We start from the raw sequence: 72,089 nt of genomic DNA on the forward strand, positions 1-72,089 counted from the left end.
CAGTTTATTTTTAAAAAGATTTATTTATTCTTATTTATATGAGTACACTGTAGGTGTCTTCAGACACACCAGAAGAGGGCATCAGATCCCATTACAGATGGTTGTGAGCCACCATGTGGTTGCTGGGAATTGAACTCAGGACCTCTGTAAGAGCAGTCAGTGCTCTTAACCATTGAGCCATCTCTCTAACCCTATAGTCAGTTTTATTATAACATGGGCAGTGACTAATTACACTTTCAATTGTTTCTCTTGAAGAGCGGTTGTATCTGGAATGCTTGAAATGTTATTAATATTCACATGTGCATAATTTACTTATTTAATAATCAGAAATAAGAGCATTCATTTGCAGCAATTAATTAAGCATAGGTCCTCAAGAATTAATACCATTATGTGGAAATAGGTAGGAACTGAGGACACCAGAGCAATTTTTTTTTACAATTTGACATGTACATTCTCTAAAAATACCAAAATGTTATCTTAAATCATTACTATTTTGAATATATAAAGAACGAGATTATATAGTCAAGTTTTTAAAGTACAATGAGCACGTTCAACTATTCCTTGTCCTATGGGGGTATAAGGAATTCCAGTTTTATGTTTGATGCTAAATTCTTTACAAAATGAAGTAAAATTCTTGCTAGAATAGGATGCCCTGTTATCTGTCTTAATAAGTTTAGGCAATCCCATGGCATTAAAGGCTTGTAGGCAATGATCAATTACATTGTTAGAGGCCTCTACTGTATGCAGAGAAGCAAAAGGAAATCCTAAACAAGTGTCAATACAAACATGTATATACTCTAATTTTCCAGACTCTGCATAATGAGTTACATCCATTTGCCAAATATGATTAGGCATAAGCCTCGTGGATTAACTCCTAAATGTGGCACTGGACATAATGTAATACATTTAGGACATTGTTTTACAATATCTGGCTCTTTGCCAAAATAAGTCAGTGCCTGCTTCTTTCCAAAGATAACCATCTGAGTTACTGCTTCATAATATGGCAAGATATTAGGTTTAGGAGAAATCCTCAAATGTATCTACATTAGAAGAGACTTTTGCCATAACAATTCTGTAGGCATATGAATCATCTTAGAAATTATCAAATGTAAAGGCAGAGAGTAATCTATTTAAGTGACAAATTGTTCTTCAATAGCTTTTTCCACTTGTTGTAAGGCCAGCAATCTTTCTGAGGTTAAAGATCTAGGGGAGGGTGGATCAGAACTCCCTTTAAGACTATCAAACAAAGGTTTCAACGCCCTTGTTTTAAATAGGGGTGAAGCCAATTAATATCAGCTAACAATTTTTGAAAATCATTCAAAGTCCTTAAGTTGTCTTTGGAAATAACTATCTTCTAGGGAAAAACAGCTTGATTAGTAAGTCTAAAACCCAAATAATTATAAGGATCCTGAGTTTGTATCCTTTCAGGAGCTATCTGTAATCCTTATCAGTTCAAGCTTTATGTAAACCTTTATAACACAAAAGCAAATCCTGGGGGTCTTTTCCAGGCAACCCAGGACAATTTCTTAACTGCCCAAAAACAGTCTTCTTAAAGGAACACTATTTTCTCTTATACATTGTATAAGCAATTGCAAGCTTGAGAATTAATAGCATTTGAGGGATGAACAATTTAAGCATTGTAAGCTCTGAGATATAATATTGACTATTAATAGACAACTTAAAGTTTGATTGTTCAACACTTTAAAACACCATCTACAGCACACAATTTAATTATCTGTGCTGAGGCAGGAGAAAACTCAAAAGATTAAGTGTGTGATTCAATTTACATATATTTTCTCTCATAGAAAGGCTGTTTTTTTTTAAAAACAGTAAATGGGATGCATGAATTTATAGAAGATAGAGAAGTATGTATAAAAACAATTTTTAACTTATCTTTGAGATAATGATTATCAATTTTATTTAAAATGATGGTATGCAATAGATCAAACATCAATAACCAAATTAATGGCTGTTTGGAACAAGGAACAGACACTTAGTCAGGTTCTTAAGACACAATTTTTGTTAGAGTTTTTCAAAAATATATGAATTTATCTTACCATTCTTTATTAGCATCACCGTGGCTTTATAGGTTGTTAAAACTTTAGTTTGAGGTGAAGAAGGATGATTTTTCAACAATGTTTTCTCTTGCCAAAGATTTGTTGTGGGCACATAAATAAAATGAGCAGGTAATATTTAATTACCATAGATTATAATTGATAACAATTGATCACAGAAGTTTTCTCTGCTTTCTGTGAAACCTTTTTGTTTCTCACCAGTAATTTTGAATCTCACTAGATAACACCTAACAAAGTTTAAGTTGCTTTAAGGTCTCAAGGTCAGGTCTTAGCCAATTAACATCTCCTAGAAGCTTTTGAAAATAAAATTTTGAAGCAAATCAATTTTTTCTTCTTAGCTTTTCTGTACCACAATTTTCTAATATAGCTAAAAAAAAAAAACCCCTAAGCATTAAAAGATATTGCCTCTGATTCTTATCTGGAGTTACAGCTACTCTCCAGAACTCAAAAGCTCATTGTGTGAGAGTAAGGATTTAAAGTTAATTTCCCCTTAAAAGCATTAGTAACTAAAATACTTTTCACTTAGGAAACAATATACATATACATATAAGCAAACTCTGTACACTATAACTTTATATAAAATAGCCAAGTCAAATCGCTATGTCCTGATAAATTCCACAGCCTGATTGACCTTTTTATAAACTTTGAATTTAAACTTTATTCAGAACAACATCTTGCTAGGTCTGCAACAAGGCTCTTTTAGCTAAAAGGAAGGTAGGGAGAGCTGAAGTCCCAGGAATTTCCCTAGACACAGTTTGCCAAACAAAAGAAGTGTCACACAAGCCTCACTGCGGCTGCTCCCCTTCGAGCTCAGCGTCAACCCAAACGCAAATATTTCTCAATCTGTACACTCTGCCAGAGTCCTGGCCCAAAGATTATCCCTATTTTGAAGTATCCTTAAAGACCTGTTTTCCTGGGTTCATTCATGCTGCATGTTGTTTAGAATGACTCCAACCCTGCGTTCCTAATTTTAAGCTAACTTTCTGTTACAAGCAAAAGTCTGCCTGCTCCTTTAAGAGCTCCATTTGCCCAGCAGGGCTTTTCTAGCTGTATTTGACTCCCTGCCTGCCCCTTTAAGAGCTCCGTTTGCCCAGCAGGGCTTTTCTAGCTGTATTTGACTCCCAGCCACAGTGCAGTGTAACTTATCATTTTCTGCTGTGCAAACTGAGACTGCTTTTTAAACAAGTTAAACTAAATCAAAGGATGGACAGATAAAGTTTTAACCATTTTTTTTCAACATAAAACAAAACAATAATCATTCAAAAAACAACACAAAAGCAAACATAAATAGACAGACATATGGACAAATGGTGCACCAAGGACAGACAATAGACTGAGAGGAAATAGAACTTAATGTCTCAAAGGGACCCAGATATCCTAACCAGAACTAAGAATATCTCGGAGCCAGAGAGGAAGCAGGACGTCTCCCGATTTCCTTCTGTCCTAGGAGAGCTCTGAAATAGCTTATTTTCATCCCCCCCCCTTTTTTTTTGCTAAAAGGTCCCAATCAGGGGATAACTGCTTTTCTGAAATTTATTTTCTCTTTCTCATGTTCAGACTCTAATTCTTCATCTCCTTCTTGTGGGAATTCTGCGAGAGAAGGGAGAGAAGGCACAGTGGTAGCTTCTGATAGTTACTCTCTAATAAGAAAGGATGGTTCCAGGGACCTCATTGGGACCCTCATTAACTAGTTTATCATTTAAATCTCTGCCTACCTTTTGCCATTTTTTACAGTGTATCTCTGCTCCATCTATAATAAACCATGGACATGCCTGGTCGATGAAAATAAAAACTAACTCTAACTCCTCTTTCCCTGAGAGCCATCTTTAAGCCTTTAATGAAGGCTGCCTCTTAAGAAAACTTATTTCCCATTTTCTGAGTGGAGATGAATCACTCACCAAGGACTTCTTTCTCCCGAGAGAGCAGCAGAAGCGGACCTTCACTTTTTTCCCCCCTTGAGGTAGCGACGAACTACTCTGGGGGAGTCAAAACTCCATAATCTTCACCTAAGGCAAAACGATCCGAACTTTGAGCCACACATTAGGTGCCACTTGTCCCGCTCAGCAGGACCTAGTTATTCGTGGGTGCTGAGACCAAGAAGGGGTTCCTATAAAGTTCTCAGTTTATTAGGCTAAAACACCAGGTTTTAAGCACACAGCAAGGGGAAAATAGAGAGGGGTTGAGAGGGAATTAACAAAGAACAAAGAAGTGAGCATAGGGGACACAAAGGCTGAATTCAGGCTGCAGGCGGTGGACACTCTGAGTCTTATCTCTGGAATGTAGAAACCTCCTTAACAGCCTTGGGTATCAGGCTGGGCTCAGCACGTAACTCATGTCCTTAGAAGTCTTGGGAGTCAGGGATAGATAGGGAAGAGGGGACTATAATTCAGCTTTTTACTGCCTCAGGTGCCAGGAAGGGAATAGGGAGGAGGGAGTGATGACCTGCTCCTTAGCACAAGGCCATTTGGCTTATTAGTGTGGGAAGCTGTGAAAGGCCTACTTTTTTGCGGTATGGTCTCTAACATCCCATAATAGTAGTTAGTTTAATATGACTGTACCATTCATCAGTGTCTTCTTCATTTCCTGGGGCTATTGTAAAAAAAAAAAAAACGGGTTAACACTTAGGGTGACTCATCTGTATCATCTATCTTGGCACTCTAGATGCTAAGGGCCGAGATCAATGTGCTAAAGGGTTTGATTCCATGTGAGGCCATGTACTGGCTGGTTTTGTGTTGTCAGCTTGGCTATGGTTATCACTGAGTAAGGAGCTTCAGGTGGGAAATTGCCTCAATGTGATCCAGCTTTGAGGCATTTCTCAGTTGGTGATCAAGTGGCGAGGGCCCATTGTGGGTGGTGCCATCCCTGAGCTGGTGGTCTTGGGTTCTATAAGAAAGGAAGCTGAGCAAGCCATGGAAGCAAGTCAGTAAGTACCACCACTCCATGGCCTCTGCATCAGCTCCTGCTTCCTGACCTGCTTGAGTTCCAGTCCTGAATTCCTTTGGTGATCAACTGTAATGTGGAAGTATAAACTGAATAAATCCTTTCCTCCCCAACTTGCTTCTTGGTCATAATGGTTTGTGCAGGAATAGAAACCCTAACTAAGACAAGCCTGGAGGCTGAACTTTGCCCAAGTCTCTTTTTGGCCTTTGTTTAGCCATCTTCCTGTGTCTTCCTTCTTCTATCCGTATTTGCTTCTGTGTCCAAATTGCCTTTACTATGAAACAAATGGAGCAAAAGTCCTTGCAGGCTGAAGTGATGACACAGTGGACAGAGTGCTTGCTGTGTGAGCTTGAGGTCTGGGATCCTTTTCCCAGGACCAGCATAAGAAGCCAGGAGTGGCTGGCTACATGCCATGTAAGCCCAGCACTGTGGTGGGTGGAGGCAGGAGGATCACTGGGAGCACTGGCCACCTGCCTAGCACCAACTTCAGTGAGATAACCCCCGCCTCATACATTAAAAAAGTAATTTTTAGAAGTCCTTGATTGTAATGGCTTTTAAACCAAACTGAAAATGAAAAAGAAGAAAGGCAAATTTTTCTTCTCAGAAAGACACGGATGCTATTAGGACAGACACACTGTGCTCACTTCAGCCAAGATCTTATTTCTAAATAAGGCCACACACTGAGGCACTGGGGCCAACTTCTTCATAGCACTTCTCTGGGGAATACAGGATGTTAAATGATTTCCAGGTGTAAGCACAGATTACAGTGACAAGCCTAGATTCTAAGTTTCAGCTCTGTACTGTGTGAACAAGCTGCTGACAAGGGGAACCGGGACCTGTACTCACTGGTTGTTGGTCACTGTCTTCTGAGTTGAAGGTTTCCTAGAGTTTGGGCAGGAGGCGCAGGTGGCAGGCATAAGATGGCAAGGGTTTGCCATCCCTGATTTGCGTGATTTCTCAGTTCCTCTTCAGTGGGCCAAGGGTATATAAGAAGTGCTTGGTAACTCCTCTTTCTTTCTTTCTTTCTTTCTTTCTTTCTTTCTTTCTTTCTTTCTTTCTTTCTTTCTTTCTTTATTTCTTTCTCCCTCTCAGTCTGACTGTCTGTTTATCTATCTATCTATCTATCTATCTATCTATCTATCTATCTATCTATCTATCGTGAGACAGGGTCTATGTAACCTAGTATGGCCACTATGCCTTGTAGATGCAGTGCTGAGGGTAGAGGTCAGGGCCTCAGGTATGCTTAGCATTCACTCCATTGAGCTACATCCTGACTCCCTTTCAATAATTGATTTTATTTCTTTCTGAGACAGGTTCTCTCTATAGAACCTTGACTAGCCTGGAACTTACTATGTAGGCCAGGCTGGCCTGGAACTCACAGAGATCTGCCTGTCTCTGATTCTCAAGTGCTGGGATTAAAAGCACGTGCCATGATACGTGGCCCAATAATTGAATTTAAAACATGTGAAAGTTTCTATTATTATCAATAATTATCAAATGACCTGGGCACTGGAGGAGCATGCATTTAATAACAGCACTTGGGAGGCAGAGGCAGGCGGAGTTGTGAGTTTGAAGCCAGCCTGGACTTCACAGTGAGCTCCAGGACAGTCAGGGCTACACAGAGAAGTCTGTCTTGGAAAAAGAAACCTGACGCGGGGGAGGGGGGAAGTATCAAATGAGCATCCTATCCCTTCCTCTGAGTTTTCAAGGCCATTTAAAAATTTGTTTTATTACTATTTGTGTGTTTGTTTGTTTTCTTTGTGCATGCATGTGCACGTGTGTGTATGCATGTACTATGGTACATTGAAATAAGAGGACAACTTTCAGGAGTAGGTTCCCTCCTTCTACCATGTGAGTCCTGAGATGGAATTCAGGGTGTCAGGTCTGTGCAGCAAGTATCTTTATCTCTGGGCAGTCTCACAGGCTCTACAGGGCCATTTATTTTCTTAAGGCAAAACATAGAAACATTAAGCAGGGAGAGGAGACACAGCCTCAGAGTTCTGGTGTGACAGCCATGCGAAGCAGCTGTACATGTTATCCAAGCTCAATCAGTGAATGGTCCCAGCCCAGGACCATTCTCTACCTCACATAACAGGTCCCACATAACACTGCAGTAAGCCCCAGTAGCTTTTCTATCCCAGTGTTTCAAACTCCTTTCACAATCCTTCCCAAAACACAGGGCCAGCTCTTAACAATACCTACTCTGGTACTAATTTCAGTTTCTGTCTTAGTTACTTTAATGTTAGTGTGATAAAACATTGACCAAAAACAATGTGAGGACAGAGTGTTTATTTCAGCTTACAGTTTATGGGCCATCTGGAAGGGAAGTCAGGCCACCAACCCAAGGCAGGAACCTGGGAGTTTGTGGACTGCTTCCTGGCTTGCTCCCCCTGGGTTGCTCAGTTTGCTTTTTTATATCCCACAGCATCACTTCAATTGAAATCAAGAACATGCTCGATGGTCTTGCTTATAGGCAGTCTGATAGAGGCATTTTTTCAGTTGAATTTCCCTCTTCTCAAGATGGCTCTAGCTTGTGTCAAGTAGACAAAAAACAAACACAGCAGACACGGATTCTGTCACACATCTTGCAATAAAAATAAATGTATAAAAATGTATTTTTATAGAGCCATCGAGTAGTAGGGACTTAGTGACTTGTCCTTGAGTGTTGCAACTTCTCAACTCTCTACAGGTGAATGAATGGTGTGGTCAAGAAAGCTTCTCAGACTGGGCGTGGTAGCACACGCCTTTAATTCCAACACTCGGAAGGCAGAGGCAGGCAGATTTCTGAGTTCGAGGCCAGCCTGGTCTACAAAGTGAGTTCCAGGACTATCAGGGCTATACAGAGAAACCCTGTCTCAAAAAACAAAAACAAAAACAAAAAAGAAAAAAAGAAAGTTTCTCAGGGGAAAAGAGGTAAAGCCAGCTCACCTCTGAGGAGCCTTGACAGGTTGGAGTGTGAGTAACGGTGTGGAGTTGTGGTTCTAGATTCTCTCTGGCCTTGCCTTAATGGGGGTATGATTGATCATCCCTGGGGTGTACACTGCATACATCCACAATGTCACCAACAGGGGCAAGGAAACAGAGCTGCTCAAGTTCAGTCCCAAGGGCCTGGAGAACATTGACTAAGGAAGTGTTTTCCTGGCTGATGAGGAAAATCACTCAGCTATGGTCATCTGTTCCTGTTAGAAGGCTATGCAGCATATTATATACTATGTGCATGTTAGGAAATGCGTAATAAAAAAAGTTTCCCAGTCATTCATGTCTGAGTCCCACAGAACCTGTCAAAGTTATTCTTAGTGGAAGACCCCTACACATGCAGGCAGGGTTTGGAGGTGCTTAGAGGTCAGAGGGTAGCTTGGAGAAGGGTTGGGGGAAGGTCTAGACTAGAATCAAGAGCTTCACTTTTTTTTTCATAGACAATAGGAAAACACTGGAGAAATACCTGCCCCATCTAAAAGAGAGGGAGAGAAACCTATGAATGCATCCACAAGCTGAAGGAAGAGGGATTTTTTTTGTTTCATTGTTTTGTTTTCTAGAAATAGGATCTGCTGCTTCAAATTCCTAAGCTTCCCACTCAGCCTCACTGGTGCTGTGATCACAGGCATGCACCACCACACCCAGCAATGAAGAGAGTGCTGTGATCTAAGAAAAAATAAAGTATTGCAAGCACTCTTTAAAAGCTTTAGTAAAAGCTATCTGCATAGGGAGTGCTAATTAAACTCTTTTTTTTTTGGTTTGTTTTGCTTTCCCATGAAAACAAACCCTGCCATTCACTGGCACTTGTTTGTATTATTCTAAGTGCTTGAAAACAACAAATGGCATTACCTTAATTGCTGAAAGACAAATAATATTTTTAACAATAGTTGCCTTTGCTTGCATTTCAGCATATCAGGGCTTTAATCCTATATGTATTTAATTCCAGGAGCATGAAACAGAGTTGGGAGGGTCACTGCTCTTCCTGTTGGCTGGAAAGATAGAATTGTATTCAAAGTGGGCTGGTAAATACTGAAAGGCTAGTCTCTGAAAATAGATGTGTGTGCATATTCATAAATACACTTATTTTATGTTTGCTGACTTACAGACTGGATAGCACACAGCCTGCAAAGGATACAGAGATATCCGCTACTCTATAGTGAAGCCCATGTAGCTAATTGATTCTCATCCATGCTTCCATTGATTTTTGCCAAGTGCTTACATCAATACCCTGTCTGCAGTTTTACCATGCCTGGACAAAATAAGACGTAGAAGAAATGCTTATTATCCAGCTCAGTCAGCAAAGAAGTAGCTGCTGTCATTGACAGATGAGTCTCTTTCTGACATCAATGTCAGTTGGCATTTGTTTATGTTAATGAGCAAGCAAGGCTGGTAAAGATGTCTGGTTTAACTTCATCTGCCCATGACACCTGTGGCCTCCTTGCTATAACATAGAGGATTAGCAGCGTTTTTCCACAAACATCTTTGCTACTCACAATGCGGTGGCTCAGATGTGCCTGCCTGTGAATATAATCTTTAACAAAGTCACAACACTCTGCTGCCTTGTTCGGCTTACACAATCAGTTAAGCAAGAAGTCCAGTCATGATCAGTGGCTGGCCATTTCTCTGGTGTAAATACTCCTATGAAGCAATTTCAAGCTGCCAGACTATGGAACAGGGAAGAGATGCACAGTGACATACCACCATGTAGTATTTCTACCACATCCACAAGTTCTCAAACCCAGCTTTCCTGACTGTGTGGCAGAGCTCACCTGAGTAGCCCCCACAGACTCCAGTTTAAGGCTCCTTTATCTAGGACTGTCTACTTTATTTCAGCACGGAGAGTCTACAGACTTTATTAAAATGACAAAATGAACAGTCTTTGTGTGCTGTTCTCTAAAATAAGCTGAGGATAGATATGCTTGTCATTCATTTTCTAAAGTCAGTCATAAAAGTAACCCAGAAAACACAAATTTTCAAATGTTGAGGCCTGAACTGGGCATGGTGGCACTTACTTTTAACCCCAGAACTCAGGAATGTAGAGGCAGGCAAATCTTTGTGAGTTTGAAGCCAGCCTGGTGTACAAGAAAATTCCAGGCTATCCAGGCTACAAAGTAGAACCTGTCTCAAAAAATATGAACAAACACAAGTGTCTGGGCCCAAGGATGAGCTTCCTAAGGTATTTTTTTCTTTTCAGAAACAAACACAAAACATGGATAATGGGATCGTGAACACTAGAGCAGAGACTTGTGGTGTAGACATGAGCACATCTAGGGCATACCTCAGTGGAAGAACACCTTTTAAAGGGGGGAGGTTGAGAGCAGGTTCAACTTCCAGCACAGAAGTTTACAATCATCTGTCATTCAGTTCCAGGGAATGTGATGCCCTCTCTGGTCTCTGAGAGAACTGCATGCATGTGGTGCACAGATATACATGAAAGCAAAACAGCCACATACAATAATGACAAGAACTTTAAAATGTGTGTGTATATGTGCATGTATATGTGTACACTTGTACATGTGTGTGCATGCCTGTGAGTGTATTTTAAAGATAGGGGTAGGGTGGAAAATGATGACTTGGCAGCTGAAAGTACTTGTTGCTCCTCCTAGCACTCACATGGTGGCTTACAACTATCTGGCCAGGCAGTGGTGGCACATGCCACCACTGGGACACTTGGGAGGCAGGGGCAGGTGCATTTCTGAGATCAAGGCAACCCTGGTCTACAGAGTGAGTTCCAGGACAGCCAGGGTTATACAGAGAAACCCTGTCTCGGAAACAAAACAAAACAAAACAAAACAAAACAAAACAAAACAACTACCTGCAACCCCAGTTCAAGGGGATCTGACAGCCTCTCTGGTCTTTGGGCGCACCAGCAAAAAATTGACCTCCAGATCTAATTTTCCATCTGTGTTATAATTGTGTGCTGCCAAACCCTTCCCTACTTCTGTCCCCAAAGCACAAACCATGAGGTGAGTGACCCGTACATGTGGCTGTCTCTCACTTTGGGTTCTAAATGTCTTGCTTTCACAACATTATCTGGGGGTAAGTACTCTATGAGGTGGAAGAGAAAGTCCCAGTGACAGTTCCCTGTTCACATCACGGGTACTTGTGGGTGTCCCTATTTTATTGCATTGTTTACCACAAAATTCCTGTAATACTCAGATCTGTTCATTCTAAGAGTAATCGTTTACAAGTTAACTGCAAGCAATCTGGAAATGTCTCTTAAACCAGCCAAGCCTCCAGAAAATTCCAGAGCTGAGAACATTACCTTTTCCCTTGGCTGGACAGTGAGAAATCTCAGGTTCTTGGGAATAACTAGAGGCAGAACATTCCTCTGGAAAATGGGCTGTTAGTCAATCTTACTGGGCACCAGGCATGAGCTTTTCTATCCTTCCCTTGGTTTCCTTAGCTGAATTGAGTAAAGGATGAAGTTTATGTTGGATCACAGGATTAGAGGTTTCTGTCTTTTGGTCTTGCTGGTTTGGGGACTGTAGGTGAGGCAAGACATTGTGGTGGAAGAATGCAGGGTAGGGGAGATGTTCACAGCATGACAGAAGGGAATCAGAGAGATGATAGAAGCCAGACTCCAGTATTTTCTTCCCTGAAAGGATCTAGTAACACTTCCCCAACAAAGGCCTGTCTGCTAGCTTCCATTACCTCAAGAAGCAATGTTGAGAGGATGCTGATGACGTCATGACAGGTCTACAAGTCTTTATCCAGACCTTTTTAGCTCTTCAAAGTCTCAAAAAGAATCCACTTGTCTTAGAGAGGGTCTCACTGTGCAGCCCAGGTTAGCCACAGCCTAAGAGAGATCTGCCTGTTTCTTTCTTCAGAGTGCTGGGATTAAAGGTATGCCACCACACTTGGCAAAGGCCTAGTTTATAAAAATAACTCTCAGTGGTAAAACTGATCTGAAGTGCGGGGTGTGGTGGTGCATGCCTTTAATCCCAACACTCAAGAGGGCAGGGGCAGGCGGATTTCTGAGTTCGAGGCCAGCCTGATCTACAAAGTGATTTTCAGGACAGCCAGGGCTACACAGAGAAACTCTGTCTCCAAAAGAACAAAAACAAAAACAAAACAAAACAAAAACTGATCTGAAATGAACTTGTATGAATTTATGCATATTTCTTGCTTATCTCAACTTCTGCAATAACACATCCTTTCTCTCTCTGCTACTGTTCTGATGTGGTTTGTCCCCTAATGGTCCTCTTATTGGAGCCTAGGCCTTTTGTGTCATGGTGGGGCTCAGGTGGGGACTAGGAGGAGTTAGGGCACTGAGGGTACTATCCTTGTAAGCAATTAAGGGAGTTTTCTTGGGAACCTCAATTAGTTCTCATTAAAGCGAGTTCTAAAGTAGGGAGTTGATGTCTGTTTTTCTGGCTTCCAGCCTGTGAACAATCTTACAAGGAAATAATGTCAACATTATGCTACCACCTACGTGAAGCTACATGGAAGGGGCTGCTTGATCTTAGACTGTACACCTCTGTCCTAGTTTGTTTTCTGTGCTGTGATAAAACACTGATTAAAAGGAACTCGAGGAAGGAAAGGGTTTAACTGGGCTACAGGTTATAGACCATCATTCAGGAAAGCCAAGGCAGGAACTGGAGGCAGAAGCAGAGACCATGGAGGAATGGTGCTTACTGGCTTGCCTTCCTTGATCTACTTAGCCTCTTTCTTACACAGGCCAGGCTCACCTGCCTAGGAATTGTGCCACCCACAGTGGACTGGGTCATCTACATCAATTAATAATCATGAAAATATCATACAGATATGTCTGAATCCCAATCTGATGGAAACAATTCCTTGACTGAGATTCTCCTTCCAGTTATATCTAGGTTTGTGTCCAGTTGACAAAACTAACCAGGGCAGCTTCAAAAACCACTAGCTAACTTCCTCCCCTCTCCCCTCCCCTTGCTGTTCTTATTATCTCCAGGTGTAGAGATGAACCCACGTGCTCTATATACTCCAGACAAGCACTAACAATGTACCATTTGGGCAACATCTTAGCCAACCTCCTCTTCTTCAAAAATTTCAACCTCAGGTATATATAGCAACAAAAACATACCAGTACACCCAAGGGAAAAATAATAGGACTATAGTCTTCTATATGAAAAATATAGGCTCAAATATATATGGATTCATAATTTCTCAGACTTTAACACTAACATAGGTTTACATGGTATGTATTTTGAACCAGCCCCTAGTGAGGTCTACAAGAATACTGTATGATCAAAGGCATTTATATTTTACAGCAAAACATAAATGTTTGTATGGTATGGGATAAGTGAAATTGTATATTGCCTCAATTCAGTTTTAGAACAATTTTATCCTTGAGAATTATTATATCTTTTTTGAGTCAGGGTTTCTCTGTATAGAACCCTGGCTATCCTAGAGCTCACTTTGTAGACTTGGCTGTCCTTAAACTCATAGAGATCCACCTGTCTCTGACTGCTGAGTGCTGGGGTTAAAGGGATGTGACAGCATTCCCAACAAGAATTATTTTAAAAAATAGATATTTCAGGTATTTTTTTAAAATAAACTTAGTGGTGTCCATGTCTCTAATGGTAATATCAGCATCTTCTTTTCTCAATGCATTAAAAATATGTAAATGAGGGCTGGGGTAGTAACTCTGTGTTAGAGCACTTGCCTATAGGTTCAAGGCCTTGGATTCAATCCTCAGCACCACATACAAAAGAGTGGGTAGTGTTCTCTTGATTCCTGTTCAACATTTAAACCTTAAATTATGTTCATGTCTGTGTGTGTCTCTGTTTGTGTGTGTATCCCTTTGTGTTTGTCTCTGTGTGTGTCTCTGTGTGTGTGTGTCTGTGTGTGTGTCTCGCTGAGCCTGTGTGTGTATGTGTGTGTCCCTGTGTTTGTATGTGTGTGTATATGTCTATGTGTATGTCTGTGTGTGTGTGTCTGTGTGGGTGTCTCTCTGTGTGTCTCTCTGTGTGTGTGTTTGTGTGGCTGTGTGTCTATGTGTCTTTGTGTGTGTTAGACACATTGATTAGTTTGACTGGTACTATATTATGTCAAGGAAAAACACTACTTTCTTTTAACTTCCCAACTCATCACAGAGACCATGTCTCCAAAAATAAAACCTTGAAAAGTCACAGGGAATATTCTTCAATTTCAGAGAAGAACAAAAGCACTTATAGGTGGGAAGAGAGGCAGAGGGATCAGAAAATTGCCTTGTGAAGGAGAGCCTGTACTATAACACAATACCCTCAAGTTATACATGCTGAGATAGGTGTGTCCCTGAGACACTAAATGGAAGGATGTTCACAACAGTGGAAAGTGGCAGAGAGTTGCAGAATTTTGGGATTGCATTTTATTGCCTAGCGCAGGAATAAAAGTTACCCACTGGCATAGCTATTTTTGAAGACTAAATTTATTCACAGGCAGTGCTGGTAAAATACCAGAAGCCATACATAATGTCTGAACCCAGCTGCCACCTCATACAGCAGATTTGTACATGGGAGCCTTAACAAGATTGACTGGTTTACTGTCCTATGGCAGCAGGAGACCACTTTTATTTCCCATGTTGGGTTTACAATGTCCCTCACATTCCCTCCTTTTCAAACACACAAAAAGGTTTTTGTAAAGTTTCTCTAGGCTGTGTTGTTGGCAGCAGCAGTAACCATGCCTCTTGCCTAGGGAGTTAGAGGGTGTGATTTTTGACTAGTGTCTTCAGAAACTCTGGGTTTTTAAAATACAGCTGAGAATTTCTGAATGAGCTATAGACGAAAATGTCCTAATTCAGATGATTTATTGGCCCAGTTGTGTCTGTGATCAGTCAGCTGTGGGTTGGAGTACTCTCTGAGAACCCTCAGGTACAATACCTCACACACCCCCCCCCAACCATGCTCTACCTCTGGTTCTCTTGGGTATCCCTCACTTCCGACAGCACATCAATCAGTGCATTCTATGATTTTCTCAGGGTGAAGCCTGGCCTAGCACCCTAAAACTGTCATCAAGTAACTGGGAGTGTCCCTAATTGTACAAACTTAGGGAACACGATGTTTATTAGGGGTTGGAGTATTCTTCCAAGTCGAAGGTCATGGGTTTGAATTTCCATTCGGCTTGTACCATGGTCAACTCCCTATGCAAAACACCTGCCTTTACCCCTGGCTTCTTGAGGCTGTGAGAAGGTGCACAGATGGTCCCTACATCTTGTCCCGCTAAAGTGCCCTGGAGGATTTCACTGTCTTGTAGGGGGCGAGCTACCCACACTGTCTTCTCTGGCCCTTCCCTGAGGTTCTGGAGGGGAATTCAGGGGGTTCTGAGGCTAAAGGTGGGAGTGGGGAGCAAAAGGGTGGGCTCCTCTCCAGCCAGGAAGCCAGTATCCCCGATTCCACTCCACGCCTTCTGGGCAATGTTGCTAGAGGTCATGGCGGGTGCGGGGTGGGAGCCGGGCACTGTAGCCCTGGAGAGGGTGCGCCCTTGAACCACAGCCCCGTGTGGAAGTAAGACACAACGTGGCGGCCCGCAGACGCTGACAGGCCCAGAGCGCACAACGCCCTCCTTCCTGCAGCTTTAGCTTCCTGGCAATGCGGTGGCGGCGCGCACCCTGATTGGCGGCCAGACCTTTGCCCCGCCCCGCCCTGGCGGCCCCCGCCCCATCCCCAGCCCGTCCCGCCCCTCTCCGAGGGAGGTGTCAGGGCCAGCGGCTGGGAGGAGCGCAGTTCCTGCTGGCTGTGCGCGCCTGCTTCTGACCTCACGCTAAGTGTAAGCGGCGGCTGTGGCTCCTGGAGCACAGCGGGCAGAGCTGCGGGCTGCGCGCGCCCCTGCTGCCACCGGGCGTCCCGCGGTGGCTTCCCCGCCCTAGAGCGACTTCCGCGCCCGCGCTCCCCTTTATCCGATTCCTGGAGCGCCGGCAGTGACGGGGTCGGAGCCATGGCCCTGGGCGACTGAGGCGGCCGCAGTATGCGCCCCGGAGCTCGGGCGATGCCGGACCAGATCTCCGTGTCGGAATTCGTGGCCGAGACCCATGAGGACTATAAGGCGCCCACGGCCTCTAGCTTCACCACTCGCACGGCCCAGCGCCGGGACACCGTGGCGGCCATCGAGGAGGTGAGCGGTGGTGTTGCCGGCGCTGGGCCAGAAGCTAGGGCCTTGGGGATCGCGCTGCGCCCTGGGGACCAGGTAGGCTTCCGCGCCTGGTGTCCGATACCCAGTGCCCTCCGCCTGCGCCCACACCCGGGAAAAGTTTCTGGTCTCCCTAAGCCGGACGCAGCCGTGCCAGCTCAGCCCTGCACAGAAGCCCTTTGATCCCTGCTCTAGGGAGAGGCTGCTTGGCCACCTTGGGCCTTTTTCGGGAACGCTCCTGTCTGTTTCCATTTCCCTCGCAGGGTTTCAGGTCCTTTGCCCCCATCCTCGGAGAGGTCAACTTCAGCTGCAGAGTCCGTGGCGGCTGAGGCCCCGGAGTGATGGGTCTCCCGGCGCGGACCTCTCCAACTTGTTCCAGAGGTGGCCCCGCAGGGGCAGCTCTGCGTTCTGAAACAACATGCACAGCAGATCCAGGGGACACCAAGCTGCTTATTCAGGGGTGCCCATCCCATCTTGGAAGGCCTGGCAGTTCCCACTACGTGTTGCAGTGCAGCGCTGTTGAGGGATGTGGAGAACCATCGCTTTGAGGTCCAAAAGGTCTTTGGTGGCCACTTCTGGGCTACCTGTGTGGTGCCCGTTGACAGTATGGTCAGTTCCTTTGCAAGATACATAGTCATCCTATTGAGTGGCTAAGCAGCGAGCTCTCCAGATCCTGTTGTAGAGGGACTGGGAGAAGGAAGCAGCTTGGGTTGAAAATTGAAGCAGGCTTGGAAGAGGCTGTGTGAGTCCATGCAGGGACCGAGGCTGGCTGTGGCTTGGGATAGCCTCACTTACATCATTCTCTTTACCTCCTAAAAGAATTTAGTTTCGTGTTTTCGGCTCCGTAGGCTTTGTGCGTCCAGACGGACTCACAATAGGTAGCTGGAGAACGAGATACACACGTGTAGCAATAATGAACCGATGACTACATTTCCTTTGCTCAGAATTTTAAGATGATGTAGATATTTTAAAATACTTGTGCCAGAGGTTGGTGTTCATAGAGTTTTCAAATTAAGCTATGTCGTTACATCCTTTCCCCTTCCTTGAAGAAAGCATTTGCTATTAGGCTTCGCCTGAAAAAAAAAAAAAGAAAAAATAGACTATTTTTCTCTCCTGTAAAATATTTGTCATTGTAGACCTATAGAGTCAGGACTAGACTCAATGAAAAATACTAGGTTCAGCATCCTGCTCTTGGAAGTGAGCTAGCGTATCTGTTCTTCTGTATGGCCCCGATGCATGAACTGGCCAACAACTGTCCCGAGAGAAAACCACACCTGATGCAAGCTGCAAGAGGTTTTATTATCAGCTAGCTGAGGATGAACCCCTCCCATGGCAGGGGAGTTCAACCTGGAGAGGTGACAGTAGGGGGCTTTTAACAGCTAGCTGAGGAATTGGGAGGAGTTGGGAGGAGAGTTGGGAAGAGTTGGGGGGAGTTCAGAAGAGTTCTTCTCTTCCAGGTGTCCTTGGTGAAATTTACAAGGCAGGAGTGGGGAGTGAGTTCTTTCTGAATTTTTATCTCCGTGTCCTCGGCACAGGAAGGCAGACATCTCTGGCTGTAAAGTATAGAAACAAAAAAGCCTTTTGCTGGCTATAGAGAACAAAGAGCTTCTTTGTAGCTGTATTTTTAAAGATCAGGGAAAACAAGCTTGGGGAAATGTTTTAGGGGCATTACCTTCCAGGGAGAAATGCTTTAAGCCAGGGTCTCACACTTCTCCTTCACCACCACCCCTCTTTCTTTTCTCTCACCCCTCTTCCAAAAGATCTGATTGTAAATCTTTTGTAGTGAGTTCAGTGAGAGCAGATTGCTTTAGTCCACTTTTCTCAGCCTGGCCTTTAGGTGCCACTGATGCCTTTAATGAGGCAGGTGGGGGATGAGGGGGATGAGAGCCCCTCCCCCATGAGGGCCCTTGAAAAGCACTAGGAAGATAGTCACAGTGTTTTGAAAATACATCATTAATGCTTATGAAAATAATTACATCCAAAATGGTAGGATTCCCTCTGTGGAAAGGACACTTGTGTGTGATGTCCTTAAACGACAGCCCATGTTTATAAAGTTAGGACGCTTCTCTCATTGTATTGAATCAGTTAGGTATCAGTAATACTGGCAGATGTTGGAAAGCCTGGCAAATAGGAGTTGCAATTAAAGTTGGCATGGCCTCTCTCTGATTATTTTTAGTTTATGTTGGATGAACCCTAAGCTGCTTTTCCAGGCAGTGTAGGAGATTACCCAAGAGCTCAGTTACTGGGTAGTTTAGAGACTGGATTTGGTCATTCTGTCAAATTTCAGGCTGGCTTCACTCAGCCTCTAAGCAGAAAATGGATTTGAGTTGGAAACAGGGAAAACCTGAAATCTTTGCAGGCTTATCTCATTTAAAGTAAAGCCAGCACCCGCTCTAAGATAATAGTGTGTATGAACTAATTTGAAGGGTGAAAGGACTCAGTGTGGATTACTTAAAATAATCCTTTCTTTCTCCTCCTACATTATTTAATGTTCGCTTCCAATACACAATGTTGTTCTTTCTCTAGTGTAGTAAGAAACACACCATGTTCACAATACTTGGACTTTAAGCAAATGTCTTTTTATGGTGAAATGAGACATTAGAGTAGGTTTTGTGACATACAAAATGTTATGAATTTCATGGAAATACAACTAAAAAATTATTCCCTGGTCTTCTACTTAAATTAGTTATGAAATTAGTAAACTTATCTGATTAAATTTGGCAAACCTGATTGCTTCCAATGGAGAATATGTCTAGCCGTTGTCATTTTTCTGACTGAAATAGGCTTTTGTTGGGAGCCGCCCCTACATTCGCCGTCACAAGATGGCGCTGACATCCTGTGTTCTAAGTGGTAAACAAATAATCTGCGCATGTGCCAAGGGTAGTTCTCCGCCCCATGTACTCTGCCTTCCCCGTGACTACAACTCGGCCATGGGCTGCAGCCAATCAGGGAGTGATGCGTCCTAGGCAAAATATAACTCTCATATAAAGGGGACGGGTTTTCCGCCATTCCTTCTCTTTCCGCCCTCCTCTCTCTCTGCGCTCCGCGCGCTCTTTCCGCCATTCTCTCTCTGGCTCTGCGCCCTGGCGCGCTGCGCTCTCTCGCTGCCTAAAGATGTAAACAATAGAGCTCTGCGCTCTGGCGCGCCCTCGCTCTCCCGCTCGCTCTGGCGCTCTGGCGCTCCCTCCCTCTCTCGCTCTCCCACGCTCTCGCTGGCGCGCTGGCTCCTAAAGATGTAAGCAATGGGTTTGGGGCTTGCGCTCCGGCTCCTGAAGATGTAAGCAATAAAGCTTTGCCGCAGAAGATTCTGGTTTGTTGTGTTCTTCCTGGCCGGGCGTGAGAACGCGTTATAAGAGGCTTTCTTGGCTTGCACACCTGTAGCTAGAATGTCAGTAGTTCGCCAATGCCTGGCCTGTATTACAGGTATCATACTGTTGTGTTTAATATCTGTCCCTGCTGTGCAGATAAGGAATTTGAGGCTAGGAGATTAGTTCAGGTTATAGACACAGCAAGTGGAGTTTGAATTTGGCTGGATGCTGCATACTCAAACTGCATGGCTTTGTGTAATGCTTAGTGATGGGGCATTCTCAAAACTGCCCATTGCTAGATCAGCCACTTCCAAGTCAGGCTCCATCACTTTCCAGTTGTATGAATTGGGATGAGACCCTCCCCACCCACACACTCTTTTACAGTTTTCAGTCCAGTTCACAGTCTAGAAAATCATGTCTATTTCTGAAGGTTCTGGTACAGTACCCAGTAGATTAATAAATGGTAGCTGCTTTACCAGATTCCACTGTAGTTACTGTATAGACCCTGGAATGAGAATGGAGGAGGGGAGAAGGAAATGGATGAATGGAAGAAGGTGTGCATATAAATGAAAATTGTTGTCCTTCCCCCTAGGTGTCCCTGTGTGTGCCTGTGAGTGTGTGTTGGCTCCTGTGCTGACTGAGCACAGAGGCTGAACTTGCAATGCTTTGCTGAATAAGTTGCCCACGGCCCGTCTCTGCTCCCCATGAATCCTGGGGATCCCCATGCAGGTTCACAAGCTTGTGCAGCAAGCACCAGACCCCCTAAGCTGTCTTCCCAGCCCCCATGTATTCTCTCTAAGGAGCTTATTGTCTTGGTAACAGGTGAGAGTGTAGGTGGTTTGAAACTTTTCACTTCCTGTTGACTTTCTCTGGGTGACTTACTTTGCACACTTTGCAAAGTGCAGAGTGCAACTGGTGTCAGCTTTGTGCTTTGGAAATAAGGGAGAAAATTAGTAGTTGTGGCGTAAATCTGAAAACTGAGCTGCGCCATCCCCCACCCACTTCCCAGCTTTGATTTTTATATCTTAGTTTATTTAAGCCTCTGGTTACTTCAAAATACTCTGGAACTAGAGAAACATTGTGTGCATTCTTGGGACACTCCTGTTGTTTGTTAGGGCTTCTTCATAGCTCTGTTCATCCCTACTCTGCTCATTTGGCATTGATGTAGTTTTAAAGATAAATTTGATATTGACTCTTAAGTATTAAAATTTAACTTTTTCCTTCCATGGCCATGAGTCTCTTATTCTGTTGTCCTTGGTTACCTTGGAAATCCCTTTGCTGTTCTAACTGCAAAAGGAGAATGAACATCTGGACTGTACAGACTCCCAGTGGATGCTGTTCATGGGGCCAGGCTCTACCCAGCAGTTCCAGTGGGAACTGGCCTTGCATTTGATTCTGAGTTGTAGTCCTTTGTGACTTGTTTGTAAACCAGCTCCATCAGAATCCCAGGCTAACAGATTTCGAATCTATGGTCAGAAGGATGCCCCCCTTTTCTCTGTGTATCCTTGGAAGGGAGTATGTTAACAGGCTATCATTTTATGCTGCCCCTAAATCTGAATTGTTATCTCTGGGACATCTTGAATCAGTTAGGGTGGAATTGGTTTCCCTCCAGCTGAATTCAACTTCTCTTTTATGATTAGTAGTGCAGTTACTATGATACCACTCCTTGTGCATCCCAGCTCTTGCTGTGGTTCATTTGGGACCTGCTGCTGTGTGTTAGGTGAAGGGATTAGACATGTCTTCTCTTTGAAAGAATCTGTGGTTCCATGGGGAGAAACCGATTCTCCAGGCAGATCAGTGACATGACGTCTAGTGTGCCATAGTATCCATGTCGATGATGTAGAGAACAGGAAGACTGGGACTGCTTACACGTGATCAGGGATGTGGGTGAAAGGGCCTTGAATGGAAGCCTGGTGTAAGAGGCTCCAGGGTGGTTTAATCCAGTCTTCTATATCTGTGTCCCTACCTTAGGGAAAGTTTTATCCACTCTTGGGCTGGTGATCAACTAGGCCTTTGGTGGAATTTTCCTATCCATCCAGGCTGCACAAGGCTGCTTAGGCCAAGAATTTACAGAGGCCTTTCATGGTGGGGGACTGCGCTTTTGAATTTTGGTCAGCATTGTAGCCCAAGAATGAAGTCAGCTCTTTGTTAACATTACTTGGTCTCAGATGCTTGGTGGCCACATGGGTTGGTGGCCACTCTGTTGCATGATGTAGATTCAGGACTTTGTTCTACTTGCAGAAAATCCTGTTGATGAGCATAGGCCCTTGCAACTGCAAAATGCTTCACCTGAAAGCTCCAGTCAGTGTGGTGTGGAACTTGCAGAGCCTCAGATTCCATGGCAGAGCTGTGGAAATAGAGGGTGCATTTTAATAGCACTCTCAAGAGCAGTGTGTGCACCAGGGTTTGAAAGTACTGTTGTAGGCTGCCCTGAGTCCTGGCTGTGTTCAGAGTTGCCTGGTGGGGGAGGCGGTGTCTGTGGAATGGAAGAACCTGGTTCTGCTCTCCTGAATTCTGATTTCGTAAGATTTGGGTGAGGCCTGGAGCTTTTATATTTGTAAAAGTCTCTTCCCTAGTTGATAATCACTGATAGACAGGTGATTATGTCATGTTATGTGCCAGGTAGTGATGAATCAAGGTTATGCATAACTTGGGGATAGGATGTGGTTTTGGAGGGGAGGAAACTGAAGTCAAGACAGGCATCTCTGCAGAGGTGACCTTTGAGCAGTCTGGAATGTAGAGGCTGCCTGCTTGCAAAGACCTAGGCATAGATGAGTCCTGGAAAAGGGATGAGATGTGAGTATCAGGGCAGACAGAAGGCCTGTGATCAGAGGTGAGGGAGAGCAGAGGGGCCTGTGTGGAGGGGTGGCTTAGGTCCAGATAGCACTGGGCTTTACCTTGGGGAGAGAATTTGCACGTTGACTGTGGAGTGGCGCAAAGCTGTTAGAGGGTTTGGCTCAGACTCCCATGGTCTGATTTCCTCTTTAGAATTTACTTTTTTTGGTTTGTGTCTGTGTGTGACACTTGGAGTGCAGATGCCCTCAGAGCTTATGCAGCCGGAGTTGTAGGCAGCTGTGAATTGCTTGGTTGTGGGTGCTGGGAATGAAACTTGGAACCTCCAGAAGAGCAGGAAGTTCTCTTACAATAAACCATTTCTCCAGTCACTGTTTCACAGTTTAAAGACATTTCAGTGCTTGTTCATAGGCCCAAGAGAAAAGTGGGCAGACCAGCAAAGGAGTAGGGGTTCATTTGTGTCTGCAGTGGTGGCAGTGTAGAAATGTCCTTTGAACTGGGAGTCATTCTCTGATACTTGAAGCATGGGTCTCCTATCATCTCCAAGGTAAAAGTGGCACTGTCCAGCATGCCTTAGTGGTAGAGACCAGCTCTACTGTGAAGATTGGCTGGCTGGAGGACTTGTATTGAAAACAGTCCTTTTTTGCTTGCTTGTTTGTCTTTGGTTTTGGTTTTTTATTTTTATTTTTGTTTTTTGTTTTTTTTTTTTCAAGACAGGGTTTCTCTGTATAGCCATGTGTGTCCTGGAACTCACTCAGACCAGGCTGGCCTCGTACCCAGAAAATCTGCCTGCCTCTGCCTCCCGAGTGCTGGGATTAAAGACGTGTACCACCACGCCTGGCTAAAACCAGTATTTTTATGTGCTTTAATTCTATGTTAAGAAAATGTGCTTTTGCCAGTTGGTTGCCAGCCAGACATATAAATAATATTATACAGATTGTGCAGGCTGTGTTTATATATTTAGGGAATATACATATATGTATAAAATAACAAATGAAAAGAGAGGTAATGAATTTGAAAGAGAACAAGCAGGGATATATGGGTTGGTTTAGAGAATAGAAACGATGAGATTATATTACACTTTCAAAAATAAAGTAATTGTAAAGTAAGAAAGCATTAAATGGGCTTATTTAAGAGTGTTCCTTTTTGAGAGAGGTCATATAGGCACAATCTCCATTGTGACTCTGGGTTTCAGCAGTTGACAAAACAGGAGTTCTGACCACTCTGGTTGGTTCTTCTATGGCCTTTCACTGTATAGAGGTGGGTTTCCTTAGTGCAAGTACTAAGAACTTATTTCTTCAGAATTCTGGTACATAGTGAATATCAGCTGCAATATCCTGCAACATGAGATCACCCGTCCTTGATTTTTCTAAGTTCCCTTGGCTGAGAGCCTTTCTATATTAGACATTAGAGAGACTTTCTATTAAATTTCCTTTCTGTATCCACAGAGAAATTCATTCTGATTTGAGATATGTTTATCTAGAGAACCTGTCCTAATACAAGTGTGGTTTTTCTCTACTTTGCCACTGATGGCGATGTGCTGGCTAAGAAGAGGGCTCAACAGTGTTTCCCTTACATTTCTGGCTTTCCTCCCAGGGTTGGTTGGTACCCATCATCTGGGAAAGGGAGCTGCAGTCTCCCTGAGCCCAGTACTGAGCCACAAACAAACTCTTGTTTCCTAAATCCCTCTTTAATGTTCATTGCCTGGGCATTCTCCACCCAGATTAGTAACCCCACTGCACCTTGGGTAATGGGCTATGCAAGCTCTTCCCCTGGATTTCAGGAAGAGGAAGGCAAGTGCTGTGAGGCAAGCTCAGGAAAGGTCTGGAGTCAGATCCTGGTATTGCAGGATCATTGCTCACAGAGGGCAGGAGCAGGCAGCTGACTAGCCTGAGCTGGAATGTGTTGAGAACTAAAAGGGGGCCCTGGGGAAGAAAGGAAAGGGGAAAAGGCCCACACCCTGCCAGAGTTCCACCTATGCTCTGGACAGAGATGTGGGAGAGCTGCCATACACTCCCTTCTCAGCCCCGGGTGTGCATCTAAGCCTTTGACCCACTCTTTGGGTCTGAACAAGGGGCAGCCCACCCTGGGAGCCCCGGGGCTACTTTCCTTAAGCCCTGGAGTTATGGGAGAGAGGGATGAGGGATGAGAGGTTCCCACACCAGTGAGAGTGAGCACAGTGGATCTGGACTGGAGCACATGAAGGCCTTCCATGGGGAGATTAGAAAGGGCTCATTACGAGAAAGCCTATCCCATCCTCCAAGCTCAGTGGGCCTTGATGAGCAGAGATGTTCTGTGGTTTTAGAGCTTTATTATAGAAAGGCAGGGAGAAAGAGAGAAGGTAGAAGAGAAAGAGAGGCCCCCCAGAAGGCTAGAAGGGGGAAAGCTAGATAGAAAGAAAGCAAGAGGGAGAGAGGAGAGGAGAGGAGAAGAAAAAGAGAAAAGAAGGTGGAGAGAGGAGTGAGAGAAGTGAAAGGTAAGAGAACAAAGGAGTGAGAGCAAGAGAGATAGGCGGGGCTGAACAGTCCTTTTTATGGTCTTTACTGTTGCTAGGTAACTGGGGAGGAGTTTAGCCTGAAGGTCAGAAGCTTGGGACATTGCCTTTGTGACTTTTAGCCAGGCTTCTCTTGTGGTGGCTGGGGTGGGGGTGGTGGACTGTAACTTAGGCAGGAGCCTGAGTTCCAGAAGCATGAGGGAATTGATGCCTTCCTTTTCAAGTAAGGGAATTATCACCCTTCTGGGGTTCAGACCTCAGCTCAACTGGAGACCAATTTGCCTGTGCATAGCCCAATTCCTCACATGAATGTTGAGTTCTCCCCCAGGGCTGGGAGGGGTGAGAGTCCTCTTGCAGGACAGGCTCAAATGCTAATATAGTGCAAACCACACCTGAGATCTGGAAAAGCTCTGGCCCTGGACTTTAAGCACACTTCAACCTTGAGGAAGGGTGAGATCCACTGGCCAATCAAGGTCTCCACAGGCACACCTGCCAGTCAGACAAGATGGTGGGATCTTCCGGGTGTCTTTCCCCAAGTTCACTGTGATTGTGCAGGCTTGAATGATTCTCTGTGTCCTGCTCTGAGCTATGCTGTTGGGTGCTGTGAGAGGACCTCAGGGAAGCTCATTCAAGGCATGGTGAGCACAGGGTTACTGCCCACAGAGGGTAGGGGCAGCGTGCTGAGCAGTGGAAGCTGGGGTGGTGAGTCCTCTCTGGGGCTGGATGGGAAGTATAAGCCATATGTGAGCACCTGTGAGGTCTCTGGTGTTGCTCCTGACTTGCTCCATCGGGGTTGACCTCTGAATAACTTCCCTATCATTGCCCAAATCCTTTGGACCTTAGTTAGGCTGGCTTGTGAAAACACGGGTGGTTTCTTTGAGTCTGTAGCACACATGTCCAAACCCCTTTGTCTTTTAGTATTCATTACAAAGACAGGTAAAAATCTAATAGGTCTGATTTCATACATTATACTTGTTTTTGTTTTGTTTAGGTTTTGTTAATTTTTTTCTGTTGCAGTTTTTCATATTTTTTACTTCATATGTTTAGTGATTTGGTTATTATTTGGCAAAGGGACTTTAATAATTTCAGAATTTTTTTATGGTTTTATTGAAAAATGATAGACTTCTGAGAGGATATTCTTCTATTCTAATCGTTTGTAATTTTCGCCTTCACATATTTTCCTAAGTCCCAGTTGTTTATTGCCATGAACCTTTTAGAATCCACATTTTTTTGACTGAGATATTGAAGGAAGATGAAATATTGTAACTTGTTTAAGAGCCCACGGGCCCGGCCTGGGACTGAGAACAAAGCAGAACAGCCCCCAGGCATGCCAGGGCAGGGCTGCTGTTAAGGCATTCCTAAGAACATCTTGGCTGTAAAGATGAAAAGGTATTCAAGGACAAATAGGGCTACATTATCTGGGTTGACACCATCTGGCCGGAACCTCCCCTCAATCTGAGGACAAGCAGGGTTATCTCCTCTGAGTCATCACCACCTGGCCGGAACCTCCCCTCTGTCTATTACCCCTTGGCGCCGGGTAAAGCCATACATCAACTGGTTGTTATATGAACAAAGATAAGCCCCCAGCCCACAGGAACAGAACCCACAGGAACAAAGCCCTGATGCCTCTTCTTGCTGACCTGTAACCTTTATCTTTCTGTCACTGTTTAAACGAACCAATCCCATACCTTTGTCAAAATAACTCTTACTCCTAACCCTTTGCTTCTTTAAAAACCCCTAGCTTCCCAGCCCCAGGGTCGACTCCCCTGCCTCTTGCATGAGGTACATGTCAGCCCAGAGCTCTGTCAATAAAGCCTCGCAGGTCTTGCAACAAGAGAGGATTCTTGTGTTCATGGGTGCTTCCTGTCCCTGGACTAGAGTGGGGGTCCCCATATTTGGGGGTCCTACAATATCAATTTTTTCTCTTCATCTTGAATCCCTGAGATTCTATCTTCCTTTCCTGTTCTGCGGGTGAACCTTGCCTCTGTAGTTGTCAGTGTACAGTTAATCTCATGTCCTGCTCTTAGGGACTTAGCAACAGCTTATGTCATTTCCTGCCTCCATCCCCTGTGTTTGTTGTCAGGTGTGCTTTATATACATGGACCACCAGCTATAGCAGCTCTCTGTTTTTGTTCCCTGTCTCTGTTCTCTGCACATGCACACTCTCTGTCATCTCTCCCCTCATGGCTCTCTTTCTCCTCCCTGTCTGTGTGCCTGTCTGCAGGTCCTCTTGTGTACTTCTATCCCTTCCTCAGGTTCTCACTCCTCTCCCTTCCCCCCAAAAATCTCTTTTGCACTTTATCTGTTGCATGCTTTAATTTCTCAGACCTGCTGTGATGAGATAGCTTGGATTTCTTGGTTGCAATTGTTCCTGGCTGTTACTCTATGTTGCTATGCTGGTGTGTAGACATCTCTGTTTGGGTGATTATTGACCTAGATACTGGCCTCTAGGTTTGTCTTTTTGGGTGGGAGTTTTGTTCCTGGGTTACTCTTTGATGCATGGATTTGAAGATAGTGTTCACTGACAGTTTCCTATTTTACTGACCTGTTTGGTGGGTATGGTCAACAGGGGATGCTTTGTGATATTAAAATCTGGGAGAAGAGACAGGCAGGAACAGAAGATCTTAGTAATCCACAAGGAGACATAGTCAGGAGAGAGGTCAAGCAGCCCATGGTGTTTAATACAATGTTGGAACAACTGGGAAAATTGAATCTGGGGTAAATCAATCAATCATGAAGTTGATCTATGGAAGCTTACCTTGTGTCCTTTCAGGCATGGAATGTGGTTGAACAGGGAGTATCTGCCCAAGTGGGGACTGAGACACAGGGATGAGGCAGGAATGGATGGGCAGTGGGGATTGTCTATGGTGTTTATAGGAGGCTTGCACAGGAGGAGAGGAAATTTCCACTGCTCCTCTGTTCCAGTGGTAACGGCAGCTGATAATAGTATCTGCAGTAACAGATAGTGAGGTAGGTCTTTGGACAAAGTCTAGTCTACAGACAGGCATGGTTGTGGTTAACCAGGAGTTTCTGTCTATAATCAGGGGCTTAGGAACAGAGATGAGTTTGTAAATCCCAAAGAGTTTGCTTTTTGAGAATGTACATTTGTACATTCCAGCAAAAATCCCATGACAAAATCCCCTTATGAACAGCCAGTTAAGGTACATCAGCAGGGTCAAGCTACATAGAGATAACTAAGACCTCCTATAGAAAACAAAAACAGAAACAGCTTACCCATCATGGTTGACAGATTTTTCCCCCCTTGCTTCGTTCCTGCACATTATGCCAGACATACACTTTTAAAAATATTAACAATGCTGATTTGTATGCAAACTCCCCACTCTTGTTGTAACTACAATAAATACTCAAAACCTCTAGACTTGATCTCTCAGTTTGTACCTAATGGGAGTTTGACTGCTGAGAGTCCTTGTTACTGAGCTCATAAAAAAGACCTCTGTGTGTTTGCATTGCAATAGGCTCTGTGCTGGTCATTGCAGTTTCTGTGAGTTGGGCATAAAACCTTGATGCTTTGACTGGAACCCCAAGACCCTCTGGACTCCCATCTGAAGGGTTGAAAGACCTCTGTTAAGATGTGTCATTGCTGTTTGAATTTGGAACTCCAGTGAAGTGGAAATGCTGGAGAGTCATGGCATGAAAGGGCTAGGAAGATGTTCCAGGGCCTGGAACAGGGGTTGTGTGCCCCTGGTCTTAATTTCTGGGAAGTTAGAGCAGTCTTGGAACCGTGTTCCATGGCTCACAGCTGCCATCCTGTCTTCATTTTCTCCTCTGTACAAGTGGTGGAATCTGCTGAGTAGCCTTCACCGCCCCTCGTGGCCCTCTATTATGTGTGTGCCACTTTAGTATTCCCTTACTGAGAGAGGAAGTGAGACTGTCTCCATCCCAATTGATATAGTTACTCACCCTCCAACTTGGGTTAAGTCCTTCTTATCAAGAGGACCTGTACCCATTAAATTGCCCCTGACGGAGAGCTCTTTATGACCGCATTCAGGGCAAAATCAGACTCTGCAAAACAGGGTGGAAAGGACAAAGACCTCATTTTTCCCCCTTCTAGACAACTCTGTTCTCAGTCTGTTCTGAGTCTTCTTTCTTAACTACAGTCCCATCCACTTTTCTCCCTTCTACCTGCCTCTTCTGTCTCTTTCATACCCCCTTCTGAGTGAGATTCAACCATGCTCATTTGTGCCTTGTCTTGTTTACTGTCTTTCCGACTATGAAGTGCAGTGTGGGTATCCTGTACTTATGGATTTTATTCACTTGTGAGTATGTACATGCATGTCCTTTTGGGCCTGAGTTACCTCATTCTAGATATTAGTTTCTAATTGTACCCATTTCTCTACAAAATTCATGATGTCCTTGTTTTTTATATCTGAGTAGCATCCCATTTTGTAAATGAAACATGTTTTTTTGTGTCCACATTTCAGTTGAGGAACATCTGCCTTCTTTCCTTTTTCTAACTTTTATAAATAAAGTGGCTGTGAACTTAGTGGAGCAAATGCCCTTGTGTGTATATACCTATGAAGGTACCCTAAGTGTAGCACTTCCTCCTGCTTGTATGTTTTAAATTAATGGAAGGAGTATTCAACGTGTTTCCTCATCCCAGGATGGAACTTTAAACAAAAGCTGCTGCAAATGTGGTCCAAGGGAGGCAGGGTCCATTAATTTAGAAGCCAAACTTCACAGGATCATCCACATTGTGCCGCTTCTGGAAACTGAAAGATGAAAATACTATGGTCATATATACCTTCTCTATGGTTTCAGTTTAGCACCACTCCAGCCACCTTTTGACAAAGTCAGGATCCCAGGGAAGACTCTTGTTTGAGTTCCTTGCATTTAGGTGGTGAAGTTGATGCTTGAGTTGCATTTTGTGACCACAGGTTGTGGAGAAAACTAACACATTGAGAAATCTGCCATGGAGAGATGCTTACAGGGAGATGAAATACCCAAACTGAGAGATGTATGAGAAGTTACAGGAAGAGCACCATCTATGCCTTAAGCAATTGAAGTCCAATGTGTTTGAGACAAAGCTATAGGATTTGTTGTTTGCCCTGCTGTTTTTCTATCCTTTGTCCAATCTTCTCTCCCTGTGTGCACATTCCTATTGATTGGAATGGGAAGGGGTATTCAGTGCCATTTTATGTTGGAAAGATATAAATTGCTGTTTGATTTTGCAACTTTGCCTTCTGATGTGGCTGTCAAGATATTGTCTTGAGTGTCAGCAGAGACTTTAGACATTTGAACAGTGCAGGAGCCTTTCTAGATTCATCGTGAGGAAGATGAAAGTGTATATACACTCAAAATTTTCCTTTTTCTTTCTTTCTTTTTTTTGTTTATCCTATAATTTAGAAATTCATTATCACCCTGATCACTGTCCCTACTCTAGGTCCCTGCCCTCAAGATTCCCTCCTCCCAATCTCCTCTGTTTCTCCTTTGAGTGGGGTTGGGGCCCCCTATGTACCCCATGGGCACATAGATTATAGTCTATTTTTTAGGATGGCATATGCTCATGACATCAATACTGCCTGAGGGTTCAGAGTCATTGTATTCTGGGTGTTGATGTTTTCCCAAACTCTTGTGTTTGTTTTGAAATTTTTAAATAAATAGGAGTGTTTGGCCTGTGTGTGTGAATATGAATATCATGTGTGCCACATCGTTAGTGTTGTTGGAAGGTGGATTCAGAACTCCTGTTTATAAAGCCATGTGTCATGTGAATGCTAGTAATTGACAACTGTCATCTAGAAGACCAGCAAGAGCTTTCCACGGCTGAGTTATCGCTCTCTCCTGCCTTATGCTGCTTTTTTGTTCTACACTTATATTAATAATATTTTCATCTGTCCATTGGTCCATTAAATGTGCCTTGATTGCTAGTAAAGTTTTACTAATGTTGCAGTTTAAAGCGGTACACTTCCTGTTTCTGCTAGATGAGTACAGAAGTGCAGGGAATGTATACTTCTTTGTAGGAACTGTAGTAAACAACTGAGTTCTTTCTATCATTTTTGTCCCCGTGGTTGATTTTTGCAGTGGAGTAAGGGTCTTAATATGTAACCTTTGCTGTCCTGGAATGTGTTACATAGAACAGACAGGGATCCAGCTCAGTGACGTATACCTGCCCGTGACTCTGGGATTAAAGACATGAATGAACACATACATCCTGCTTGTCCATGATTTTTCTCGTTAGTGATTCTTCTTACAATTTCTGGGATGTGTCCTCATTACTGTTGATCTATTTCACCCTACATCTCCCTCTCAATTGGAATTCCTCTGGAAAGTCTTTACCCTATTTATTTAAAATGTTCATAAGCAACACAGGTGAACCTTCAACTCAATTTCCTTTAAAATGTTATGGTACTTACATTATAACTTCTGTGTCAGGAAGTCAGTGGAGGAAGCACCAGAATTACATGAATATATGGTCAAGGAAGCGTACATTTGCTTCACAGTGATGTCAGTATTGTGCTTTGTGATGTACTCATGTATGGGATATTTTAGGATGCAGTGACTTATGATGATGTGCATGTGAACTTCACTGGGGAAGAGTGGAATTTGCTGGATCCTTCCCAGAAGAGTCTCTACAAAGATGTGATGCTGGAGACCTACTGGAACCTCACTGTTATAGGTATGACTGTGAATTTTCTTTTGCTTTTCAAAATAGTGGGAAGACATGTCTCTTGGTGAGTGATGGTGCTCTGTTATTACAATTGAGAACAAGGAAGACTGAGCTGAATAAATAGTGTCCAGTGATGTGAAAATTCACAGTACCTTTAATTTTGCCTTATTTCCAATACTGTATCATTCATTATTCTGGTATTGTCTTTTAGGCTACACTTGGGAAAACCATCATATTGAAAGACATTGTCAAAGTTCAAGAAGAAATGAAAGGTAATTTTCGCATGAAAGCTTATGCAATTATGCCTCTAAGGAAATTTTACTATGATATGGAAGCTCTAAATCAAAGCAGGAGTGTAAAATGTCAATACTTGAAGTATAACTATAATTACAATATTTTTTAATATTTATTCATTTATTGTATATAAGTACACTGTAGCTGTCCGCAGATACTCCTGAAGAGGGCATCAAATTTTGTTACAGATGGTTATGAGCCACCATGTGGTTGCCAGGATTTGAACTCAGGGCCTTCAGGAAGAGCACTCTGTGCTCTTTACCACTGAGCCATCACACCAGCCCTAATTATACTATTCTTAAAAAAATGTACTACCTAGATATAGTTATCTGATTTATCTATCAAAGCATTCCTTTTTTTAAAAAAAAGACAAGGAAACATTGCCTTAAGGGATACCTTTATTCAATTTGTACCTCTACTAGAGCTATACTGATCTGACAATGTGTATAGACTCACAAGACTTAGATATTGCACATCGAATAGTGATAAATATATTTGCAAAACCTCCTGATAAGCAAATAATCCATGGGAAAGTTGGTGATACTCTTATTCTTATAGTGAAATTGATCATTTGTTTAGGGTACAGTTTATGAGAGTCAAGAGTGTTGTCATAGGAGAAACCTTAATTCATGTATTACACGTCTATGAGGAACAAAAAGTCAAACAGTGTGAATGCAGTGTGGAAAACTTTCATCTGTTACTCTTCTATTAATATATATACCATGTGTCACAATTGATGAAAGCCATGTGAGCATAGGGATATTGAAAGAAGCAATGTACCGCTTTCTATCCCAGAACTGTGAGAAAATTGTCAGATTCTATCTTTGGTAGACATTCTGAATATGATAAAAGTTTGCAATGAATTGGTTTTCTAATTTTACTGGGAACTTCCCCAAGCTCACACTGTAGAAAATCTTTATGGGTACTAGGAATTTGAAAATTCTTTTGTTTGTCCTGGTTTACATTCAAATGTGGTACAATTCACGCTACAGAAAAAATTATGAAAGCATTTACTGTTATAAAGCTATGAGTTGTTCTATTTTCCTCATATAGATGCAATACATCAAACAAATATCCCGTATAAAAAGGATGTTATAAATGTTAGCCATGTAATAACCATCACAGATATCTCAAAAGATGCAAAACAACCCATAATGAGGAAAAACAGCATGAACATATAAAGTGATAAAACCAGATGATCTGGTACATCATTATCATTAAACCAATTTGTAAACTTTATTCATCTTGATGAAATGATTGAACAGCGAAATTAATGTAGTAAACATATCACATGTGCCAATTTTCATTGCAGGTATGAAAGTAATCATAGTGGAGAGAAACTCTATGAATGTAATGAACGTTCTAAAGCCTTTTCATGTCCCAGTCATCTCCAATGTCATAAAAGAAGACAAATTGGAGAGAAGACACATGAACATAACCAATGTGGTAAAGCCTTTCCAACACCCAGTCATCTTCAATACCATGAAAGAACCCATACTGGAGAGAAACCTTATGAATGTCATCAATGTGGTCAAGCTTTTAAAAAATGCAGTAATCTCCAATATCATAAAAGAATACATACTGGAGAGAAACCCTATGAATGTATTCAATGTGGTAAATCCTTTACAAGTCACAATGGTCTCCAATATCATAAAAGAACACATACTGGAGAGAAACCCTATGAATGTAATCAATGTGGTAAAGCCTTTGCACGTCACAGTCATCTCCAACGTCATAAAAGAACACATACTGGAGAGAAACCCTATGAATGTAATCAATGTGGTAAAGCCTTTGCAGGTCACAATGTTCTCCAATCTCATCAAAGAACACATACTGGAGAGAAACCCTATGAATGTAATCAATGTGGTAAAGCCTTTGCACAACTCAATAATCTCCAATGTCATAAAAGAAAACATACTGGAGAGAAACCCTATGAATGTAATCAATGTGGTAAAGCCTTTTCAGGTCACAATGTTCTCCAATCTCATCAAAGAACACATACTGGAGAGAAACCCTATGAATGTAATCAATGTGGTAAAGCCTTTGCACGTCACAGTCATCTCCAATGTCATAAAAGAACACATACTGGAGAGAAACCCTATGAATGTAATCAATGTGGTAAAGCCTTTTCAGGTCACAATGTTCTCCAATCTCATCAAAGAACACATACTGGAGAGAAACCCTATGAATGTAATCAATGTGGTAAAGCCTTTGCACGTCACAGTCATCTCCAATGTCATAAAAGAACACATACTGGAGAGAAACCCTATGAATGTAATCAATGTGGTAAAGCCTTTTCAGGTTACAATGTTCTCCAATCTCATCAAAGAACACATACTGGAGAGAAACCCTATGAATGTAATCAATGTGGTAAAGCCTTTGCACGTCACAGTCATCTCCAATGTCATAAAAGAACACATACTGGAGAGAAACCCTATGAATGTAATCAATGTGGTAAAGCCTTTACAAATCACAACGGTTTCCAATATCATAAAAGAACACATACTGGAGAGAAACCCTATGAATGTAATCAATGTGGTAAAGCCTTTTCACAACACAGTCATCTCCAACGTCATAAGAGAACACATACTGGAGAGAAACCCTATGAATGTAATCAATGTGGTAAAGCCTTTACAAATCACAACGGTCTCCAATATCATAAAAGAACACATACTGGAGAGAAACCCTATGAATGTAATCAATGTGGTAAAGCCTTTTCACAACACAGTCATCTCCAATGTCATAAAAGAACACATACTGGAGAGAAACCCTAAAAATGTAATTGGTAAAGCCTTTGCGTGTCACAGTCATCTCCAACGTCAGAAAACTAAACGTACTGGAGAGAAGCCCTATGAATGTTATCAATGTGGTAAAGCCTTTGCAGGTCACAGTCATCTCCAATATCATAAAAGAACACATACTTTCCTGATATAGCTGTCTCTTGTGAGGCTATTCCAATACCTGGCAAACACAGAAGTGGATGCTCACAGTCATCTATTGGATGGAACACAGGGCCGTCATTGGAGGAGCTAGAGAAAGTTCCCAGGGAGCTGAAGGGGTCTATATCCCTGTAGGCAGAACAACAATAGAAACTAACCAATACCCCCAGAGCTCATGTCTCTAGCTGCATATGTAGCAGAAGATGGCCTAGTCAGCCATCATTGGGAAGAGAGGCCCCTTGGTCTTGCAAAATTTTTAAGCCCCAGTACAGGGGAATGCCAGGGCCCAGACGTGGGAGTGGGTGGGTAGGGGAGCAGTGTTGGGGGAGTGTATAGGGGCACTTTCAGGATAGCTTTTTAAATGTAAATGAAGAAAATATCTAATAAAAGATTGAAATATAAAAAAAACATACTGGAGAGAAACTCTATGAATGTAATCAATGTAGTAAAGCCTTTGCAGGTCACAATTGTCTCCAGTATCATAAAAGAACCCATAATGGAGAGAAACCTTAGAAATGTAATCAATGTGATAAAGCTTTTTCTCAAAGTTATTGTCTCTATAATCAATGTGGTAAAGACTTTTTACAACTTTATAGTCTCCATTATTTTTAAAGAACATGTAGAAGACAGAGATCTTAAGAAGGTAATCGGTGTTGTAAAGCATTTGATGTCACGGTCATCTACGATGACATAAAAGATCACATACAAGTGAGAACCCATGTCAGTGTTATGAATGTAGTAAAGCCTTTGCATGTCATAGTTCTTTAGGCATACACAAGACAAACCACACTGCAGAGAAACCCCAATTTAAATGTTTGCTTTTCTGAGAGTTGGTTTGGTCATGAAATCTGTTCCTAGCCATTGAAAGGCTGAGGGAGAAACCCTCTGAGTATATTTAGTAAAGCCTTTGCACAATTTTGTAGTTATGTTCATCATGGAAGAATTTGAACTTGGTAGAAACATTGTGAATCTATTCAGTATGGTGAAGCTTTTTCATTGAGCTTCTTTTTATGTATATTCTTCTTTTTATGAGACTATTCATACTGGTGACAGATGCTATGAATGTCAGCAGTGTGGTAAAGCCTTTGCATTGTTGGGTCCAGTCAGGTTCAACACAACTCACACTCCACGACAGTGCAAAGGATAAGAATTTATTGGGCTGGGTGGTGGTGGTACACTCCTTTAATCCTAGCACTTGGGAGGCAGATGCAGGCAGATTGCTGAGTTCGAAGCCCGACTAGTCTAGAGTGCATTCCAGGACAGACAGGGCTACACAGTGAAACCCTGTTTGGGAAAACAAAATAAGGAAAAAAAAAAAGAATTCATTGAGGATTTTTGCATCTATATTCATAAGGGATGCAAAAATCCTCAATAAAATTCTCACTAACCGAATCCAAGAACACATTAAAGCAATCATCCATCCTGACCAAGTAGGTTTTATTCCAGGGATGCAGGGATGGTTTAATATATGGAAATCCATCAATGTCATTAATAGTCTCCCAACCAAAAAAAGCCCAGGACCAGATGGGCTTAGTGCAGAGTTCTATCAGACCTTCAAAGAAGATCTAATCCCAGTTCTTCACAAACTATTCCACAAAATAGAAACAGAAGGTACTCTATCCAACTCATTCTATGAAGCCACAATTACTCTGATACCTAAACCACAAAAAGATCCAACAAAGAAAGAGAACTTCAGACCAATATCCCTTATGAATATTGATGCAAAAATCCTCAATAAAGTTCTTGCTAACCGAATCCAAGAACACATGAAACAATCTTTATTTTTTGGTCCCTTCTGTTTGGTGTTTTAATGATTCTTATGTTAGGAAGTTTTTCTTCTAGGATTTGGTTGTCAATACTTTCTGAGACTTTGAGCGAGGATTCTCCTTCCTCTCTTCCTAAGTATTCTTATGTCTACTCCTTTTACAGTGTCCTGGATTTCCATGATATTTTATATCAGGAAGATTTAGACAACATTTTCACTGTCTGATTTACCCATTCCTTCTATTGATTATTCAATGATTGAGATTTTTCTTCCGTATCTGTGTTCTGTGGGTGAACCTTGCCTCTGTAGTTCCTTTTTGCAGTCCTAAATTTTTATTTCCACTATTTCCTAAGATTTAGTTTTCTTTTTTGTTTATATGTCCACTTTTATGTATTGAATAGTTTTGTTTACTTCACCCGTTGGTGTGTTCTTTCTTGGCTTTATTTATAGGAATTTTGGCTTCCTCTACTTTTTGGTTTGTGTTTTTCTGGACTTCTTTGTGGAATTTATTGATTTCCTCCAATTTTTTTCTGTTTTCCTGGATTTCTCTAAGTGATTTGGTCATTTCCTCTTTAAGGAACTCTCATCTCCATACATTTGGGTTAGAGTGTTTTCTTGTAATTTAGCTTTGTTGGAATATTTAAGACCTTCTTTGACAATATAAATGAGCTCAGAGTCATTAGCCAGAGAGTGATAAATGCTGGTCCTTATTACATTATCGAGTACCAATGTCATGGAATGGAATGGCGCTATCTAAGCTAAGTATTCAGCTTAGATTTAATCAGATGTGTGATTAATGCCAAGGTTTTTCTTTCTCCTTATACTGGACAGGTAGCCAAGTGAGGCATTTTTTGAAAGAGTTACTTTTTCTGAGACACCTGTTTTTATCACTATCCTTGGAGTCACCATTATAAAAAAAAGAGCTGATGGTGACAGGGTGAGCAACTTTGTAGTTTTCCAGCGTGTATTTATTTATGTCAGGTGAATGAAGACAGACCAGATTGATAGATATGCGAATTGGGGACTTTAGCTTGACCCAAGCAATATTGAATTTCTGATTTTGGAGATATGTCCAATGTACCTTCAGGGTTTAGTCAGCTCAAATGATTATGACACAGGCCATTGGCTGTAGTTGTGTGTCATGTGACAGATCACAGTAACTGATATTGCACACAGGAGACAGGTCAAAGAGTATTGAATTAATGCCATTTTTTTTCTGCCAGATAGCACACACACACACACACACACACACACACACACACATATATATGTATGTGTATATATACATACATATATGTGTGTGTGTGTGTGTGTGTATATATATATTCAATTACGTTTCAATTTTTCCTTTTCTGATTAATTTTTTTATTTATTTAAGTACATCCTGTTCCTGTCCCATTGTGGACAGAGAGACAAGGCAGTCCTCTGCTACACATGTGCCTGGGGTAATGAGCCACCCCTGGATGCTCCTTGGTTTTTGGCTGGGAGGTCTGAAGTGTCCAGGTTAGCTCACAGTTTTGTTCTTCCTATCCGGTTGCCATCCTCTTCAGCCCTTGAAGTCAGTACACTGACCTGTCCCTTATGTGACATTTCCCCCTACAACAATATATCAATATATAGCTATATATCGATCTATATATTTCTATATCTATTCATCTCTATATCTATATATCATCAATCTATACATGTATATATCTATATATCACCTATAAATCTATATATCTACATATCTATACATCTATATGTATATATCTATATGTCTATACACCTATCTATACACTATACACTGTATAGCTATATATCTATACATATATCACTAAATCTATACATATATCATCTATATATTCATATAGATATAAATCTATATATAAAAGTCTATATATCTTTAAATTTATATATATATATATATATTAATCTATCCATCTATCCATCTATCTATCTATCTATAAGCCTGTCTATATGTTTCACTTGATGTAGCCTTGTCTAAAAGGACAGTTATGTTCTAAGTTTTAGACGTTCCGCCTGAGAGGAAACAGTGTGAGTAACATTTGATCTAATACCAGATCCTCGACTCTGGGCCCATATTTTACGATAATTTGGGGGATTATGATTACATCATTCCTACCTCCTGTGATCAATCAGTAAACACATCTAATGCCTGCAGCTGGCAAGAAGAAAGGTTGATGGCATTTCAGTTCCCAGCCTTGGTGTTTTTGGAAGAGACCATGAAGGAGAGGGAAGAGGAAGCAGGAAAAAGGTCCCATGGGTGGATGGATTGGGAGAGCATGGCCAGGAGGGCTATCCTGAGAGTATGAGCAGCCTGGGCAGAATATGGCAAGTGAGCCGGGCGTGGTGGCACTCACCTTTAATCCCAGCACTTGGGAAGCAGAGGCAGGCGGGTTTCTGAGTTCTAGGCCAGCCTGGTCTACAAAGTGAGTTCCAGGACAGCCAGGGCAGTAAAGAGAAACCCTGTCTCAAAAAAAAATTAAAAAATAAATATATAAATAAAAGAATATGGCGAGTGATATCTCACAGTTCTTAGTAAAGAACTAGAGAAATTAGCATAGAGTAATGGTACCTACCCCATGCTGGTGCTTTAATGCTTATAATAATAATTATTATTAATAATTATTTTATTTCATAATATTTCAAATTATTATCATTTACTATATTATTTAATATTATTTCTTATTTTATTATTTCATATTGTTTCATATTTCTTATTTTATTATTTCACATTATTTCTTATTATTATTTCTTATCATTACTTTATTATCATTTCTCCTCTTACTCATATTATTTTTATTATTATTTCATACCTCTATAATTTATGTGGTGGTAAGAAATCCACAAGTAATATTTCCCACAACAAGTTGTCTGTAAAAACAGCTTGTGCCCAATGACTGAAATGCAATTGAAAGTAAGATGTGGTTTTATACACTTGTAACTTCAGAAGCCAACAGACAAAACAGAAACATGGCCAACAGTTATTTTCTTGGGATACAGGAAGAAAGTCCTCTGCAGTCTCTGCTAATAAGGTCACACACACACACATACACACACACATGCCCCCACACAAACATGCACACACATACTACATATGTACATTAACACATATATGCACAGACCACACACATAAACATACATGCACCACACATACACCAAACACACACACATAAACATGCCCCCACAAAAACACGCACACACATATATGCCACATACATACATTCACACAATACACCACACATACACATGCACACACACCACGTATTGTCACGCACATTTACACGCCATTAATACCCCCACACAAACAGTCACATACATACCACATACATTCATTCACATATATACACATACACCACACATACGCATGCTAACACAACACATACTTAAATTCACAAACATACACCACACAGCACATGCACACAAACACCATATACATACATTCACACACATACACACACACACCACACACCCCTCCCTTTTTGATTCTGATTCATTTTGTGTAACAATGATTTCTATTTCCTTCTGTTTCTGTGCAAGTATCATGATTTCACTTTTCTTCCTGACTGCATGAAATCATGTCATGTGTACACCTTGTGATCAATTTGGTTAACAAGAATGAATGCATAAAGCAGGGCCTGGGCTGAGGAATTTGCATTGTGGGTATTCCACTTAGCCAAGAGTGACAAGGCATGTCCCAGAGTCTCTTCTCCCTCAGTGAGCCCCTTGGAGCATGGTTGTTGGCCAAGGTTGTGGGGAAGTCAGGATGAGGAAATCAGTAGCTGGCATGGTGATTTCTGCTGCAACCACCAGGTTGTGTGTCTGATGACCTTCCACAGGTTTCACCATCTGCCTGCACTTTGACCCCATGAGTGTCAAATCAGAACTCGCGGGACCTATTGAAACTAGGGGCTTTGAAACACTTTGAGAATGGACAAGGTGGAGCACGGGGTATCCGAGGTCAGTGAAGCTGCTCTATATACATTGTGGAAGACATGCATCTGTGAACCCAGAACATGCAGCTCAAAGCATGAATGCTGTGTAGGCTGTAGACTGAGTGAAGACAATGATTGTCCATGCTACATTCTGGTAGAGGGTGTTGACCAGATGGGCACAGGGAATGTCTTTGTGCCTCTCTCTCAATGTCTCTATGAATCTAAAACTGCCCTAAAATAAAGTCAGTTAAAAATACATATGAGACCCAAGGAGCTGAAGCAGTTTGCAGTCTCATAGGAGAAACAACATGAACCAACCAGTACCCCCAGAGCTCCCTCGGACTAAACCACCAACAAAAATGAAAAACATGGCTCCAGCTGCATATGTAGCAGAGGATGGCCTAGTCAGTCATCAATGGGAGGGGAGGCCCTTGGTCCTGTGATGGTGCTATGCTCTAGTATAGGGGAATGCCTGGGCCAGGAAGCAGGAGTGTGTGGGTTGGGGAGCATAGGAAGGGAGGCAAGTGATAGGTGATTTTCAAAGGGGAAACAGGAAAGGGGATATTTGAAATGTAAATAATGAAAATATCTAATAAAAAATACATATGGGGACTGGTAGGGTGGCTCCATGCATGAGAGTTCTTACTGTTCTTTGAGCAGACCCTAGTTCAGTTCCTCCCATGTTGAGAGGCTCACAATCACTGATAACTCTAGCTCTGGGGGATCAGGTGCCCTCTTCAGGCCTCCACGGGCACCTGCACTAACGTGCATATTCCCACATTAATGAGCACGTATTGTTAGGGAAGTGCATGGATTTTCTAGTCCAGATCTTGGATTTTTGGTCTGAGCCTGAATTCAGGGGTAGTCCTTTGTAAAGCACTGAGTATTGAGTGCCTGCTTTGTTTATAGCTCCTGACTAGGCACTGATGCAAGGTAATTAATGAAGTGATGCCCTCTTGACTTCATGGTGTCCAGTCAACCTGGCTGGGTGGGAGAATGGCAAACACACGGTCCCCACCCCTACCCTCAGTCTGCAGAGCAAGGGAAGTCCTAGGTCCTCCTGCTCTTTAGAACAGGCTCTGGGGCAAACCAGTGTTTGGATCAGTAAGAACATTGCAAGTATGATCATTGCTGTGAATGGAGAAACTGCACCATAAGGGGAAACTGAGACAGTGCTGTAGCCTAGGAAGAGAAGTTGTGCTCAGGTGACAGGACTTTCCTGTCCCATTCTGACTGCCACTGACCTCTTGAGTCAATTACTAGCCTCCCTGTGAGCCCCATTTTCCCTCTCAAGGAAATGGAGGTAACACAGGGCCTCCCTCCTTGATCTGTCCTGAGGATCTCAGGGGACAATGACAGCTTTGAGTGAGGTACAAGACTATTTAGGAACACTCCCACAATACTGTTCACTGGGAAGAGGCCTCCAGTCCCCATGTGGGGAGCAGACAGGGAGGAAAGAGATGGTTTTCAGAGCTGGCTCTACAAGGGTGGCTAAGGTATATTCATGGTGCTGACTGTGTGTATCTTTGCCAAGATTGGTGAGGGCTGGTGTGCTGTCTGAGATGGGATATATTTTTACTCCATGTGTACATTTTCTATGTGCCATTTTCTGAGCCAGGGAAGCACATCTGGGCAATATGGGCTTTGAGGAAAAGACCTGGCTCAGGTCAGCCCCAATAAGGTCCAGAGCAGGACTTTGGGTGCTCCTTTGAGCCTTCCCAAGCCCAGCCAGGATGCTCCATCAGGCATCCTAATGACCACAAGGGAAAAATGTCCAGGAGCCACACACAGCTGCATCTGGATAGCCCAGTCACCAGTTGATATATAATTAATATTCTGAGTCCAGAGAGCCATGGCCATGACCATCACCCACATTGGTTTGTGACAATGTTATTCCAGCTGAGAGTCACCAGTATCTCACCAGGCTTCTGTTAATGGGGGATCATAGGAATTACACACAGACACACACACAGAGAACATGCATACACAAATGCTTTACTTGGGTACTTGGGGTAAGTGAAGGGATGTTGTGAGCTCATCCAGGTGCCAGTGCCCTATGTGACCTCTGGTCTTCTTTTCCACGGGCATGGTCTAGCAGCTTGTCAAGCCTGTGCATCATCCCTCAGTGGTTCTGATCCCTGCTCTGCATTGGCCTCCACTTGGTCCTAGATAAGTCACCCCAAGGCCAATAGGCCTGCAGAGCATTAGAGCTATGGATGAAAGGGGTGCCATTTGCAGAGACTGTGGGGACAGTCTCTTCAGTGATCTCAGAGTACAGGTCTGGGAACTAAGGCTGAGAGGTAAGAAGAACCCTGTAAGTACCAGGATGAGCCAGGCCTACTTAACTCTGAGGGCAGCATCACTACCATTGTTTCAGAGATTGTGCATGTGTCATGGTTCTTTCTAATCCCAATGGCTGCTACCTCAAGAGGTCTGCAAGATGCAGAGGCAAATGTCAAGTGGTATTTCTGTCCCTGGCTCTGGTAAATGCAGCTAGTTCTCTAGAGACTTAGACCAGCAGTTCCCAGCAGACCTGGGAGTGGCTGGGTCTCCCTCACCCCTACCTCCAGCCCCAGACACCCAAGCTCCTACAGCATTCATAGAGGGATTTTCATGGCATAGGGTGTCCTCAGGACTTCCTCTGGGTGGAGTTCCTTTTCCAGCCTTCATCTTCTGGAGGGAGAGGATATCTCCTGCTGCCTTCTTTTCACTCCCCCACATTCCATAGACACTGTCCAGGTTGTCAGTGAGTCTAAAGGAGATACCCGGAAAGAGGCCCTTGTCTTCGGAGAGAGGGTCTTTGGGTCCCCTCAATAGAAAATAGACACAATGGAATGTGGTGTGCATTGCTGGGACTAAAGAGAGAAGTTCCCTAGTCTATATGATGGAATGTCACCTGCATACATGCCTCCAGGCCTCAGGGTCCTTGTCTCCTCTTGAGCGGGCTCGACTGGCCAGGAAGAACGACACTGCAACAGGATCCTTCTGCCCACGTTTATTGGGAGAGCTTGATTGTAGAGGTGAAAAGACCCCAAGCCCAGAACTGGTGCTGCTTATATAGGCCTAGGAGAGGCGTGACTCACACTTGGATTGGTTGTGCTTGGGTTATGCTAATCACCTCATTTGCATGCCTACATCTGATTGGTTAACTTCTCTCTCATCTTGGCAAAAGAACCTTAACTGCCTATGTATGTGTGGTGGCCAGCAGTAGCCAACTGTCAATCTGCAACTGCCACTCTGTAACTGCCACTCTGCAATGGCTTCCCACAGACTCCAGATGCCATAAGTGCACAAGTGCATGGTAGGGTCCAGTCAAGCCTGGAAACTGATGTCTGCAAGCTGGAGCAGACAAAGAGGTCAGAGGAGTACAAGTTCTAGCCTATAGTGACTCTTCTCATCCTAAGGCCCTTGGATGCTTTGGTGTACACCCAGTGACTCCTCTGTAGCCAAACACACCTCGGCACTGATGAGGAGAGTCTGGGTCAGATAGTTCTTAATCTTATGTCAGAACTTTGCTATGGGGTCAGAAGTCAGAGGATGATCAGCAGAAAGATCCCTCTGATGATTGGCACCTCCTCCATTCCCACCCACCTGCCTGTGGATGAAAGTCTATAAAAGTCTGGGGCACAGCCTTACTTCTAGCTGTCTACATTGGCAGACAGTATGACTGTGCTCAGCATGTATTAAGAATATACTCTGTCCCCAGTGATCTTGAGGGCCCTGGCTTCTAATGGCAAAGAAAAGCGAAATAAAGCCTGGGCCTTGAACTCATTATAATATTGGAAAAAGTAAAGCTGGAAAGAGGTTAGGCTTAGAAGGTTGTGTGTAGCGGCTTCCCTTTTCGTCAAAGTATTCCAGGAAGGCTAAGAGATGTGAGCTCGGAGAGAGCCTGAAGAAGGTGTGGGAGCAAAGGCCCAGTGGCAGCCATCGGGATGGATACAGAAGCAGTGGAGATATTCCTGGCCAGAGAGGATGGGAAGATGGTTGAGGCTGATGGGGGTGCAGTGAATCTCTGCAGCTCAGAGCTCAATGTGTACTGAGTGACAGCTCTGCGGTTGTAGATAATGACCTGCTCCCACCCTACCTAATTTCTCCACATGTTCCTGCTCTCTCTGTGTCATAGTGACTCACCTCTGAGCACACTGAGGCTTCCTCTGAGCAGCCATCTTTCCTGTCCACCAGTCAGCATCTTCTCCATCTGCCCAAGGTGAGGGTCATTTGCTCAGCACACCTTCAGGTCATGTCCATGCATACTTGGTAAAGGTGGCTGGATGAATGAATGAGCAAAGGAATCTTATTCCTGTGTGTAAGAATAGCGAGCTCCCAGTGGGGATATCTTCCGTTGTCCTATGTGTGCTCTGATAAGTTCTCCTTCTAGCAGCTTTTCCTCCTGGGCTACCAATGGAGCCAGGAGGTATGGGAGCATCTGAGTAGTCAGTGAGGTAAAACATCTCTGTGTTGGGAGAGGGGTGTTGGGGTGTGTGTGTGTGTCTGTAAACTTTGCAACGTGTATGGCATGAAGTGTGAGACACTGCCTGAGGGTCCCTAACCCTCACACTCCTATTCCCAAGCAGTAGGCATGGACTTCACAGGATACCTGCTGCCATGAGAGAAGGTACCTTCCTCCTCCTGAAACCCCACCCCTGTGTCTAGCAAGCCCTTGGTGCTTGGGCCCCTGTACTAGACCTGCCCCTCAGCAACAGGAGCTTCTGCGGTCCCTGCCCTGATGTCTCCCTGGCTACATCCTTCCTTCCCTCCCCTCATTTCCTCTTTGAAGTACAGGAGTTAGGAAGTCACTGGCCCTACCCAGGGATGCTTCTAGATCACAGTGACCCCAGGCTCTTTACCAGCACAGAACACGTTTTTTAATGCCACTGCACTAGGTGTGACCTGCAAGAGAAGCTTTTCAGGTCAGTAGCTCCGTCTTTACAGGGTGTTGTACTCAGATGGAGCTCATTGAGGAAGCCTGTGGTCTTTCACACTAACAGTCCTCCAATGTCCCCACCGAGCATTTGCCTGGTGGTTCAGTTTGTCTCTGTCTCCTCATAGCTTCTGTTTCCCTTCCTTTCATAGAAATAGGCTGTAAATTCCACACACAGAGACCTTCACTCTTGGTTTACAGCTAAGGAGACAGGACTCAGAGAAATCAAGGCAGCAAGAACATATGGGTAGAAGGAAAGGCTGTAGGCAGGGATTGACCCAGGGACCACCAAATCTGCATGTCCCATTGCAGCCTGGCACAGTGAACTGCAGCTTCTCTTTAGAGAGGAACACGCATAAGCTCAGTCAGGAGCAACGAGAGGCCTGGCTCATCACCCTTGGGTTACTGCTGGACCCTCCCAGGAGTGTTGGGTGCTGGCCTCTGGCCAGGGCAGCTTGAGTGATTGACCATGCAGAACCAGTCCTAGAGGCCCCATGCCATTCCCCTGGCTACTGGGGAAAGGCCAATGCTGGCTTCTTGGCCTGCAGCATCAGAACACAGTTGATATGAACTGTCATCCCAGCCAATCAGGTGCCCATGTGTGAGTCTTTCCATAGCTGGCTCAGGGACCCCAAAGAACCTGCTTCATCCAGCCTGGGACAACGTGCCAACCTGAGCCTGGGTGCTGAGCAGCAAGGCAGAGAAGCCTATTCTGACTCCATCCCACCAGGACTGATTGCACAAGACGTCCATCTGTAGAGGGACTGGGGGAACGAATTGGAGGCCTCTGCCCTCTCCTGCTTGCAGCAATGTCTTACATATCCTTCAAAAGAGCACTTAAGGTGTGCTGTGCTCCAGTATTTTCAGCAGACTTAGGAGTGTCTTGAGTTCAAGGCTGGCCAGGGCTGTATAGAAAGACACTGTCATAGCCAGATGGTGGTGAGGCTCTCCTTTAATCCCAGTACTCATTAGGCAGAGGTAAATGGATCTGTGTGAGTTTCAAGCCAGCCTGGTCTACAGAGGGCATTTCAGGACAGCCAGGGCTACACAGAGAAAAGACTGTGTCACATGAAAATAAGAGGAGGAAGGAGAGGAGGGAGGATAGGCTGGAGTTGTCTACGACTGTTGGTAGAATGCTTGCCAAAGATTCACCGAAGTCTAAATCTATCCCTAAGTGCACAACAAAATGCATGTGGTGGTGAATGGTTCTAAACCCAGCCCTTGGGAAATCGAGGCAGGAGGATCAGGAGTTCAAGGTCATCGTTCTTTACATAATGAGTTCAGTGTCCAGCCTGGGATACATGAGACCCTGTCTCAAAACCACAGGGGGCAGACTCAGCCCACAGTAAGAAGACTGTATAACACAGGTGTCTGTTCCTCTGGCTCAGCCTTGATCTTCTATTGTGCAGTCGAGCATTGATTGTGTCCTGATATTTGGACTTGCTAATTCCCTAAGGTTTCCTTAAAGCTATACATTAGGTGAGGAACGTGAGGGCCTGGATCTGCCCTGCCTTTCATGTCTTTCCAGCTATCCCCATTGCCAGTTCCTAGTCTGCTTGGGTTGGTCATCTTGGTTGTACTCCATGTTAACTGGCTGACCTCTGTGCCTATGGGGATACTATCACTTCCTCATTGGGCAGCTGTTGTGTGCTGCAGGACAGTGAGTTCTCCTTAGCTCTGGCCCTGGCACTCACCCACACATTGCTTTTTGCTTTCCCCTCCTCCACCACAGGGAACTGGCTGCTCAGATATCCTGCTGGTCCCATACAGAAGCAGAGGCCTGTAAAAGGTCTGGTCTGGTGATGAGCATCTTTGATGATAATGACCTCTTGGGAAGGAACAAGAAGCCTTACTTGGGACCCCATAGCTGGATTGCTGTCCAAAAGGAGGGACAACAGCATCTGGCAAGTGAACAGCTCCTAGTGTGACACATTCCTGAGTGTCTATTCTACTGTCACTATTGTGCCAGAATGGAGCTTTCTAGAAGACTAATTCACCCACATCCCTCACATTCCTTCCTGAGTCCCTAACCCTGGAGGTCACAAAGTGTTTGAGCCTTCAGGTCTCTTGGGCCTCATGCTGAGCCTCTGAAATGTCATGCAGCCCTGATTCACAGTTATCAAACAATGTTTACCCTGCCCTGTTTGGGGCACTGTGGGGGTTCACGGTGGCAATATATTAAATACAGAAATGCAGCGCCCCACAGTCTTGAGAGGTGGAGTGCTCCTTGTGTGTAAGCATAAGGACCTGGGTTCAGATCCCCAGCACCCGTGTAAAGCGCCACATATGTCCTTGTTCACTGTGACCCTGGCACTGTGGGATAGAGACAACAGGAAACAATTCTAGGGTCGTTCTTGCCAGCTAGTCTAGACAAAATGATGAATAGTACTCTCTGGGTTCAGAGAGAGGCCTGACTCAGAAACAGGGGCAGGACTCTGAGGGCTGTAGATCAGGCTCTGTGCTTACAAACAACTACTACTGTTTCAGAGGACCTGAATTCTGTTCACAGCACCCACATCTGGCTCTGTGAGCCACAAGTAACTTCAGTTCTAGAGCCCTGACTTCTTCCCTCCTCTCTAAGCATAGATACACACAGACATGCATATGAATAGAAATTTAAAAGTCTTTTTCAAAACGAAAAAGATAGCTGGGCATTGGCAGCACACACCTTCAATCCCAGCACTCAGGAAATAGAGGCAGGTGGGTCTCTGTGAGTTTGAGGCCAGTCTGGTCTACAGAGTGAGTTCCAGGATAGACAGGGCTACACAGAGAAATCCGGTCATGGGAGAAGGGCAGAGTAAAAAAAAGCAAAAAGAAGGAAAAAACATTCTCATGTCAACCTCTATATCCTGCATGGTAAAGCATGCCTGTGTATGTGTATAAGGGTGCATGTGTGTGTGTGTGTGTGTGTGTGTGTGTGTGTGTGTGTGTGTGTGTGTGTGTGTGTGTGTATGAGGGTGTGTGTGATGGTTTGTATATTCTTGGCCCAGGGATTGGCACTATTAGAAGGTGTGGCAGTTTTCGAGTAAGTTTTGCCTTTTGGGAGTAGGCATTTCACTGTGGGTGTGTGCTTTAAAGCCCTCATCCTAGCTGCCTGGAAGTCAGTATTCTGCTAGCAGCTTTCAGATGAAGATGTAGAACTCTCAGGTCCTCCTGCGCCATGCCTACCTGGATGATGCCATGTTCCCTCCTTGATGATAATGGACTGAACCTCTGTACCTGTAAGCCAGCCCCAATGAAATGCTGTCCTTTGTAAGAGTTGTCATGATTGGTCATGGTATCTGTTCACAGCAGTAAAACTCTTATTAATAAAGTATGTAAAACACACTCATGCACGTGTGCGTGCGCACAAACACACACATGCACGCACGCGCACACACACACACATACGCACAAACTCAAACACACACACACATGCACACACTCACACACACACAAGAAAAGGGAGTTCAGTGTCTGATCTGAGGAAGTGCTCTGAACAAAACAGGACCAGAGTCTGAAGGTAGATGAAAATTGATGCTAATCCTAGAGGCTTCTTCCAAGAGAAAGCACATATACCTGAGGACTGACCCTCTCTGAAACAGACAGCAAGAAGGGCAGAGAGGTGGAGGATCTGCAGATGCAGAGACCCGGGGCTGAAACAGACTTACCAGGGTCCAAAGAGGGGAAAGCACAGTAACGATGTCCCAAAAGTGTAAGTCTTAACAGAAGGTCAGAAATGCCATTCAGGATGTTGGGGAGAGTGACCATGGAGTCTGGGAAATCCGCCCCCAAGGAGTGGTGGGATCTTTGTATTTGAACAGTCTGCAGGGTGTGAGTAGGAGCTTGCTGGGTGACTGGAGTGGGTGTGACCCAGATGAGCCTAGCTTAGTGAGGAGAGTCACCCACATGGCTCCCATCCTGTTACAGTAGCGGTTTCTGTTAAGAAAAAAGTTCTTGGGGATTTCCTGTTCTTTTCTCCACCTTCTCTCGTTCCCCAACTTGTGTGGGACCTCTCAGCCTTTGGAAAGAGCAGAGGGAGAGAGGTCTGTCAGTGCAGGGTGGGGCTTTCCGTGCAGCCTTGCCAGCTGCCCCACTTTCTCCTTTTATACTGAACTTTTACCTTGTTGCTTAAGTTTTATGCATATGAATGAGTTTGTGTGTGGTGGGCAAGTGATCCAGTGAATGTAGGTCAGAGGACACAACCTCTGGGATTCAGTTCTCTCCTCCTACCACATGAGTTCTCAGGTTTAAACTCAAGTCATCAGGCTTGGTGGCTGGTGCCTTTACCCAGGGAGTCATTTCAATCATTCTGCTGCGTTTAAACAACAACAACAACAAAACAGTCATTGATGCTCTGGGGAGTTGTGAGTTTGAGCTCTTGGGTTATGGCTTGGGAGTCAGGAAGGTTTTGCAGTGACTAGTGCCTTGACATGGGACTGTGGCTCGGATGGCAGGCTGAGATTGCAGTAACACTCTAGTCTCCCTCCCATAGATCTCACTGGGTGGCTGGCTGTTGTCCCACTCAGAAGAGGAGGGTACCTCTCTCACTGTAGCCTCTGCCTCCCTGGCTGGAGTCAGGCTTCTGGTACCTTATAGCTGGCTTCTCCAGAGAGGTCCAAGGTATCCCTGCAGGATAGGTCAGTGGACCTTAGGAGGACTGTGGGATGGCAACACATTATCACTCACTCCTGGTCGGTATCAGTGAGTAAAGTATTCACCGGATGTCATAGGATGCTAATTGCTGTGAATAGGATCCCTGTGTGGTGGCATCAGCTCCAGAGTCCTTGGTACTGCCGAGTGCTGTCCAAGAAATATGATGACATTCATATATAATATGAGATTTTCCTACAACCACATGGAAAGAGGAAAGAGAAACAGGGTGAACAATGTCCACAGCCTGTTGGATTTAACCCATTGTATTTCAAGCAGGCCCAATAACTGTGTATTTAACCCTAAGGACTTACTTAGTTTGGACTAGTGGTTCTTAAATTTCTAATGATGTGACCCTTTAACCAAAATATTATTTTTATTGCTACTTCATAACTGTAAATGTTGTTATTGTTACAAATCATAATATAGATATGTGCTTTCTGATAGTTTTAGGCAACCCCTATGAAGAGTCCAGCAATCCCCAAGGAGTTGGGACCCACCCATTGAGAAGCTCTGGTTTAGACCTACTATGCTTTCTTGCCTAGTTTAGAAATTGAAAGGGGTGTATTCAGAGGGCTAAGGAATCCGCCAGCCTGCGCCCTCTAGTTTCCGGGCAGCCTTAGTGCAGCTTGTGTGGCTCCAGGTGCATCTCCTGTAGCTGATGGCCATTCTGCAGAGGGCTGCACTGAAGTTGAGGCTAAGGTTTCACCTACAGCAGGATAGAGGAGGACGAGGACGAGGATGAGTACAAGGAAGACGAGGATGAGGAGGACGAGGAACAATATTCTGCCGGTCACCAAAACGAAGAGCACAGTTGAGGCTGATTTCCCCCTGCCACCTTCTGTTCCACCTGACATGGAACAGGCTCTCCATCAGCCAAGCCCAGATGGTCTGCTGAAGTTCAAATTCACAGAGGATGCACCCAGTCTCTCCTGAGTCCAGGAATTCATAGGGATTTGGTACCCACGTCTCCCACCACCTTCCCTCCAGGGTCTATGTCTAGCAGTCCTTGAGGTTTGGCAATCTGACTGATGAGATTTTTGCGTAGTGGGATGAACTGTACCATGCGTGTTCCTAGCCAGCACTGAGCTGTGGTTAATGGGACACTGGAGCTCCCAAGGGCCTTTCCCAGCAACAACACAACTGTGCTTTTAGCAAAGCCTTTTACTCTCAGTACCAAGCTTGGGTTAAATATTTTCACAGAGCTCCCCAGCTACTTGTTTGCTCTTTCTTTACTTTACAATTCAGTGTGTTAAGGACAACAAGAGCATAACAGACCCTGGGAGAAGGGGTAGGAGCTGTTAGCTCCCTCCCCCAATTCCTATTACTGTGAAGTCACATGTCCTTGATGCTCCAAGGCTGTTGTCTGTCAGATCTAAGCCCTGCTAGAATATGAAGTGAGAGGTGGCTGTGTGAAACCAAGAGACCCTCATTCCTCCCTCCTAAAAAGGTAAAAGTAGGGTTGTCTGATCAGTTAAGCCTGGGTTAGTCTGATGGCCAGAGCTAGGTAGGTATTTTTCTTCAGGGGAGCAGGCACAGTGATTTTTCTGTCCCTGCATAAAAGCGTTCTTTTTTTGTCAAGTGTTTTCCCAGACAGCTAAACATCACTAAGGCTGGCTCGATTGCTTAATGAATGACAGAGGGGTCACGAGGTGTGTACCACTGAACCTATAACACATCTTTGCTGCTGTCTCAGTACCTCCAGGAGAGCTAAAAGGAGATCTCTCATATCAAATATTTTATCCAGGTCTCTGTTAGGCATCTACGGGCGAGTCCCAGGAAGCATCTATGAGGCCACCAGCATTTGTGGGCTCCACTTAGCAGTTTCATGGATGTGAGCATTAAGCCACTCTATTTGCCAGGAGCTTCTTTTGGTACCAGCTAAACGCACCTTGGAAACTTATTGCCTCTCAGGATGTTAGCAGGGAAGTGGCCCAGGATAGATCAAAACCCAAAGGACAGAGCCCAGCTCTAACCTAGGTCTTTTCTTTCTCTATGGGACTCATTCTGCTAACTCCTAGCTGAGCCATGTGAGACCGCTTACCACTCCCTGGAGGCTCTGTCATCTTCTACCATCCCCCCCCCAGGATCTTCAGTTTTGACTCTAAATTCCATCTTCTTGGCCAAAGCACCTAGTTCTCCTGCCTAGGAATGTGCCATTGTAGTGCAGGGCACTCGAGAGTAGGGACCACAATCCAGCATGACTCAATCATCTATACTTCAAGACCCCAAGAGACTGGAAAACACTGGAACAGGTCCTGACTGCCTGCTCAAGTATGGGCTTCTCTGGTGATCCACTCTCCCAGGTGACAGAGTGTATCTGTCAAGAAAGAGGCTAAGGTGAGGGTGGGGGGCTTTCTGCTGCTGTGAGCCTGCTTTCTTGTCCTCCCTCGGTGTTCTTTGGCTAGCTTGCTCTATGACTGTTGGTCCTCTGTCCCAAGCTTCTGTACTGAATCCTTGTCCCCTTTGGAGAGGAAGAGATGTCACTGTCACTGATTGCACTGGCTGAGAGTTCCTATGGCTCAGGGCTAGCTGCTGGATACTGAAGAGTCTCAGCAGCACTTAGCATTGTAAAGGTGTGTTTTCCCGTCTGGGTGTAGTGGAACATGGCAGGGCGGGAGGACTATGCTCCATGGAGTCCCTCCAGGACTAAGGCTTCTTTACATAGAGCTCTTCTTTACTGGAGTTTCAGAAAAGGGTCAATTCTACCCTCTCTTCCACCTTATCTCATACTGCTTATGCCATTGGTCCCAGGTGCTTAAGATGGCCAGACATATTCCCATTGTCACCACCCTTTCTTTAAATGGCATTGCATGCAGGAGCAGATCTTCAAGCCATTGCTCCTCAGAAACAGGTCCCAAGTCTCAGACCCTTCTTTTTCCCTTTTCCACATCCCATGAACCCTCAACACCTCAGGGATAGCCCTGAAACATGGATTGAAGGCTCCCGGGTGGTCTCCATCCTCCTGATGCTTATGCCTTGTTCTTTGCATCCAAAAAGGGTCACTCGGGATCTGCTTGGATGCTAACTATGTCACAGTTCTTCCTGCCTCCAAATTAGTATTAGTAGATCCTGGGAGCAAGGGCATGTGTGTTTGTATGTGTGCTTGTGTGTTTGTGTATATGTGTGGTGTGTGTATGTGGTGTGGTGTCTATGTCTGTGTCTGTGTCTGTGTCTGTGTCTGTGTCTGCGTCTGTGTCTGTGTCTGTGTGTATGCACTATCCCCACAGCAGCAAGAATATCCTAAACCAGTGCAAAGCATGCATTTTGCCTAGCAGCCTGATACCAGGGAGAAGGCAAAGGCCGGGCAGAGGAAACGCCCTGTATTCTGGAGCTCCCACCTCTGAAATGTTTCGTAAGGAGCTGGGAAATCAAGCATCTCCTCCTGCAACTCCAAGGCTGTCTGCACTGCAGCCTCTTCCCTGCAGGTATAGGCAGAGAGGGTACAAGGAGTTTGGCATTTTAGTAGCATCTGTTAGATGATAAATCACAGACACGCAGTGATGTGTGTTCAATGAGGTGAGTAGATGCTGCGTGCGTGAGCTGGAAACCAAGGGTCTGTGGCAATGCTGTGGGGTGCAGGGCTGTTGATCATTAACAGGAGCTGCAAGCACAGGGCTGGCCATGGTGGCAATGACACTGTTTCCACATTGTTCTCTCTGGGACTGTCATATTCGCACAATCCCATAGCCAGGCAACCTGGAGTTGGGTCCTGGCTCACTTAGGAGGGGTTCTGCAGCTCTCTGATGGTCAGTTCTCTGGTTAGCAAGATGTATCTGATGGGTGACATTTCTAAGTGGACCCCAGGCCAGAGACACATTGTAAGTTTCCCTGTGTGAATGGTTCAGTGGTGAGGGCCTTAGAGCTACATGGCTTCACCAGGTCTAGGTCTTCTCTCTCCAATACTAGTATTTAAGCAGGGTTCCCCACTCCCAGCTTGGTCCAACCTGGCTTCTCTATCTTTCACCTCCTACTACCCCAAACTGTGCCCTGTTTTCTGGGGTCCCCTGTCCACCTTGTCTCACACAGTTGTATCTCCTGCCTGAAGGCCTCTCGAGGGCTTGCCATGACAGAGACATCCAAGCAGCCACCTTCCTGGGCTCAACTCATTTTCCCATCTTCTAGGTACTCCAGTTCCCTCTCCCTCCCCTGCCTTCCTTTCCCCTCTCCCTTCCTCCCTCCCTCCCTCCCTCCCTCCCTCCCTCCCTTTCTTCCTTCCTTCCTTCCTTCCTTCCGTCCTTCCTTCCTTCCTCTTTCCCTCCTTCACTCCATCCTCCCTTGCTTCCCCATCAATATTCCTGGAATATCCCCAGACATCTCTTTTTGCACGCCTTGTCCTGCTCCACTAAGGGATTCTTTGGACCAAACATCACCAGGTGTATTACCCTCCCACTGTTGGCTGTCCTATTCTTACCTCCACTTCCGTGTTCCAGTGTGGCTTCAATTTTATGAGTGTCTTGTTAATTGAGTTTCCAAAATGAATTACCTACAATAAAACTAGGGCATTTCTATCCCTTCCATGATATGGTCTTACTCTGTGTTGGGGTGTGGATTAGAGCTCTGGGTAGTGGGCTCCATGGAGAGCAGCTAGCTCTTCATCTGTATGTTTATCCTAGGCTTGTAGTGACCCCTCAGCCACCAGCAGTCACATTTGTCCTCTTAGGGCAGACTCTGTGGCTGGAGAAGTTGGTATTGTGTGCTCCTGTTCAGAACTGGATGTAGGTAGCTTCTGGGGGTACTTCCATCCAGCCCTGGCCACCCTGTCAAGCTCAATGTCCAGTGAGCAAGGGAGAGGTTGGCTGCCTCGTGGTTGAAGCCCAGGCTGTAGGTGATAAGGAAAGAGGACCCTAAACCTTGGTAGAAGCAAGGCTGTGAGATAGGAAGTGTATGTAGCAAGAAAACAAAGGATCTGGCAGTCAGCCATCACCGGGGGATTTGAGAGGGCCTGTGCCCCTCTATGCAGGCCCTCCAGGACCATAGTTCTGCCTTTTTGGATTTGTTTTTTGTTTTCAAGACATTGTTCTCTCTCTCTGTAGACCAGGCTGGCATGGAGCTCAAAGTTATCTGGCTGCCTCTGCCTTCTGAGTGCTGGGATTAGAGCTGTGTGCCAGCGCCAAGGCTCCGTCTCTATTTCTGGTTCCTGAAGCCCCTCTCAGACAGGGCTTAGCCAACATTGTTCTGTCAACTTGGAGGTTCTTAGACGGATCACCAGTCAAGAGATAGAAGCTGGGCGACTATGATTTGGGGATGCTTCTTCTTTGAGTAGAAAATAAAATCTAAGGGGACTGGGATCCTGGAGAGAGAGGGCTCTTGCTGTTCTTGCAGAGGACCCTAGTTCAGTCCTGTTCCCTACACCCACATGGTGGCTCACAACTTCTGTAACTCCAGATCCAGGAATCTGAAGTCCTATTCAGGCCTCTGCTGTTCCCAGGCACACACACAATGTATTACATAACAAGAAAACTTTTGTAATATACTATATATGTAAATATTAAAGCATTGATGGAGAAAAATGGAAATGAACATGTGGACACATTTCAACATCTTAAAAGTGCAAATGAGCCAAGCCCGGTGGATCACAGCTGTGACTGCTAGACAGGGGAGGCAAGAAGGTAAGGGTGCAGGTTGTCCTCAGCTACATAGTAAGTTCGAAGCCAGCCTGAACTACATGAGACCCTATCTCAGAAAACAAATAAACAAATAAAATTACAAAGGAAAACACGACAAAAGGGCCTACAAGGTCCCTGTCCATCCAGCCTCTTCTCTCAACTTTACTGTTTCTAGTAAATTCTTCCAGAGGAGCCCTCCACTCACAAACCCATTTGACCTGTTCTCACAGCAATCACCACATCACCACATGCCCTAGTGCATAATCTTCTTCCATTTGTAAATCTCTCTCTCTCTCTCATAACACATACACACACACACAGAGAGAGAGAGAGAGAGAGAGAGAGAGAGAGAGAGAGAGAGATTCTCTGTGTAGTCCTGACTATCCTAGATCTTGCCCTGTAGCCCAGGCTAGCCTTCCTTGCACTTCTATCTGTCTTTTCCTGTCACTGAGTGCTAGAGTTAAAGGCATGCACCACTACTGGCCTACTTGTTCTCTCTCTTTTACTATAATTTTTTGAGACAGGGTCTCATGTAGCCCAGGCTGGCCCTGAATTGCTATATAGTCAAGGATGACCTTGAACTCCTGATCCTGCTGCCCCCACCCTCCAGTTCTGGAGTTACAGATGTGTGTCACTAGGCTAGCTCATTTGCTGATTATTTCTGATCAAGATACTGTGGACATTTGAGTTGGTTGTTTGTACAGGGGAGGACGTGTTTAGATAAGTAAACGTGTGCTTTTAAAGGCAATATCAAGCTGCCGTATGTCTGTGTTGGACAAGGAACTTTAAATATCTCCTAGTCATGTAGATAAGTAAATAAATATGTATATAGAACGCTAACAGCCTGGGAAAGATGTGAAGAAGACAGGGGCGGTAGCAGGTAATACTGAGTGCATGTCTCATCTTCCTTAACCGGATCTAGCACCTAGGGCTTAGAATTCATAAGCCTCTGAGCAGTTCAGAGTGGTTTCCTTTGGGACTTGGGTAGAGGAGACTCACCCTCATTAGTTCTTCTACACATTTCAAAAATAACTGAGCTATGCATGTGTGTTACTGTGAAAGAAAGAAACCAAAACTGAGGTAGGGAAGTGAATGAGCATTAACATCCAGTGGCCAATCACTGCAGGATCTCACACTTGGGCCTTGTGGGAGACTGCAGTGGGGTATGCTGGCCAATGAAGCACAGTCCTGAATTTCCATGGGGGCTGTTTCAGCTTAGCATTCACATCGACATTCACCTACCAATTGATGTGAATTCTAGTTGTCCCTGGCAGAACAATATCTCAGAGGCATAATAAAGAGTGGGGACTCCCATAAGGTTCCCAGGTGTCTCTTCTAGGGTTAAAAACAGCATGGCATGTGCTGGTAACTTCTCCCAGTATTATATGGATGGGGACAGGGAGGTCTTGGGAGTCTAGAAGCTCCCTGTCAGCATGCTTCAAAGCTTTAATACCTGGGTCCCCATGAAACACTACTTACCCAAATTTACCCAGAAATCTGGGTAGGAATGGTGTTTTTAAATGTCATTTATAAAATTAGGGTTGCTGATAAATGAAGTTGAACTTTGAAAGGCTAAAGCCATGTTCCTGTTCTCTGGTACCATCCCTGAATCCACTCAGGATGGGTGTCAACCTGCTTCTAAATTTACCCTTTAGGTAGGAATGTGAACCACTAACAACCACCTGCCCAGACATGATTTATTTACTATGCAGCATCAGCAAATGTATCTGTGACAAGGAAACAAACAAACACACTGGGTCCCCCCAGGGGGGAAAAAAACCTAGCTGTTCAAAACAGAGTCTGGACAAGTTCACCCCTTAGAAGCAAACAGCCAAGATCTTTAAGCAGATGGACACAAACAATAATTGTGGGAAATGTGGCAGGACTGAGGGGTTGGGGGTGGGAGGAGGGTGTTGGGAGAGGGAGTGGGGGTGGGGAGAGGGGAGTAGATGAGCCTGTGAAACTGTTGATGGCACAGAGGTGTTTGGGATATACCCTCTCCCTTATGCAGGCCTGCCCTTTTCCAGACCACTTGATTCAGCTCTGGTTGAGGGAGGGAGACTAGAATTCAGGGTCAGGTACACTTAGCCTGCATCCTGCACCCTTCCTAGGGCTCTATAACCATGGGCATTGTCAGTAGACCCTCTGAGCTGTAGTCTTCATCCGTGTTGTCTGAGTTAGGGTTTCCATTGCTCTGATGACACACCATGGCCACAAGCAACTTGGGGAGGAAAGGGTTTAATTCACTCACAGTTTCCACATAACAGTTCATCATCAAAAGCAGTGAGGGCAGGACTCAAACAGGGCAGCAACCTGAAGGCAGGAGCTGATACAGAGACCATGAAAGTGTTGCTGCTTACTGGCTTGCTCCCCATGGCTTGCTCAGCCTGCTTTCTTATAGAACTCAGGATCACTAGCCCAGGGTTGTACCACCTACAATGGGCTGGGCCCTCCTCCATCAATTACTAATTAAGAAAATACCCTCTGGTCAGGCATGGTGGCACATGTCTTTAATCCCAGCTCATAGGAGACAGGAGGCTTTCTGTGAGTTCAAGGCTAAACTGGTCTAAAAGAGGAGTTCTAGGACAGCCAGGACTGTTACACAGAGAAACCCTGTTTCAATAAACAAAACAAAAGGAAGGGAGGGAGGGAGGGAGGAAGGGAGGGAGGGAGGGAGGGAGAGAGGAAGGGAGGGAGGGAGGGAGGGAGAGAGAATGCCCTACAGGTTTTCCTGCAGACATTTTATAGAGATATTGAAGTGAGGATCCCTCCTCCCTGATAACTAAAGCTTCTGTCAAGCTGACATAACATTAGCCAGGACACATGTTGACAGAAGGAGTGGTCTTACTATTTCTACAAGTATATATGGGAAGGGGAGGCAGGTGTACTAGTGGCTGAGAGGTGAGACACTGTGAATCAAGGGGCTTTGAGTCTTGGGATTCTGAGAGGCCGTCCAGGCCATCATCCTGGGATGTGAGGCACCTCGGATACTCATGGGGTTCATCAAGCATAGAAGCCTCATCTGCCTGTGGTCATCGTACCTAGGACTGTGAGGTCCTACCACAGCTGCAAAACAGTAGGTCTCAGGCGGAGGCAAGGTGGTGAGAGGTCACCAGGACATGCCCTGTGTCCTCCTGTGCCTTGGCTGAGTTTCTCACAGGACCTCAGCAAGGGTGAGGTAGCTGCATGGTGAGTTGATCCTGCCTGCCCGTGACTTTGTAGAGCCAAGAGTGATTGGCTTTTGTTCCAACATGAAATGCAGCATTAAGGCATGAAAGGCTCCCAGGTCAAGCTGAGATTGAATGTAAGCTAATGCACAGGAAAGAGCAGTGAACAGCCTCCAGTGCTCTGTGCAGGTGAGCTGAGGACCGGGCTCAGCGGGACTCAAGGCTCCCATGGAACTGTAGACAGCAAAAAGCTTTCCAGGGCTGGAGAGATGGCTCAGTGGTTAAGAGCACTGACTGCTCTTCTGAAGGTCCTGATTTCAAATCTCAGCAACCACATGGTGGCTCACAACCATCTGTAATGAGATCTGGTGCTTCTTCTGGGGTGTTTAAAGACAGCTACAGTGTACTTACATATATATAATAAATAAATAAATCTTAAAAAAAAAAGCTTTCCAGACAGCAAGGACATGCTTTTCAAAACATGTCCGCACATACAGCAAGGCAGCCTCTTGCCTGGCACTGCCTTTTAGCCAGTTTCTAAAGTGTTCTTTACTCTCTTATGTTCTGACAGACCGTACTTAGGCTTGGCCACTTCCCAGACTTGTCCACTTCCCAGGCTTGCCTTTCTTCTCCATGAAATATGGATAAGCGCACTTGAGTAAGTGTGAGGCTAAAGTAGCACTATGCTGGTGGGACACTTAACATGGAGGGCCATTGTTTCTGATTCTCAAAGTCAGGAACCTCACCAGTTTCAGAGTGGAGACTGCATCCCCACTGTGCACTTGTCCAGTTGTTTGTGTCTCACTATGGAGGCCACTGATTGCATACTCTGCCCTGTAAGCCATGGGCCACTTGCTAGCACTCAAGAGAGAAGTCAGGGCTTTCAGAGAAGCTGGTACAGACAGGATCAAGAATAGGACAGCAAAGGTGGGTAGCTCTCATCTCCTGAAGCTGGCAAGAGTCTACACTAGGGGGCACTGTGATAGTTTTAACTGTCAACTTGACTCAGAAGTCCTTAAGATTTAGTATTTTATTTCTACATGAGGGTTTGCCCGAATGCATGTTTGTGTAATATGTTAGACGCCAAAAAAGAGATCTGGGTCCCCCCTGAAACTGGAGTTACAAATGATTGGGAATCGCCCTATGGATGCTGGGAACTGAATCCAGGACCCTCTGCAAAAGCAGCAACTGCTCTTAACTGCTGAGCCATCTCCCAGTGCTAGAGGTGTCTTTTTTGCTTGTTTGTTTGTTTTTTAAAGACAAGTTTTCTCTGTGTAGCCCTGGCTGTCCTGGAACTTGCTGTTTAGACCATGTGGCTTCAAACTCAGAGATCCACCAGTCTGCCTCCTGAGTACTGGGATTAAAGATGTGTGCCACCACTGCTCAGCTCAGAAGAATCTTAATAAAGAATTATCTAAATCAATGGTTCTCAACCTATGTGTCCCAACCCCTTTGAGATATCAAATGAGATTTTCCTAGGGGTTGCCTAAGACCAACAGAAAACACAGATACTCACATTCTGATTCATAACAGTAGCATAATTACAGTTATGAAGTAGCAGTGAAAATAATCTTATGGTTGAGGGTCACTACAACACAAGGAACTGTATTAAAGGGTCCCAGCATTAGGAAGGCTGAGAACCATCCATCTAGATCATGGCAGCCTATGAGCATGCCTGTTGGGGGTTGTGTTGATGGTTAATTGATGTGGGAAATCCCATTACTATTCTCTAGACAAAGGGCCTGAACAGTGTAATAAAGGGAAAAGAAGAGTATCAGAAAAAAGTGCAGAGTATCATTATGAGCCAGGTTCTCATAAATCTATTCTCCCTGCCCTGTGAGGTTTTAAACCTTGACTTCCTGAAGTGATGAATTGTAACCTAGAAGTAAACCAAAGAAAACTTCCTGCCTTAAGTTGCTTTTAGTCAGGGGATTTTTATCACAGTAACAGAAATGTAATTTGACCTGCAGCCATAATTTGTCCTGTCTCCCCAGCTGCCCCAGATCATGGTGGCTCTCCAGGCCTCTAGATGGGGCTATCAGCTTACTTTAGGCCACAGAGTTCATTACCAAACCTCAGGACTTGTGCTCAATCCCCAAGAACTACACCATGAAAGAAGAACCAGCTCTTACAAGTTGTCCCCTGACCACTTGTGTGCCTCAACATGGCATGTGTGCCCGTGTGCCCGTGCCCGTGTGTGTGTGTGTGTGTGTGTGTGTGTGTGTGTGTGTGTGAGAGAGAGAGAGAGAGAGAGAGAGAGAGAGAGAGAGAGAGAGAGAGAGAGAGAGAGGAGAGAGGGAGAGACTGGATATTGTCCATTTTTCAGAGGGTATCAGACTTTAACCAGAGCACTGACTAATCCTAAGTTGCCCTCTTCCGACCCTCAAACAAACTGTCCCAGGAAGAATTCATCAAAAGTGCCAAGAGGGACCCATCCATTGTCTGGATGCTGCAGTGTGACCACAGCAGTGCTAGCCAATTCTGAGGGGAATGGGCTTTTACACAGTTGTGAGAAACACAGGCTTGACCTGCCATCTTCAGCTTTGCTTGAAAAAGTGGTTTTCTCTGTGATTTCTCCTGCTCTCTCAGGACCTGGGTCCAGGTAGCAATCGTACCCACCTGGCCTGGCCTACTGTGGCTCCCTCCTCTATCTGATTTATTCGATGTCCCTTCTCCTCCAGTCCAGGCTGGCTCCTTCTAATGGTTCAAGTGTTCTCGGCTGTAGGACTCCTCCCTGACCACAGAGGGCTTGGAGGCCCTTAAGGACACCAGACAGGACTTTTTAGTATCTTACCAAGACCAGCTGATTTATTCTATGATCCCAGGTGACTTTGTGAGGATGAAGAAGATGGAGAGTAGACAGGCAAGCCCTTCCTGTGCATGGCTCCACCTCCCTTGTTCATTTTCTCTGACCAAAGCCACTTGCACATATATACCGTGGTTTCCTTACTTTTAATATATGAGTTATGTGTATGGTGAGATGGACTATAACGTTCAGCCCTTGAATTTAATGCCTCTGACTGCCTTTGAAGCATGGTCCCCTGGGGCCTGTGATTCTCCCCACCCCCCAAGTCTGGCTGTGCTGTGGTATTTATGCATTCATGATTTGCCAGATTCCACAGGAGATAGATGCATGCCCAGGGCTGTGGACATCTGCCATCTGTCCTTCAAATACAGGTGTTTCTGTGTGCTCCGTCCTTCCTGTTGATTGGTCTAGCATATTATCAATGATCAAATAAACCAAGGTCTGTGACTTTCCTGTGTTGCAGCATTCACCCTGTTCATGGTTCTGCCCCTTTCCGATCCTGAGCAGAAGTGGGTCCCTCTTCTAACTGCCACTACGTCTACATACATTCTATGCCTGTTCTACAATATCTGCCTAATGCCAAGAAAGCCTTGTGAAAATATAGGATGATTGTTCTTGGCAGGTCTGACTGTGACACGCTGCCTCCCTCCCCACTTCCTCTGTGGTTTAATCAGCAAGGTAGCAGGAAAGCCAACTTCAAGAGAAAGGAGTAGGGTCAGCAGCAGCAGCAGTGAGGGGGAAGACCTGGGCTCTCATTATCCTCTTCTGTTATCATGCCTATGTCTGGTCCCTAAAAGTGCTTCCATCATGAAGATGTTTGCCTCTTGTACCCAGAAGTCATCAGGAACCAATATGTATCTCCTGATTCCCATGTCCCCCATGTCTTAGTAAAGGTTCCTGGTGCTGTGATGAGACACCAGGAACAATAGCAATTTGGGGAAGAAGGGTCTTATTTCACTCGCAGTTGATAGAACAGTTCAACAACAGTGAGGGCAGGAACTCAAGCAAGATCAGTATGTTCTCTTAATTGCTGAGCAGTCTCACCTGGCTTGCTTTCTTACACTGCCAAGAGGTGGCACCACCCATATCAATCATTAATCAAGAGAATGCCCTCACAGACTTGCCTACGTGCCAGTCTGATGGAGGCATTTTCTCTGGAGGTTGTGTGCTTATTTTGGATTTTATTTTATTTTTTATTTTTTGAGACAGGCTTTCACTGCAGGCTTGGGTGGCTTGAAGGTGAAAGGGAAGAATAGACTCCCATAAGTTGTCCTTTGGCCTCCACATGCACTTCCAATCCCAGTGCTCAGGGGACCTGACAATCTGATCCGGAGTTCAAGGTCATTCCTAGCTACATACTGAGTTTGGGACAGGCCAGGGATCCATAGTGAGACCCCATCTCAAAAACAAAACCTGACAATTGTCATAGAAAGTACTAATTAGGACTTGGTGGTTTAGAGCACTGGTGGCACTTCCAGAGGCCCTGAGTTCAATTCCCTAGCACCCACATATCAGCTCATGACTGTCTATAACTCCTGTTCCAGGTGACCTGGCACCCTCACACTGACATACATACAAGCAAAACACTAATGCCTATGAAATAAATTTAGATAAACCTTTAAAAAGAAAAGGAAGAACTTATTCAAGAAAGAACCTCTCTTGTGGCCAAACCCTGAGCTAGCCTTCTCCATGGGACCCCAGAACACCCACAGGATGTCTTGTTGGAAGTGAAGGTGCTAATCAGCTGTCAGAGCCTTAGGGTTGGGGGTGCTATGGTGGTTTGAATGTGCTTGGCCCAATGGAAATGCACTATAAGGAGGGGTGGCCTTTTTGGAGTATGTGTGGCCTCGTTGAAGGAAGTGCATTACCATGGGAGTGGGCTTTGAGGTCCTATGCTCAAGCTCTGCCCAGTGTAGAAGAGAGCCACCCCCTAGGTGCCTGTAGAAGACAGTCTCCTTCTGCTGCCTTCAGATCAAGATGTAGAATTCTTGCTCTTGCAGCACCATATCTGCCTGCATGCTGCCGTGTTTCCCACTATAATAATAGTGGACCGAGACTCTGAAACTGTAAGCTAACCCCAATTAAATGTTTTCCTGTGGGAAGCCATTGCAGAGTGGCAGTTGCAGAGTGGCAGTTGGCTACTGCTGGCCACCACACATACATACTTTTGCCAAGATGAGGTTTTGAGAATTAACCAAAGTTAACCAATCAGATGAGAGACAAGTTAACCAATCAGATGAGAGACAAGTTAACCAATCAGATGAGAGAGAACGCCTCTCCTAGGCCTATATAAGCAGCACCAATTATGGGCTTGGGGTCACTTCGCCTCTGCAATCAAGCTCTCCCAATAAACGTGTACAGAAGGATCCTGTTGCAGCGTCATTCTTCCTGGCCACTTGGGCGCGTGCAAGAAGTGGTGCCGAAAACCCGGGAAAAGAAACATCTTCAGGCACAAGCGAAGACCCCCTGCTACAGGGAGGATTCAGAACTGCATCACAGGGAAGGAGCGGTTAATAGAGTGTTCCCGTAAAACAGACTGCTGAGAAGGATCCAGCATGGATTCAGAACTCTTCAGCTGGGGAACGGTGGTACCGGTAAGTATAAAGAAATTAATGTGAGTCTCTGAGAGGCATGCTTTCCTATGAAATAGAAACGATAATTGTCGCTGGGGTTGTACTGCTTGCTATCTTTCTTGCCTTGATCTTATGCCATAGCCTTAATTGCCAACGCCCAAAATGTAAAGATACAAAAGATAGTATAAAAAATAAAAAGCAGAAAATTAAGTCAATATACCCTCCTCTCGAGGACTCTGAGTTGTTAGAATTGTCCAGCTCAGAGGATTCAGAATTATCAGCAGGAGAGGAAGAAGATTTGAAGGAGGCTGCTGCTGAGTATGAGGCAGAAAGATCTGGTCCAATAGGGAGGAGTTTCAGTGCTCCCCCACCTACTCCACCTTATGCAGATAAGAAAGCAATTGGCAATGGTCACTCTTTTTGCACTCCTAGAGGGTTGCGTAAAATATGTCAGGCTTTTCCTGTTTTTCAGGATCAAGCTCAACAGCGATATTATGAGCCAATATCGCATAAACAAGTGAAAGATTTAGCAGAGTCAGTAAGGACCTATAGAGTCAATGCCTCTTTTACTCAGTCCCAAATTGATAGACTGGCTCACCATGCCATGACTCCTTTTGATTGGATGAGTGTGGTAAAGGCATGCCTTACGATGGGACAGTATCTAGATTGGAAGTCTATATGGCATGATCTGTGTTTGAGTCAGGCCTGTGCTAATGCTACTGCAGGGCAACCAGCATGGAGCTTTGAAATGCTTACAGGTCAGGGTATATGGACAAACAATCAATTAGCATACCCAGTGCAGGTCTATGATCAAATCAATCAGGCAGCAGTGAAATCCTGGAAAGCATTGCCTAATCGAGGAGAGGTATCTGGTAACTTGACAAAAATTATTCAGGGAAATAATGAGCCGTTCTCTGAATTTGTGACTCGCATGATAGAAGCAGCAGGATGCATATTTAGTGATTCTGAGGCCACAATGCCATTAATTGAACAATTGGTTTACAAGCAATGTACCAAAGAATGCAGAAATGCTATCACACCATGGAAAGGGAAAGGACTGGATGAAAGCCTGTAGAGAAATAGGAGGAACCCTTTCAAATGCAGGGCTGGCTGCCGCAGTTTTGATGGTGCAAACAAAAGAAATAACCTGCTATAATTGTGGACAAACAGGTCATATGCAAAAGCAGTGTACAATGGGTAGAAAGAGTAGGTTTGAAAAGACAGTACCGGGTATTTGCCCAAAATGTGGGAAAGGAAGACATTGGACAAATGAATGTAGATTAGTCAGAGATATAAAAGGAAGACCAATACCTCAGTTTAAAGTACAACAGCCAAAAAACAGAATGAGGGGCCCCCGTCCTCAGGGCCCCCAAATGTATGGGGCATTTCAGACCACAGTGTCCATGAGGTCACCCAGAGACCGAGGAGAGCCACTCCAGGTTCAGCAGGATTGGACATCTGTGCCACCTCCAGAGTAATTCTTACACCTCAAATGGGGTGCCAACCTATTTCATCAGATTTTAGAGGTCCCTTACCAAAGGATACAGTGGGCCTACTGTTGGGTAGGTCCGCTTCTGCTTTGAAAGGATTGATGATACATCCCGGAGTTATAGACTCAGATTATGAGGAACAAGTTAAGATTATGTGTTCTGCACCCCGAGGTATCGTAGCCATTTCTCTTGGAGATCTCATTGCTCAATTGCTGATTCTTCCTAGTTTGCATAACATGTTCCCTAGAAGCCAGGATTCCCGAGGAGATAAGGGACTTGGTTCTACAGGAACTAATGTGGCATACTGACCCACGCTACCGTCTCGCCAGCAAAACACACGCAGGCCACTCGGATCCTTCTGCAGTACAGCTTTAATACATCTCGAGAGATAGATGATCAGCTTCAGGAGAGGAGACCCAGAGAGCAGAAAACCCTTCCCTTTTATAGGCTTCGAAAAAACGGTTGGAGACGTGCACCACTGGGATTGGCTGCCCACTATCAGTCAGTTAACGCCACGAGAGAGGCAGGGCTCAGGTAATGGAACGATACCCTGACGCCTGCGCACATTTTACTACAAGCAATGGATGTCAGCGCCATCTTGTATCGGCGACTGTGAGGGCGGCTCCTCACAGCATACATATCTTTAGATTTGGATAATCGTCCCACTTTACAATTACAAATAGAAGGAAAAACCTTTCAAGGTATAATAGATACAGGAGCAGATAAAAGCATTATAACCAGTAATTGGTGGCCTGCTTCTTGGCCTGTTAATCAATCGTCACATAGCTTACAAGGATTAGGATATGAGGCTACCCCAACTATAAGTGCAAAATCCTTACAATGGAAAGATAAAGAAGGAAGGACAGGGCTTTTTCAACCTTATGTACTCCCTTTACCTGTAAACTTATGGGGAAGAGATGTGTTGTCAGCCATGAACTTTATACTGACTAATGATTACTCTCAGAAAAGCAAGGAAATGATGAAAGGAATGGTATATATACCTGGACTAGGTCTTGGAAAAAATTTACAAGGCAGAATTTCACCAGTTAAAGCCACAGAAAAAGCAGATAAGAAAGGGCTGGGTTTCTTCTAGGGGCCGCTGAGGAGCCTTTGCCCATTCCGTGGCATACAGAGGACGCGGTGTGGGTGCCTCAGTGGCCTTTACCCTCTGAGAAGTTAAAAGCAGTTACAGAATTTGTACAAGAACAATTAGACCTGGGACATGTGGAACCCACACAATCATCCTGGAATACCCCTATTTTTGTTGTAAAGAAGAAGTCAGGTAAATGGAGATTGTTACATGACCTAAGAGCCATCAATGCACAAATGCAAGTTATGGGTCCTGTACAAAGAGGACTCCCCCTACTCTCGGCTCTACCTAAGGATTGGAGAATTATAGTAGTAGATATTAAAGATTGTTTCTTTCCCATTCCATTGAATAAGAAAGATCAACCTAGATTTGCATTTACCCTGCCTTCTATTAATCATATGGAGCCTGATAAAAGGTATCAATGGCGGGTTTTGCCCCAAGGAATGGCAAATAGCCCTACCACATGTCAGTTATACGTAGGAAAAGCTTTGCAACCAGTTAGAGATAGTTTCCCCTCCTTAAAAATTTGTCACTATATGGACACTATATTTGTCACTATATGATATTGTGATTTGTGGACCTGAAGAAGAAAGTATACCGCAAGCTTATGGCTTGCTTAATGAAACTTTAAAAAATAATGGCTTGATTATTGCACCAGAAAAGGTACAGCAGTCTAATGTTAGTCATTTTTTAGGAGCCACTATTACTCTACGGTGTGTCACCCCACAAAAGATTAGTATAAGAAAAGATCATCTAAAGACATTAAATGATTTTCAAAATTATTAGGAGATATAAATTGGATTAGACCTTATTTAAGGATCCATACTTCGGAATTAAAACCTTTATTTCAAATTTTAGAAGGAGAATCGCATATTACCTCATTGAGACAATTAACACCTGAGGCTTCTGATGTTCTTAGGAAGGCAGAAAGAGCTATCCAAAAAGCACAGTTAAATCGTATAAGTGAGCAAGAACCTTTGTACCTATGCATATTAAGAACCATAAATTTGCCAAATGCTATGTTATGGCAAGATGGTCCTTTAGTATGGATACATCCACATATATCCCCTAATAAGACTATAGAGCATTATCCCACCATGGTGGCAAATATGGCCCATAAAGGTATAAAACGTTCAATTACTCACTTTGGAAAAATGCCTGATAGCATAATTGTTCCCTATACTGCCACACAAATGCAAATGTTATGTGCGACTATAGATGAATGGGCCATTCTTAGATGCAGTTATTCTGGTTTAATTGATAATCATTATCCTAAACATCCTTTATTACATTTTATGCTATTGCATCCAGTGATATTTCCAAAGGTAACGGCTAATACTCCTATAAAGGGAGCCGTTGATATTTATACCGATGGATCCAAAACAGGAATTGGAAGTTATATAACAAATGAAAAGGCTGTAAGGTTGCAATTTACACCAGGAGCCCCTCAATTAGTAGAATGTTTGGTGGTTTTAGAAGTCTTTAAAAGATTTCTTGTGCCCATAAATATTATCTCTGATTCTGTTTATGTGGTTAATGCTGTACTAGCATTAGAGACTGCCGGAAATTTTAAGCAGTCTAGTCCAGTATCTGAAATTTTGATGAAAATACAAGATTGTATTTTGATGCTTAAGCACCCCTTTTATATTCAACATATTAGAGCACATACATCATAACCTGGTCCTATGGTTAAGGGAAATGCAATTGCTGATTCAGCCACCAGAGATATGGTTTTCCTATCACAAAGCTCTATAGACAGTGCTAAGAATTTTCATCAACTTTATCATGTCCCTGCTTCTACATTACGACAAAAGTTTAATCTCACACGAACAGAAGCTCGAGATATTGTCCTACAGTGTGGTAGATGTGTAGAATTTATTAATGTACCTTCCATGGGTGTTAATCCTCGTGGATTGCGACCCCTAGATGTTTGGCAAATGGACATCACGAATATCCCAGCTTTTGGGAAATTACAATATGTACATGTGTCCATCGATACCAGTTCTGGTGTCCTACATGCCTCTCCATTGACAGGGGAAAAAGCAGTTCATGTCATATCTCACTGCTTGGAGGCTTGGGCTGCATGGGGCAAGCCCTTAGTGCTAAAGACAGATAATGGTCCTGCGTATACTTCTTCTAAATTTAGCCAATTTTGCAAACAAATGCAAGTGAAACATATTACTGGGTTGCCCTATAATCCACAGGGCCAAGGCATCATTGAGAGAGCCCATCATACTTTGAAATATTATTTGCAAAAACAAAAAGGGGGGATAGAGGCTATGACGCCAAAGATGGCTCTATCCCTTACAATATTTACTCTTAATTTTTAAAAATTGGATGATGCTGGAAGATCACCAGATGAAAGACACTGACAATGGCCTCAATCACCCAATGAAATGGTCAAATGGAAAAATGTCGCTGCCTCAGGCTCCTCGGGAGCCATCTTGGTTCCGGGACTCCGCGGAGGGCAGGCTGCACGGGTGAGGATGTGGAAGACAGAGGCCCGCAGTTTCTGGAACAGGCGAGAGCCACAGAGATTCTGAGGTGGCACCATTTGCGGCCCCGGACAACTGGCCACCTTCCTGGCCAAAACAACACAGCCTCTGGGAAAGATCCTGTTTTGGGCCTTCATCTTCAGCCAGGAGGAGGTCCAAACACCAGATAACTGTGCACCTTCCCTGAAATAGAGCTTGCCTGCAGATACTGCTCTGACCACTGAAACTCAGAGGAGAGAGCTAGTCTCCCACGTCTGCTGGTAGAGGGTAACAACATCACCAGAGGAACAATCTCTAAACAAAGACAACTATAACAACTAACTCCAGAGATTGCTAGATGGCGAAAGGTAAACCTAAGAATCCTACTAACAGAAACCAGGACCACTCACCATCATCAGAACCCAGAACGCCCACTTTGCCCTGTCTAGGGCACCCTAACACACCTGAAAAGGTAGACCTGGATTTAAAAGCATGTCTCATGATGATGGTAGAGGACATCAAGAAGGACTTTAATAACTCAGTTAAAGAAATACAGGAGAACATTGCAACGGAGTTACAAGTAATTAAAGAAAAATACGAAAACACAACCAAACAGGTAGAAGTCCTTAAAGAAAAAGAGGAAAACACATCCAAACAGATGATGGAAATGAACAAAACCATACTAGACCTAAAAAGGGAAGTAGACACAATAAAGAAAACCCAAAGTGAGGCAACGCTGGAGATAGAAACCCTAGGAAAGAAATCTGGAATCATAGATGCGAACATCAGCAACAGAATACAAGAGATGGAAGAGAGAATCTCAGGTGCAGAAGATACCATAGAGAACATTGGCACAACAATCAAAAAAAATGGAAAATGCAAAAAGATCCTAACTCAAAATATCCAGGAAATCCAGGACACAATGGGAAGACCAAACCTACGGATAATAGGAGTGGATGAGAATGAAGATTTTCAACTCAAAGGACCAGCAAACATCTTCAACAAAATTATTGAAGAAAACTTCCCAAATCTAAAGAAAGAGATGCCCATGAACATACAAGAAGCCTACAGAACTCCAAATAGACTGGACCAGAAAAGAAATTCCTCCCGACACATAATAATCAGAACAACAAATGCACTAAATAAAGATAGAATACTAAAAGCAGCAAGGGACAAAGGTCAAGTAACATATAAAGGCAAGTCTATCAGAATTACACCAGATTTTTCACCAGAGACTATGAAAGCCAGAAGAGCCTGGACAGATGTTATACAGACACTAAGAGAACACAAATGCCAGCCCAGGCTACTATACCCAGCCAAACTCTCAATCACCATAGATGGAGAAACCAAAGTATTCCATGACAAAACTAAATTCACCCATCATCTCTCCACGAATCCAGCCCTTCAAAGGATAATAACAGAAAAAAACCAATACAAGGACGGGAACAACGCCCTAGAAAAAACAAGAAGGTAATCCCTCAACAAAACTAAAAGAAGACAGCCACAGGAACAGAATGCCAACTGCAACAACAAAAATAACAGGAAGCAACAATTACTTTTCCTCAATATCTCTTAATATCAATGGACTCAATTCCCCAATAAAAAGACATAGACTAACACAAACAGGACCCAACATTCTGCTGCTTACAGGAAACCCGTCTCAGGGAAAAATACAGACACTACCTCAGAGTGAAAGGCTGGAAAACAATTTTCCAAGCAAATGGACTGAAGAAACAAGCTGGAGTAGCCATTCTAATATCGGATAAAATCGACTTCCAACCCAAAGTTATCAAAAAAGACAAGGAGGGACACTTCATACTCATCAAAGGTAAAATCCTCCAAGAGGAACTCTCAATTCTGAATATCTATGCCCCAAATGCAAGGGCATCCACATTCATTAAAGACACTTTAATAAAGCTCAAAGCACACATTGCACCTTACACAATAATAGTGGGAGACTTCAACACACCACTTTCATCAATGGACAGATCGTGGAATCAGAAACTAAACAGGGACACAGTGAAACTAACAGAAGTGATGAAACAAATGGACTTAACAGATATCTACAGAACATTTTATCCTAAAACAAAAGGATATACCTTCTTCTCAGCACCTCATGGTACCTTCTCCAAAATTGACCACATAATTGGTCACAAAACAAGCCTCAACATATACAAAAATATTGAAATTGTCCCATGCATCCTATCAGATCACCATGGACTAATGCTGATCTTCAATAACAAAATGAATAATAGAAAGCCAACATTCACGTGGAAACTGAACAACACTCTTCTCAATGATACCTCGGTCAAGGAAGGAATAAAGAAAGAAATTAAAGACTTTTTGGAGTTTAATGAAAATGAAGCCACAACATACCCAAACTTATGGGATACAATGAAAGCATTCCTAAGAGGAAAACTCATAGCTCTGAGTGCTTACAAAAAGAAACTAGAGAGAGCACACATTAGCAGCTTGACAACACACCTAAAAGCTCTAGAACAAAAGGAAGCAAATTCACCCAAGAGAAGTAGAAGACAGGAAATAATCAAACTCAGGGGTGAAATCAACCAAGTGGAAACAAGAAGAACTATTCAAAGAATCAACCAATCAAGGAGCTGGTTCTTTGAGAAAATCAACAAGATTGATAAACCCTTAGCCAGACTCACTAGAGGTCACAGGGAAAGCATCCTAATTAACAAAATCAGAAATGAAAAGGGAGACATAACAACAGATCCTGAAGAAATCCAAAACACCATCAGATCCTTCTACAAAAGGCTATACTCAACAAAACTGGAAAACCTGGATGAAATGGACAAGTTTCTAGACAGATACCAGGTGCCAAAGCTAAATCAAGATCAGGTTAATGATCTCAACAGTCCTATATCCCCTAAAGAAATAGAAGCAGTCATTAATAGTCTCCCAGCCAAAAAAGCCCAGGACCAGATGGGTTTAGTGCAGAGTTCTATAAGACCTTCAAAGAAGACCTAATCCCAGTTCTTCACAAACTATTCCACAAAATAGAAATGGAAGGTACTCTACCAAACTCATTCTATGAAGCCACAATTACTCTGATACCTAAACCACAGAAAGACCCA

General features: G+C 44.1%; 1 protein-coding gene across 1 annotated transcript; it reads left to right on the forward strand.

Moving 5' to 3' along the window:
- The first annotated feature begins 15,671 nt into the window (after positions 1–15,671).
- Zfp996 (predicted gene, 40848) lies at positions 15,672–34,939 on the forward strand. The gene is made up of 4 exons (NM_001384194.1): positions 15,672–16,061; positions 31,179–31,305; positions 31,508–31,568; positions 32,903–34,939. Exons 1-4 carry the CDS (start codon positions 15,915–15,917, stop codon positions 34,362–34,364), a joined length of 1,797 nt encoding a protein of 598 aa, NP_001371123.1. The 5' UTR covers positions 15,672–15,914; the 3' UTR covers positions 34,365–34,939.
- Positions 34,940–72,089: the final 37,150 nt, after the last annotated feature.

Source organism: Mus musculus, chromosome 12, assembly GCF_000001635.26.
Source record: "Mus musculus strain C57BL/6J chromosome 12, GRCm38.p6 C57BL/6J".
In the NCBI taxonomy this organism is placed as follows: Eukaryota; Metazoa; Chordata; class Mammalia; order Rodentia; family Muridae; genus Mus; species Mus musculus.

Bases quoted from the DNA above. Each gene is read 5' to 3' on its own strand.
- Zfp996 (NM_001384194.1), top strand. From the start codon at position 15,915: ATGCGCCCCGGAGCTCGGGCGATGCCGGACCAGATCTCCGTGTCGGAA. The intron at 16,062-31,178 runs GTGAGCGGTGGT...GGGATATTTTAG, and splicing joins CCGTGGCGGCCATCGAGGAG to GATGCAGTGACTTATGATGA. The intron at 31,306-31,507 runs GTATGACTGTGA...ATTGTCTTTTAG, and splicing joins CTGGAACCTCACTGTTATAG to GCTACACTTGGGAAAACCAT.